Genomic DNA, 71,730 nt, shown 5'->3' with positions numbered 1-71,730 from the left:
ATATTCAATACGCTCAAGCTCCTCCATATCAATACTTTCATTACAAGGCCTTTTCTTTTCTTGCTCATCCTTACTTGCCCATGCAGCAATGTTCATCTTACCTAGTTGGACACCCAGGGCTACAATTTCTCTCCTTGTCTTGAGCTTCAATTCTTCTTCTGACAATTCTTTTTTGGTTCTTTCTCTTGGATTCTGTGATTCCTCGTCAGTGTTGTGCTCCTTAGGTGTTGGAGCAAGTGCACCTCCTCGGGGAGTAGATGGAATCGAGGAAGTTGGGCTGCGAAGTGGAGTTGTTGCCCCAACTGGAGTAGCAGTCCTGGAAGGCTCTAGACTTGTGGCAGGGGTCATTTCTGTTCCCATGTCTCTCATTGAGACTGATCTTATGGCAGGAATTCCTGCATAATTAGGTCAAGACATCATCAAATTTTGCACACTAATATATAATTGCCAGGGATCCATGAAGTCATTTCAATTTTAATGTAAAGACATTTATCGATAGTCTATAACCATAAAATTGAGGAATAGACACCATTATTTAACTCATCCATATATGTCAACTAGGGATAAAAGAATGTGAAGGGTGAGGAGAGGAAGCAAGGGAGGGCACATATATATATTATTACCGCTTCGAAGTCTGATATCTAATTTAAGATCAATAAATAGGGCCTAGTATTGAACCACCATATCAATAAAAGACCAGGTCAACCCTCCATGGTTGGTCCTCATTGCCATAATTGTTTGCATTGTTTGCAACAAAACAGACCTAGATTGCTATGCTTTTCTCCAATCAAAATCATTTAGCTGTATGAATGTTAAAGTATGACAGACCCAATTGTTTTGCACACATGAAAATGATCAGTGGATGATTTTAGTGCAGAGATGTAGCTCTGTCCTGCATATAGCCATATACTAAGAGCAAATCCATTCATAGAGTAGAAATGCTTTTGCATGGAATTTGTCCAAAGCATATCAGCATCTTGATCAGTTTCTAAATTCTGAACCTATCATTTAACATAAGCACAATGAAGGCTTGTACATACCTGTCGTATCTCCTGTTGAACTTTTTGTTAAGGGTAAATCACTATGACCAATTTCCTTCAAATCCTCATTCTGAGGACATGGATCAGTTACTGCATTCCCCCCATATGCTTGACCTGAAATGGAGTGACTCCCTGAGGGAACAAAAGAGAACTTATCGAGCCCCATCTGTGACGCAGGTTGACAGAAATCAACCCTCTTTGTGTCTGCTGTTTTGCTGACTGTTAACTTATGATCATAATTAGCAGACTCTGGAGCAATCCTTACCATATTTGAGACTGGCAACCTATTTGGTTGGTTTTGTAAGCAATTCTTTTTAGAATAATGGGCTTGTACATTTTGCCTATTCATTATCCATTTCTCTGCATCATTCCACTTGGATGGCATTTGCCTTGAAAATGATCTTGTAATGGGATTGTGTACTGATCTCTCCCCTTTATGAAACTCAAAACTAGAAGAACTAGCATTGCTATCATAATCAAGATTTTCATCATCTATTATGTTTCTCACAGGGTGCACTGCGCTTGAATTACCATTTTCACACTTTGAATACTGCTGCACTTTAACACGACCAACGTCACCATTTTCCCTTGGCAATGACTCTTTTGGTTGGCAACAAGTCTGGTCACCTTGTGCGGAGTTCAAGACTGCCTCACTTGATAACTTTACGGAAAGAACTTCTAAGTTGGCAGATGTAACTGGAAAGGCACATATGTATATCTAAGTCAGTACAAAAGTTCGATACACATGTTTCATTCATTGATAACAAAACCTATCCATAATCAACAATTAACCACTACTAAACCAACCCGAGTTAATTTGTTGTCGGTCTTCTAATGCAAAACATAGTATATCTGGCTTATTAACTTGAACCAAATGAACAAAACTGTCAGTTCTATGGGGTCTGGGAGAGGTGATAGGTAAGCAGCCTTAGCCCCAATTGTTTTTGGAGAGGCTGATTCCTAAAATCAAACCTACCACATATCAGTTTAGGTTGAAGGCACTTGCCATTACACAAAGGCCTCTATATATGGTTTATTGACTGGGAAAAAAAGAAGAAAGAAAGAAAGATTATGAAAGTTGCTGACCTTCTTCATCAAAATCTCCATTTTTGGAGGCTAGCAAGCTGTTCACAAAATCATGATCCTCAAGCTTGGAAGGAGAAGTTCTGGAAGAGTTACTATTTGATCCATCCTTCTTTCTAAGATGGTGGGGCCCTATGAGCTTCATCCTCAATTTACTTGGAGAAATTATACCAGTCTGCAATTAAGAAACCAAAACACTATAACCTGTCAATCTACAGCTCATTTAGAAAGTTCCAAAGCCAAAACTTTTAACAAAGCAAACCCAATAATTACTTAAACCATCTTAAGTCATTTCATTTCTGTCCATTTCATATACCAAATTTGTATTCGTGAGGCTTACTTCTGTGGTAAAGCAGAGTAATAGTTTGCCAACCAAATATAAAAGCAAAAATCAGTTAAAAAAAATTTATATATATATCATCTCAGGATTCACAACCATCCAGTCTGCATAAAAAAAATATAAAAGAAAAATCATGACAAGATAAACCATGTCATTCACAAAAAAAACTTGGAAAAATTAAACCAAAAAAAAAGAAGGCCAAATTTATGTAGAATTCAATTGTACATAACCAAATTCCACGAAGCCATCATTGAGAAAATTCTGCTATCCATCCACAAAGACACTCTAAACTAATAAAAAAATATAAACTAACTATCATTCTCATATTGTCCAAAACCTTTTGAGGACAAAATCAAGTGCAATTCTGTCATGTTTAATGCCCGCATTCAATCATTTCCATTCCACACCCCACTACAGAACAATGAAAAAGAAAGAGAAAAGAAAAAGAAAAAGAAAAACCAATACTTTTTCACAACCCACAAGAACAAAAGCACTTTTAACATGAAAAAGAAGTTCAGAATTTCAAAAGGACAGAAAAATAACACATGGGTGTTTGATATTTTCATTCAGAGTAGAGTTGCAACAACAAGCCGAACCTGAACTTTGTGTATCCTCTCGTACTCCATTAGATCTTTCTCTCTCTCTCTCTCTCTCTCTGAAATTTAGCAAAGCAAGAAGATAGAGATTTTCTTGCAGAGAGAGTGGGGTGGTGAAGACAACGTTTGCTTCTTTGTTTTCAGTCTGTGTGTTTGTGTGTTTTTTTTTTTTTTTGACTGTCTTTTGTAGTCTTTCACTGACAAAGGTTTGTGTGTTTGATCCAGTGGGCCTCATCTTCAGCCTAGAACTTTCTGTACCCCTATTCTGATCTCGCCACGTCAGCTTTTGGGTCCACCTTGGTGTGTTCCATGTGACGTGGCAAGATCTTATTGGGGTTGCTAGATTTGGAACTACTCGCCGACCTTTAAAAATTTGTACTAGTGGTCGGCGTGTTATTCTTATTTCATTTCCACCCAAACCCAACCATCCCAGGAATTGCCGAGTTTTTAAACTCCTTGTGTTTTTCGTGTTTTCGGTGATTTTGTGTGGACTTAACAGTCCTAAGCTATGTCTGTCATTGGAACTTTGATAGAATTACCGCAAATATAACACATTCGTACCAGTGTCACCAATAAAAAATACTTAATTTCTGCCAAAGTATCATGTATTTTTATTATTATTAGAGTCATGTTAACTGGTATTTTAAAATAATAGTTAATAATTTATTTTAAGAAAATTTTGATACTATTTTTATAAAAAATAAAAAAATTATTAAGATATTAATTGTTTTTTTTTTAAATTTTATTTTACGTATACGTTAGTATTTGATGGGTATAAATGTGTTTTTGGTTTTGGAAAGAAGACAAAGGAAAACGTGGAAATGATTAAGAACGGTGTGCTCAACAGTGGCAATGATGAAAAGAAGAATTTTACTTTCCTCTGTATGGTAACTGATCACAGTAAATGAGTCATCATAATCAATCAATCACAAAAATTGCATCTCCATTCTCCACCATATAAAATACAAAAATAAAAATAAAAATTAAATTAAATCATTAATGTGTGATAAGACTAGACTAATCAATCAATCATGTTAATCAAATGAGTAGTCTTATATTTCTTTTTTTCCTTCTTTTTGTTGTGGTTGGTCTTATATTTCCTTTAATTATCACACGATACTTTGCTTTCACTATTAATGAGGATGTTATTATTTGACTATTTGCTTTTTACCAGTCCCCACCTAACCTGATTTTCTTTTGGGTAAGTAGTCCCCACCTATAATATGAATGTGTTTCGTTTTCAAAAAAAAAAAAAAATGAATGTGTTAGAAGTTTGAATTATATAAGTTTCTCATTATTTTGGTGGCAAAATATTCTCCATGAAAATCACATTTCTTGTTTTCTATATTTGATTTTTAGTCAAATTTCGTCGCTAGATTTTGTCATCTGGTACTTTGAGTAAGTCTTACTTTCTCGTTGACTGACCTCAACTTAAATAGGCTTAATTTTATGCCGCCCACTGAATTTTTTTTTTTTGCTGAATCACTATGAATAATTTATTACTACCTCTTTTACATTCATATATAGGTTTCACTTTTTTTTTCTAATTTTATGCCGCCCACTATGAATATATATATATATATATATTTTTTTTTTTTTTTTTGCTAAATCACTATGAATAATTTATTACTACCTCTTTTACATTCATATATAGGTTTCACTTTTTTTTTTGAGAAAAAAAAAAAAAAAAAAATATATATATTCCATTTTCTCTCTCTAAAAAAGATTCCATTTTGAATAACTTGATTTTAGTGGATTGCTTTAATTAAAAATTAAAATAGGTAAAATTATAATCATATTAAAAAAAAAGCTTCTAAAAATTGTACATAATTGGCGATGGTGAAAATAAATTATATTTTAGACTTTATTTGTTTTAATGTAAAATTGTTTTTTAAGAACACTCACATTAGTCAATGTATAATAGCATTATAAGGAGAATATTTTGCATGACCAACCTTAAAAATTATTGAGGGCAGTTGAGCTAAATTTGTGTAAATTTACATTATTGTTACAGTAACTATATAAATATATATAATTATTTTTCACATGTTTTTTTTTTTGAAAAAAAAAAACATGTGAACAATATATGTATATATTGTTCACGTGTAAATCTATTTTTAATACTTTTTTTACTCATGTACACAAAGAGAGAAAAAGAGATAATTTGAGAGTAATAAAAAATTTATAAAGAAATAAATTTTAATGAAATGTAGTGTAAAATAAATAATTTAATGTAGATATTTTTTAAAGTGGTTATTTGAAATAGAAAATGTAAGTTTTTATGCTAAAATAGATATGAATTTTTTCATGAGTTTATGTAAATGCTCTCATTTTTCCTCTTTTTTTTTTTTGCAAACCCTACTTTTCTTTTTTTAAATTATTCAATTGCCAAAATCTTTTTTTTTTTCAAATCTTCTAAGAACATTTACATTAGCTCGTACAAATTTTGTTTTATCTATTTTAATATAAGAACATTTTTTCTTATTTTACATATTATCTATTTTATTTTTTTTACATGGTTTTACATAAACTGATATGAGTGATTTTTTGAGTTTTTTTTTTTTTTTTTTAGAGAGTTTCAACCTATGGATTGATTTTACATATTATCTTTTTCTTTTTTTTGAATGTGCAATATTTACCCTTTATGTTATTATACATGGACTGATTTGAGTGCTAGTTCTTAGTACTTGCTCATATACTTGGCTACATTACTCATCCTCCATACTCCTCAGTACTAAGAATACTCCCTGATTGGGCTTTTACCTGCTTTCTTAAATCAATTTGATCCAGTGGCATCAGTGATCTTTTTCTGATTGTGACACAAACTCTCATTACAAGTTTATAAGATAAAGTCTTTACTTCAAAGGTAATTCATCTCGGTTTATAGAGTTTCTTGCTAATCCAGACAGAATTATTAAGCCAGGCAAAAAAGACCCTTAATTTTGTTAGGAAAAAAAAAAACCTAAAAGCTGGTAAGAAAGAAGCACTTTCTTTGGGCCAAGAGCATGTGTGAGTGTGACCTATCGAAGCAAGTTTGCATGAATGGATGAATTTGATTTAAACAGAGTTTGATAGAGAATCATGTAAAGGCACGTTAAAGGTACTAGAATCCTAAATTGTGGCGAAATGTAAAGCCTTCATGAGAGTAGGAAATGAGATTACAAGGCATTAACATATATAGAGGGAGGCCCTACACATGATTAGGCTGAGGTCTTTAATTAACTGATGAATGGACTTGTCATATAAGAAAATTTGGATAATCCTTTAATAAAGACAACGAAGATAATGTGATCACTTTTGTGGCTGTGACGAGTTCATCCAAAATGGAGAGAATCCTTGACTCTAGAGATTCTCAAAAAATAAAAATAAAATCTATATGTGTCGATAATTTCAAATTAATGTCAAAATTGTGTTTTTTTTTATATTTTAAATTAGTTGTTTTTTTAAGGAGCATTTCAAGTCTAATTTAGCTTGAACAAAGCTTGGTTTTATTGATACGTTTATGAACCCTAAACCAAGTTAGACAAAAGTCACAAAACCTAAAATAATAGGAACCTAAAATCATAATAAAAATTGAAATTTCAGTTTTAAATTAACACAAGTTCAACTTGTACTCAACAATGATGTAGATGAATTAAACTTGAATATATCTTAGTGCTCAAGAAAGCTGCAAACTTAATTCATAATTTTTGTACTATTTTTAGCAATAGTGATGAAGATATATAAGATAATTCATATTTTCATCAAAACAACAATTTTGGTGGCTTCCATGAGCTCAACTCTTTTTGATACTTTGGATTTCAAACTCTCCAATTTTTATTTATTATTTATCATTGTTGAGTTCAAGTTGAACTTGAGTTTAAGAGTTAAGACTGAATTATCTCAGCTTGGTTTGTAACTTCCTCAAATCAACGAGAACCAAGAGTTTGGTTCCTATATTATTTTAGGTTTTGTCTAACTTGGTTTAGGGTTCATAAACATACCAAGAAAACTTAGGTTTGTGCAAGATTAATTAATTGTTAAGTAATCATCAAGATCTTAATGAATTGAACTTTTATACACACACACACAAAACAAAATAATAATTAGGCCCCATTTGGTATAGTGGTTTAATAACATGTTTTTAGTTTTTAAATAATATTACAAGTTTTTTTACAAAATTTTTTACCCACATGTATTTTAAGAAAATACACACAATGTTACTAGAACAACGTTACCAAACAATCCTTATAATTATCGATAAAAAACTCGTTTATGTTTATTTGTTTATAAACAAGTTAAGCTTAAACTTTAGTTTTAGACTTATTTAATAAACAAGCTGAGTCCGAGTAAAAAATATTGTTCATGAATAAACTCATGAACATCAAAAATAGATATAAAAGTAACAAAATTAGTTGAGCCTAGGCTTATTTATGAGTTTGGTAATAAAATTGATATGAACTTGATAAGTAAACTCATATTTTTCTAAGACTTTAATTAATTATAAGTTGAGATCATTCATCCAAACCAAATAGGCTAGATAATAAACTTAATATAGACTTGATAATATACTTGTTTTAGATCTCAAGCTCAAAAGTATGATATTGAGCTTGAATTTGAGCTTGATATTATGTTCGAACTTGATTTGACTAATAAAACAAGTCAAGTTGAGCTCAAGTTTTTATACTTTATAACAAACTCAAACTTTAACATTATTTTTAGGCTCTTATCAAGTTTAAGTCAAATTTAAACATTTTACTTTTATTGTCAAACCAAGCTTAAACATTTATTACTCGAAAAAACACAGCTCGATTATATCCCATAATTGTGAGCACACAATTTTCCTTGAAAATAAATGGATTTGAAATGGTGATTTAGCTTGGTTGACTACGTAAAATCAATGAATAAACAAATGGAAGAACGGTCTCACTTCATCTTTAAAAGCTGTACTTGATTCTTTCACAAATAAAATTTGAAAAACAATGTATTTGATTCAATAGATTACGTCATTGTAAAACTGAGAAAAGGCAGGAATCAGTATGGTGATTGCTGACATTAGACCAAGTTTATGATTGAACAGTACGTGGTAGGAAATTTGCGCATTCAATCGTTTGATTTGTCCTCATTATTATTATTATTTATAAGATTTGTACTCATTCTGAACAGTGGAAAAATCAGGACGAATATAATCACGGGCATGAGGTTTGGATGTGGAGAACCCAGTTACAAATTCAACTGACTTTTAGTAAATATGACATTAAATATTGCAAGAATAAATAAAGAGAAAGATTCTCAGCCAAGGAAAAGAGAGAGAGAGAAAGAAAATGATATCAGATTTTCGTATCCGAGCAATGTGATCTTGACTCATGAGGCAGAGGCCAGAGAGCAGTTGGGAATTACTGATATCAGTTTTTAAAGTCAATTGTTTTTCATTTATCAAAAGAAAAACGAACGATTTAAAATGATACTTAATAATAAGTTGATGGATCCCCGTTTTCTAGGTAGGATAGGAATGGGTTATTTCTTTTTTAATTTGATGGCACATTTATTGTCACTTTCTCGTTATTTTGTAAAGATTTTGATGGCACTTTATGTAATATAATTTTTATGAAAATTTATTATCACGATTAATGCGAAATAACAATATGATTTTAAAAATTAGTATGGTCAAAGAATGGAAAAAACTTTCTGTTCTCTATTTACCAATTTTGGAAGGGTTTTATTGGACAAGATTGGTGCCTTGTTGATCAGGTTAGTTTGGTTTGGTTTGGTTTTTACAACTATGGATCATAGTTGTAATTTTTAGTGTGATTGTAATAAGAACTTATTTAATTTATAGGTCCTCATTAGAAAGCTTGCGTTAAGGTTATTTTTGTTGTTTCTAAGCTTTCTCTAGCTGAGATGTCTTAATTGAGTTTGTGGCCAAACTGATTAGGCGACGCTTTAGGAAAATACTTAGGTACTCCTAGAGTATGGCAAAATAGTATTTCCTCTCATCTCACATTAATCATGGTAGACTTCACCATAAATTTAATAGGTAGACCCTATCATGAATGTGAGACTAGAAAACACCGTTCAATGTGCTTTGGGAGTACCTCAAAATTATTTGACACTTCAGAAGGTTTGATAATGTTGAGTAGATGAGGTGTGCGAAGTTTTGGCTACATACCTATATTTATCTATATCACCAATTATAGAACAAGAATTTTATATATATATATATATATGTCTAAATTTAAATGGGAATTTATTTCTTTATGTTTAACTTGTTTGTTTGAGTTGGGAGGCCGGGTTGTTTGGCTCATGGTTGCACTTGGACCCAATATCATACTTAGGTTAAAATATGAATTCAAAAGCGCTTTACAGAATAATTTTCAGATATTTCATTAAAAAAATAATAACAATATGTTTTTCAAGGTCTTAAGGAGGCTATTTTAATATGATTATTATCATAATAAAAATTACTATTTTTTATTTATTTTATTGCAATATTGACGGAAATTCACATTTTACTATCATATTTTCCTTCATTTTCTCCTTTATAAAAAATTATTCATTTTCTTAATGTTATTTACAAAGAATTTATGAAATACTACCAAAAAAAATGTCAGCTTTTTTTCTTTTGCAAATAAATTATATGAACAGGAATAACATGAATTTTTTGTGTGGATGACAATTGGATGGGGCAAGGTTGGATCAAGGATGACTTGCCCTTGTCCCCTTTTTGAGATTAGAAAAACTCACATAGGGTAAGTAATTGTTTAGTTTTCCTTTTTTGGTAGAAAAACACAGTAACATTTTGTAAATACATATTTTGGTGTTTGGTAAGTTTTCATAAGTGCACTTAATGGTCACATTATCATGATTTTACGTGTCTTTTCATTGCACCCTTCGAATTGCAATTGCAAAACGCGCTTAGAAAAGCAAGTTTTTAGATGCCCAAAAATATAAAGTTGATCCCATAATAAATAAATAAATAAACATGAAAATGAACCAAATTGACTCTAAGAATGGGACAAGTAGTTAAGACAAAATAAGGACAAACATTTTGTCATCCCTAATAAGGTATATCGAAATTAACGAGAGAAAAGAAAAAATGGTGAATATAAGAGTATCGAAATTTGAAAGATAACCAAATATGTACAAATATAGTTCTAATATATGTATATTAAAAAAAAATCAAAACCCTTGTAACTTTAAGTTCAACTGGCATTTCCAAACTGAAGCGAAGAACATCAAGGTTCAAAAGTTCAAAATCCTCCTCTCACATATTGATTTATTAAGAAAAATATATAAAATAAGGAAAGGCAAAATTGGCTCCTATACGAGGTAGAAAAGCTCACAAGAGAATGGATGAGACGAGATAAGAGGTTTGCTGTGTCAGCTGTGATCCTTTTCACCTTTCCCTGATTGATTGTTACAATTTTTTTTTATAATTTTTTTTTTTTTGAGATTGAGATTTTTTATAAGTTGTTTTGAAAATTACTTCCGCTAATCGCGTCATCATTTGTGCCCTTTATTATCTGCTACAGATATGAGACATTATATGAGGTATATAATTTGTACATTCTTTAAATTAGTTTGAATTCCTCGCAGGTGAATTGGCGATTATTTAAAGGGATGTGTGTGTGTGTGTTTTTTTTTTTTCTAAAGAAGACTATGAAAAAAAAGAAAAAGGGTCGAGTTTAAATGGATGAGATCATTAGTCAAAGATAGGTTTGCTAAGCACATTCACCAAAGCAGAGACTGTTTATCGTATGTGAATGAAGGAATGAATAATAGGGCGTAGACTGTAGACTGTAGACTGTATAGGTCTATGGTTCAGAATTCTATAAAAATGGACCCAAATGGTCCCATATTCTTTTTTTTTTGCCAGAGTTGTTAATAAGAGACTTGTAATTTTATTTTACAGTTTTATTTATAATTTGTCAAAATGATATATATTTATAAATTACTTATATTTAGAGTTCGTTTAGTTACCGTTTATTTTATTAAGAATTAAAAATAACAAAAAAATAATAATAAATTTACTGTTTACGCATTTGGCACTTACTGTTCATAAGCTTAAATACACGGTTCATGTCTCATAAATAGTGTTAGAGGCGCTTAAAAAAAAATACAAAATGCCAGACGCAGTTTCATCCAAATCCAAACGCCACCTTAGTCTTTAAGCAATAATATAATATTTAATTTATTTACATATTTAATGGTGTATATCTTGGGGCTGAGTTCTCATTAAAAAAAAAAATTATTGAGGATGGTGAAAGAGGACCCTGAACCCTATACATTAATCATTATTTTGTACCTAATCCACAATATAGAGAATGGGCACTAAAAAAAGAATTTCTTTACCTAGCCCATGTATTCTTGGAATACTAAAATACAACTTCTTTTTGCTGGTATTTCTGTATTTGTTTAATCTGCCTAAAGTATCACCTCTACCCCTTTTTTTGTGCCACAAATGTTGCTATTGTAGAGGTTGAGGTGAGATCTAATTAAAAGGGAAGTGATGTCATCGACTTTATTAGGTTTATAGAAAAAATAAATAAAAGTTTTTCATTTGTGCATTTAACTTATTGTTCTCTATTTTGTGCATTTAACTTATACAATAATTAAAAAAAAAATTTATTATGTCCATAATATTTTTACAATAAATTATAAGTGGTTAGTTGTTATTAGTTCAAATTTAAACATAATACTAAGATTACTTTTTTGCCTCAATAATAACAACTAGTAACAACCTACCACTTAGGATTTGTTGTAAAAATATTGTGAACATATCATTTCTAAAAAAAAAAAGAATAATTGTCTCACGTTGATTAAAAAAGTGTGTTGTGTGTAATATAACTTGCTCAATCATTCCTTAAAAGTTACTATAACTTTTGATTGAAGTTGTGGTTTACCTTTGTGTTAGAACTTGTTTTTCTCTCCCTTGTGTGTTTGTTTCTTAAAAAAAAAATAAAAAAAAAACTTATGCAATTTACCCTTTTTTTTTTTTATAGAAAGAGTTTCATAAGTTTTATCTATAAGTTTTTTTTTTTTTTAGAAACAATTTTATCCGTAAGTTTTTTTATGATAAAAATTATGAAATTCTTTCTAAAAAAAGGGTAAATTGCAAAATATACTGTTGAAGTTTGGAGCTTGAATTTTGCACCACGAAGTTTGAAAATTTTGATTTTACAGCCCAAAATTTAGTTCCGTTAGCAAAATCACACTTTCAGTCAGTTTTGACTGTTAAATGACATGTTATCATACTGAAATGTTTTTTTAATTTTAATTTTTTTTATTGTGTGTGGCCAAATCAACCCTTAAACAGAGTCGTTTTGCCCAAAACTCATAGCACAAACTGCAGATTTAATACTACACTGTTTCACAACTATTCCCAAACTTAAAATCCCATGAACAGCTCATTCCCAAATCCTTTTTTACAAATTTTGGCAACGCAGTATTTTTCTTTTCACTGAGCACCCCCTGAATGCTCCAAACTGGGTTGAGTGAGGCAAGGGCGGCGCCACCTTAAGGCCTGAATTTTTTTTTTAAATTTATATGGACCACCCTGGCCTGAATTATAATAATAATAATAATAATTTATAAATTTTTATTTCTCTGCCCTTCAAAAATAATTGGGGAACACCTACAATTTTTTTATACCAATAAAATTAAATTTTGCTCCATAATTTGTTCTACATTCAGTAGATGAATGATTACTTGGCTGTGTACATTGTAAGAAATGTAACTTGTAATATTGCTAATGAGACTATCATGTAACGATTTTAAAATATGAAAACTCGTAGAAGACAATTGTAAACTTTATGTATTTGTGTGTTTTGTTATTGTTGTTGTTGTCAATATAGGAATTTATCTTTTTATTAGATTGTATAATTTATATTTCTTAAGGAATACACTGAGAAAAATTTCTAGAGATGCCACTGGAGTGAGGCACACCAAGTCGCCAACTGTTTGACTAACCTGCCTATCTTTTGTCTTTATAAAAAAATAATTTGTTTAAATCTGTTTTTATCTTGAAAATTTAAAGACCGTCACTTGATTAACAAAATTTGAAAGAAAAAAAAAAAACTTATTTGGGATGAGGTGTTCATGGGGTTTTGAGTTTGGGAATAGTTGTGAACCGGTGTCATATTAAATATGTAGTTTGTGTTGTGAGTTGTGGGCAAAATGGCTCCGTTTAAGGGTTAATTTGTAGCCAAAAAAAATGTTAGCATGATGATATGTTACTTAACAACCAAAACTAACTGAGGGTGTGATTTTGCTAATAGAACCCAACTTTGGAGTGTAAAATCAAATTTCTCAAACTTTAGGGTATAAAATTCAAGTAATCCCAAACTTCAGGGGTGCACTTTGCAATTTCCAAAAAAAAAAAAAAACTTATTGATAAAACTTAAATAAGATACAATACCTTAAACAATAAAAAAATAACTATATATATATAATTTAAGGAATATAAGTCCAATGCTTTGAACATTGATAGCATTATTTATATTTTATTGGTCAATGCAACTATACATTTAAATATAATTAGAAAACTTAATGTGTTACACTTTAAAGATTATGTATAAATTTTTTCCTTTAACCTATTTGGTAATATTGGGAATTTTTACCTATTGAAAAAGATTTTAGTAATAGAGACAAATTTAAGATTAATGCAATTACACACTCTTTCAATTAATGCAATTATACACATTCTTTTACCCAAATTTACACATGTGACATACACTAAAATCGTGATTTCAAATCATGAATTCAATGCACTTTGCGTATGTGTGTACATTTGTGTGAAAGAGTGTGTATAATATACACCATACATGAACTTATTGACACAATTTACTCAAGGAGTTTCTCTCTCAAAGAAATAAATTTGTCACCATTCAGTTTTCAGGCAAGGAAGGAATTTTACAGAAAGAGATGTGATCCAATGAGAAAACACCTGGAGAATTAGAAAAGATTTTTTTTCTCTTCACCAAATGTTTCTAGGGTTACAAAGTTCGATGTAAAATAGGCTGACCCATTATTGGAGAAAACCCTTTCTAGAATTTCCCACAGGCCATAACCAAATGCATCAGCATCACTAAGAAGCTAGTGTAATTATTAATTAGTACTAGTCTAATGAACTTTGGTTCCCATTGTAGGAAGCTATAAAGTCTTAAAGACTTACACATGGCTGTATTGCTCACTAGTACATAAAAACAAATCAGAATAAAACCCAATTAATTAAAGTTTACAAGATAAGATATATGCTTGTCGACCAAGTAATGATCATTAGTAGATAGAGTTCACTATCACCTGTGATAGCTGTGATTATGTGATCACCACAAGACCCAAACCTCTGTTTCTCTATCTCTAATATCTAATGTCTGTGGGGCTCAAAGTCCAAGATAATTTGTCTCCATCCCCAATATCACTATCCTTAGATTAACAAAATATAGGAAGAGTTATCCATAAAAGCAAGTTTAATACTCAAAACCCTAGGTAAAGTAAGGGGTCCCCCCATTTTGAGTCTTAATTTTGATGGGGTCCTATACTAATTGCAGTCCCAGCAATAACCTTCTCAAAAGAATTAGAGTAAAGGTATGTGTCCAAAAACATTCTTTATAACAAAGTGCAATTATTAAACAATAGTGGCTAGTGTGGGGACTGTGGATTGTGGCTTACGGCCTTACTCACATGTTGTGTTCCCCTTGTCTCTGATCTCAGACATCTGATCCATGTCCTTTGCTCATGACATCTCATCCTGTTTGCCTGGCTTGGTTTATATACAAAGAAAGGGGAAAAAAATTCCTAGGTTGGGGTTTGACCAAATGGCTTTTTCATCACCTTACAAATATACAGAAGCATCTATATTGGGAGGAGATATACCATGCATCCGGGTGCATATATCTTCTTTTTTACATACATATTTTAGCACTCCAAAAAACAAAAAACACCCACATTCGAGGTGCTAAGCCTAAAAAAAAATTGTTTTTTATTCGCTATCTCTTGTTCCTAACACTTTTCTCTCTTTCTGATCTCGCCACTGGCACCTTTGAGTTGAAGATGGGCATGGGTTGATCAAATTGGTGTGGGTCGTTTTGCAGATCAACATGGGTCATGGTGTTGAGATCAGTTGGAGGCATTAAGATCGGCATGTGGTGGTGGCGTGGTCAATCTTGGGTATTAAAGCAATATGGGTATAAATTTTTTTCCTTAACATGTAGCCGGAATTTAAAGTGGATTGCAACAATACAATACTTTATGCCATTTTTTTTATAAGAAAAACACAATTAGAACTAAGGTCTCTTCAAGGGTGTATATGGAACATGGCATACTTGACTTCCTCCGCTATGAAGAGCTATTGCTGTGGATTGAAATAATTACCCTTTTTATAGTGGCCAAAGTGTCTTCCATATAGGGGGTCACTCGAACAAAACAATTTACTTATTTTTTGGTTGAAAGGGCTAATATATTAGCTAGACAACAATAAGAACTAGACTATTAAAAGTAGTAACTGCCCTAACAAGTGGTAGCAAGTTCTCTATCATAGGTGGTAGGTTATCAAAATGCACATAAGTACAAGACAAATTAAAGCTCAATTTTACGAGCGCATCAGCGTACTGGATAGCCTCACAGTAAATATGCTCAATCCGAGTCTTGAAGATAGTTGTCAATAGGTTCCTACAATTTGTGAGCAGTGGTTCCAATAGTTGGTTAGCAACAGAGTTCTTCCTCAATTGAACGTTAGATTACATCTAGTTTGATAATAAAGTTTTCAATGTGGAGTTCTGAGGCTAAGGTAAGCCCATCTCTTAAGGCCCAAATTTCCTCTAGACAGCTTGTAGAGGTGCCATTTCCCCTGGAAAAACCACAGAGCCATTCACCACTCGAGCAAAGCATTGCTTTTAGAGGAAAACTGCATTGATTTATTGTCACTAATGGCATAATTTTAAATGGCAGTGAACTGAAAGATGAAATTAAAATTTAAAAGGTGCAAAACGAATTTTCATTTTTAAATACGTTTAGAGCTAAAGTTTTCAACTTTAACGTGTAGATGTAGACTTGTAGTTGTCCCAATAAAGCCTCAAGAAAAAGAAAGTAGGAGGAAAAAGACATAGGGGGGAACCAACTTTATAAACCAATCACGTTTCTCATTTCCATACTTTTCTTTAGTTCCACCGCGTAAGAGCATTCAAACTTTTCTTTGCTTTGCTTTAATTTTTAGACCATAACTAGGGCCTAGAACCCATTAGGTAGAGACCCTTGAGAAAATCTCTCACATGCCTAGCTTATATTGGATTGGAGAGAATACTATGTTTGTTGGGACCTATACAAGTTTGACTGAGACTGGCATAATGGTTACAACCTTTCTAACATGGGTCCCCAAGTTTCCCTCTCTTTTCTTCCATTCTTTAGAAAGTTTGATTATTTTGGTTTATAAAAGTTCCTTTTTTGTTCTCCAATTTCAATTTTCAAATAATGGTCTATATTAGTTTGGCTTCAAAGTCAATGATGCTATACAATTTTTTGCAAGGAGAGCAATTGTAGAAATACTATGAATTTATTCTCAATGTGGGCCATGTACCACTAAAAGGTTCTTTGCCTTCTAAAGTGTAAGTATATTTCTTCAAGAAATCAAGTAGGGTGGATTGAAATGATTGAAAAATCATTTATGTAGCTACATGTGTCTTTGATTGGCATAAGTTATATAAATAGCCTCAATCTTAATTCAATCAAAGTGGTTTATTCCAAAAAGGACATTAGATAGGGACAAATATATCAAACAAAGTTAGAGAGTATGGGTTGATAACAATTTGATAAAAGATTTCAGTATATTTCATACCAAAAAAAAAAGTAGAGCTAAATTATGATTCATCACCTTTTGATTAAACATATTTACAGTTCATCTCTTTGCAGTTTAAAAAAGGGGAAGAAGGACACAATTTGGTGAACCAATCAAGCGATGCCATATCATTATCTATATGAAACCCTTTTTGAAACAACAACTATATGAAATCCTAGTTGCACATAATCCTTTTTCATTCTTCCTTTTTCTATTATGGTTGCATTCTTCCTAATAGGGTGATTATATTTGTGGTTTTAGCTCTTAATTTTAATGAATGCAAGGTCCCAATTGATTGATAATGTCGTGTGTTGAACCATGGACTCTAATAAAGTGTGGCACTTAATTGGTAAAAAAAAGGCTTTCATTAAGGTGAGTCTATGACTAGTTGTGGCCACAAAAGAATCACACAAGGAAGAGATTTGTTGCCATATTAAGCCAGTTAATGTATACCCTAAGTACATTCATTAATCATCTATTTTAGGAATTTTTTTAATGAAAAATTGTCTAAAAAAGTTGGTTATTTTTTTCATTTTACTATTCAAAGTTTTTTAAAATAGTTTATTAATCGATGCCCAAAGGGCATTCATTAGTAAAACTCTATTAACTTTGGAAAGATAAGATTGGTTAATTAATTGGGTCCCTTATCAAGTTTTAATGCGTGAAGATTGAATTGAATTTGAGTATTGTTGATTCAATCCCACTTAAACCTTTTGAGTTAATATGTACCAAGCTCTCTCAATCTCAAATATCAAATGAAACAATAAATATAAAAGGCAATTTTTATCATGGGTTTGGAAGGTTTTGGATCAAATCATTTTTCTATGAAGCTTAATATAAATAAACTCTAAAACCAATCCGTCCTCAAGTTTATTCATTATATATCTCATGTCAACTCAAAATTTCATTGTTTTAGAAGTCGAAGAAAACTGTTTCGTGAAAATTTTGAGAAAAATAAATCTTAAATTGGATGAGTTTAACTTAAATACAGATAACAATACTTTGTCACAATATATTAAACTATCGGACCGTAAATAAATTTTAAATTGATTCATTTAGCTTGTGAGAAGTGAGAAGCCCTTGAAGTTGATTGCGATCCCAATATGAAGGCCTATTTTGTTTTAGGGGTTGCGTGACTCGGGGCCTTTGTTTGAGGAGACTCCAGCCCAGCTTAACTGCATCATGGGCTGTCCTCTGTTGACAATCAACTCATGGGCCTCTTTCATCTAAAAAAACATAATCTCATGTGCCTCTTCTTTATCTTTGTTTATTTAAGAGAAAGTATATATATATATATATATATATATATATTTTGAGTAATTATTAGGTATTTTCGGATTACAGTGATGTGAGGTTTGTTCCTCTCAAATTTATAGTAAATTTTATTAATAATTTTCGTTCTTTTTGGCATCAATCTGCTATTGTCATAGCTTAGGATGCACGGACACTCATTTGGAGTACCGTACCCATATTGTATTTATGTTGTACTTGTGTCGTAACGGTGTTCTATTTGCCGTATCATGTTATAATTTTTCAAAAATTACTTGTGTCACCATATCGTACCGTATCCATGTTCGTGTCTGTGTCTGTGTCTATGCATCCTAGTTCATAACACCACAGTTGTAAAGCTTGGGGAAAACATGAAAAAAAAAGAAAAGAAAATTTAATTACTTAAACATGTCTCTCTCATGGAGAGAATTGAACAACATCACTAATCACAAAACTCTTGGTCCAGACTCCACCAAAGTTAAAAAGCTTATAAATTTTGTACTGTGCATTAAAATGGCCTCTAACGTAATTGGGGGGATTTGACCCAATTGTGTGCCTAGACTTGAGTTTAGATGGATGTGAGGTTTGTTTGGTTTTTTGTTCACATGTTCTTCCATGTGGAAACTCAGGTCGCATTCAAAAACCCATTTTATTTTAATTATTAGTCATGTCAATATTTTTTATCCATTACTTATAATGGCAAAAACTATTTTAACATGACACTAAAATAATATAGTCTAAACCAACACATTTAAAATGTTAGAAACCATTTTGACATACAGTGCAAACAATAGGAACCAAAATAATAATTAACCCTTAGAGAAATATATTCATCACCAATTTCTTGTGATTTTTTAAACAACATTGAGAGAAGAATAAATTTCTTGTTGAAAAACCAAAGTAATATGTTATTAAGGTCGCCATAAATTCCTTCCCTTTATAAAACCAGAATGATTCATTTACACAGCATAAAGCATGCTAAAGTAAAGGAGAGACAATTTAACATGCATATTCCTTGGGAGCATTACTCAATTTTGCATGATCTGCCCTTCTTTGCTTTCTCCTCCATTCCCTAACATTTCAACAGGAGAGAAAGATTGAAAATTTTGTACATTGTCACCATTGACATAGACTACCTTAAAGATGTCATACTTAAATTCGAGAGAATGACGATCAAGATAAGGCAGCATTGACCTTCTTTGATCAGAGTTTAAAATCCATGAGTAACAAAATTGGAGTGACTTCCACACGTAAAGACATGCCACACTTGGGCTGCTTTGGCATTTCAAGCAAACTCCAGCAGCAACACCTTCCATCTTTAGAAAGCGAGATTTGAATAATGCTAAGCATGCATAAGAAAGGTCATTTAGGTCTCCACCATCAGAGGTCATTGCTGCATTCATGGATACTGTGTCACCAGTGGAAAACCTTACGGCTGAGAAGCCATCTCTTGATTCTCCAGCATATGCATCAAAGAAGCTATGCTCAACTAAGATAGCCATGCTTGATATATTGGTTAACATTGAGACCTAGGACAAGAGTGAAGAGGGTATTAGAGGAGAAGTGCCAAAAAAAAATTAAAGAGAATCTGATGGACTAGGGATGCAAATGACAAAATACTTAACAAAAGAAGTCATTATATGATCTTTTCTGAGCTAAAATCATCTGAGAATTCCCACTAGGATTGATTAAACAATTATAAAAAAGAAAAATGATTAGATATTCATTGAATAAGCACCGACGTGATTCTCCCACCAATAAATATAATTCACTTATTACACAGTTACTGATATAAACTCAAAAAGTAGTGTTAGATAGCTTATATTTATTAGTGTGAAGTACCATGCAAGTTGTAATCTAGAAAAACTCCCCTCTTCTGGCTCCAAGTATTAAAAGAATTTAAGAAGAATAAAATTTAGCTACAAAATTAGTTGTAACCTTAGGTTACAAATTTACTTAATATCTTTTTATTAGGGGTGAATTTTGACAAATCTACCATTGAATTACATATTCTTCTTATATCCTCCATACTTGCAAAATTTCAAGAAAATTAAAGATTAATAACTATGTCATCAATAAATTTTTTAAATTACAAGTTTTTGTAATTTAAAATTATGCACAAAATATAAATTTATAGATCATATAGTAAACAATATCCGATTAATACAAAATTTAAAATGTGTATTAAGAGCATAAAGAACATGCAATTCAACGGTTAGATTTTCAAAATATATTGTAATATTTATTTTATTGAGTGAGTTTGTAGCCTTAAGCTATAATCAATTTTGTAACTAAATTTTGTCCATTTAAGAATATAGGAATTAAGAGACTATATTTCAAGATCAATATATTTTTTTTCTTCAAAATTTAACAACGTATATAATGTCATATCATTAAAAAATTTAAATAAATAATATTAGATATATATTTAGATCTTTAATATTTAATATAAAGATTCTAAACTATAAATTAGATCAAGTCAAATAGAGGGGATATTTTTTATTATGTGAGATTGATTTCTAGCTCTGCACTAGTTTAATCTAAGTGTATGTGTGTGAAATTCTTATAGACTTGAATTCCGACCCTTGCCACTCTCACACCTTAAAAGTATTTATACTTATAAAGTGACAATCAGGCCAAAATGCGTTTTAGTAAATAGTAGTAATTTTATTTTAAGAATAAGTTAAAATGTTAAAATTTTCTTGAGCATTAATCACGCAATAAAAGGCAAATAATCATGTGGTAGATGGACCTTATGCGGCCCATTACCCCATCAATCTTGTCATGACCTAAAGTAATGCTCCATGGTTTACGTTGTTGATTATGGTCTATGTGCTTCTCAAAAAAGAAAAAAGAAAAAAGAAGACTTATGGTCTATGTAATTTCTGGAGAACTTTTTTTTGGAAAAAATTAAGAAGAATTATTTTAGTCTATCTAGAAGTGAACCACATAAAAATAAAGCTAAGATATTTAAATAAACATACAAGGAAAAAAATGGGAGCTCTGATAATATTTACTAAACTTACAAGGCTAGTACTTAATGATTCTTTGTTTTCACAAGATCTCTTCAGCCATGCTCCATACCATATAATCTGAACGAAAGATTAATCAATCAAGATCTCCAAAAACATGTTACTGTTTGGTTCTTCCCATTCAAATGAAAATTGACATAAATGAATTATCAAAAAATATCAAATACACTTCTAGGACCAAAAAAAAAAAAACACTAATAGTGTAAGGCAATGTTTAAAACATCTTAAGTTTTATTAGTCTCATTGGACCATCGAAATATGTGCCTGGAAATCAGGCTGATTGGTTTAAACTTCAAAGGACAATCAAAAAATTTGACTTGATAGGAAAGGAGAAACAAAATTAGTACATTTTTTCTATCCCAAAAAAAGGTACATATTAAATACCAATTTACTCAAATTACAGGACAGCCAAGTGTTACTCAAATGTAACCATAGTCTTTTTTTTTTTTTTTTTGGTGCGGAGAGTTTGAACTTATGGCGTCCGCTCATGATGATTGCTCTTTATCATCAGACCAAGACATCAATCAGTTTTTGGTGTAGGCGAGGATTGAACCCCAAATCTCTTATACAATCATTAGAGACTTTACCAGTTGAGCTAACTGAAACCCACCAAATGTAGCCATAGTTGATTAAATAATTAGCAATAATAATGATACTAAATGAACAAATAAAAGACTGATCCATTGATTCAAAACTTAAGTTGGAAACTAAAAAAAGGGCTTACACTTACATAAAATTGCTTTTGCAATTAAATTTATTTAGAATAAGAAAAGGAGGTAAAGAAAGTTATATATATATATATATATATATATATATATATATATATATATATATATATATATATATAGTTTCGTTTAACTATCCATTTTGAAAAAAATTTTATGAAAAATTGAAAAATCTGTCAAAACAGTTAATTATTTTTTTATTTTTCTATAAAAAAAATTTACAAATGTCCTAAGGTTACATGTTAGTAAAATATTATATATACATATGTGTGTGTGTATGTATGTATATATTTGTTGTAATCCAAATTCCAAAGACAAATAATAGTTTAAAAAACTTTAGGGAACACTTTGAGTGAGAATCAAATTCGGAAACAAAAGCAATTGAAACAAATATTGTTCATGTAAAAGTAAAACAGTATAGTGGAAACTGAAATACAGTAAAGTAATTGAATATAAATACAAAGCAAGTATATTTAATCTGAAATGAAGTGAAACATGAAAGTTCTTACCATATTTCCATGAATGCTCTTGAAAATAGAGTTCTGTACACAACCAAGAGTCTCAGTGCATAAAGAGAATTGTTTGAGGGCGTCAATAAATTCATCAACCAATACTACTGTTGGCCTGAAGATGAAAAAGCATATATCCAAATTTCTATTGTTAAAAGGCACAAAGCAGGCCATTCTTTTCTCTCTCAGAGTTTCAGTCTCAGCTTCCTTTGCTTATTTTCTTTGAAGCTTCTGTCTCTCCTAAATGAACCAAGGAGAGCAAGAAAAGCCAATGAATACTCGAACCTTCGATGAGAAAATTGTTTAAAGGTATAGTTGAAAAGACGAAAATTCAATTGGTCATGGTGACTGACTTGCCACCTGCCAAGTCTTCTTTGGCTACTTCAGCTTTTGAGACAGTGAAAAAGGAATTTAAAAAAAAAAAAATGAAGGAAGACTTTGAAGTAGAGATGCTCAAGTCTTATAAATTGACTAGTTCTGGATGTTCACTGGCAAAAGAAAAAGACTGAGTCTAGATGCTAATATATAGAGAAAAAAGAAAAGTAAATAATAAGAAATTGAAGAAGGGGACTTGTATAATCCAAGGATTGGGAGTTCTTTCCCAAATTATTGACACCCTAAATCCAAGTTATCGGTGTTTGTCTTTTTGTTTTTGTTTTATTTATTTTTTTTGGTAATGTCATTAATAATTTACTTGAAAATTCGATGCCTCGTTCTCGGTGTGATGTGATACAATTATATGAAACTATCTCAGCCTTCTCAGCTTCTCACAATTTGATTTATTATATTTATATATAAGCCATAGTTAAACCATAAATTCCTAAAAGTTTTAAATTAAACCTTTTGCTTAAAGAAAGATTAAAAAAAAAAAAAACCAATTCAAAGTTCAGAGCATAGACCCATGCATAGTGATGTCATTAACAAAATAAAACAAAAATCTCTCAACAAAACACCGTCGTGTAATTATTTCAACACGTGCCTTTTTCTTTTCTTTTCTTTTCTTTTTTTCCTTGAGAAGAACACATGTGAATGCATCCTATTCCTATCTGATGTCACTGCAAAGAAAACGTGTGCATCACTGCATCATGGATTTGCAATTTTATGCCAACCCATTTTTTAGCAAATAAAAAATCAAAAAAATTCTTAGTTTATTATATTAGCAATATAAGATTTACATTACTGGTACAATGTAATTATCCTAAAATATCTATCCATTTTTATTAAGAATAACATTGAGGTACAATACTAAGTGTACATTAAATTTTCTAATTAAATTCAAACATTTTGGCAAATTAAATATAATTATTTTTTAAAAGGTTCACGCAGAAATAGATGTATTGGTTTACGTAAGAGTGTGCATAGAATATAAAAAATAGTTAATGTTCAAGCAAGTTTCAATAAAACCATTGTAACAGTTACAACTACACTTGTACTTGTGGTTTCAAGAGTAAATGTAGAGATACGCCCCTTGCAGTCGAAATTGTAGCAGGAAATGCTATTCAAATGATAAAAGCTAAAGTCATGATAAAAGCAAGGTTTTAAAAATCGATACGGTCGAAGAACCTGTAAAAGGACTGATTACTGATTTTATGGTCTGATCGAGATCAAACCAATAGGTAAACCGATAGTGTCATAAGTAATTTAATATAAAATGTTTAAATAAATTTTATGTGAATTTTTATTTTTCATAAATTTTTTAAGAAAATATTAAAAAATAAAATATTTTCTTTATTCTTCATTTTTTTCCTAATTAATAATAGTTGAAAAAGTATAATTTACTATTTAAGTTCCATATATATATATATATTATAAATAATAAATTTTTTTGCTGAATTATATAAATAATAGTTTGATATTTAACTTTCAATTTTTAACTATTTATTAAAAAAAAAAAAACCAAAAACCAAAGTTCAAAAGTTCAGAATGACTAGACAAGTCATTCGTTACCTTTCTTACTTTCATAGCAATTGTCACACTCACTGACTCACACACGTTCACTCTTCTCTTCTTTAATCTCTTTTTGTTTTTTTGTTTTTTTATTTCCCTTAAATCTATAACCACACGTTACCACCTACCCTCAACCTTAAGGCCTTAAAGTCAGATTCAAACTCCTTTTTAAATTTTACTCCTCAGTTTTCTTTCCACACTTTTTCGGAACTGCAGTACACTCCGGCTCAGCCGCTCCCTCTCAAATCTCAAGTATTTCTCTTTCTCAAGATAAGTTTTTGATGGTCTTTCTTTACATTTTATTCCAGTCAAAGCTCAAAGCACATATTTCTTATACATATCATCCAATAGAAGTATTTCTTTTATTTTATTTTCACCACAAATTTTCCCCAATTTTCCTTTAGTGCAAATCTAACAAGTTTGTTCTATTTTATTCAAGTTTTTCTTCTTATTCTTTTTTAGATTCAAGAACCGGTTTAACCGTAGCAATATCCGGTTTTTCCGGTTTAACCGGCGGTTTCCCTTTTTCCGGTTTTTCTTCTATTTTTAGTTTTTAATAATAACCGAACTGAATTGGTGTCCGATTTTCGGTTGAATCGGCCGGTCGGATCCAGTTTTTAAAACATTGGATAAAAGGCCCCAATCTCAGACAAGATGTGCTGTTTTTGTTTTATTGACAACTATGTATTTTAATTTAAGTGGAGAACTAAGTGTATTGCATCTAATGTATTTACTGGATTTGTGTTTTATCCTTTCATTAATACCCCAATTTTTTAATCCATGAATTAATGATACAAATATGAAGTTACAAAACCATATATAAACTCTTAAAGCATATTGTGAAATATTATAACTAGTCTCATGTCTCCTTTGCTATATTTCAAAATTATGTACACGAATTTGATCTTTATATACATAATTCTAATAGACTTCTACCCAAAAAAAAAAAACCAACAAATTTTTTTCCTCTCAATGGTTATATATGCCAGCACAACACTTTTAAGAACACAAACTTTTTCAAAACTTACAGAGATGACAAGTTTCGATTAATACAATATCATCTTCATATGAGTGTATCTTTAACACTATTTCTATTGTATACCAATCACCACATGTTACCTTAACAAAAAATAGTTGTTCGGTTGTTCCAGTAGACTTCACTTTGTAAACATTTATGTGTGGACCTTTGTGAAAACATGAACATAATGTTGTGATTGTACATGGCAAGGAACTTTCCTTGACAGTCCTCCAAATAAATTAAGAAGTGTTATGTCTTTATTATTTTTACAACACTTTTATAACAAATTTTAAGTAAGAAATTGTTGTTAGTTCTAATTTGAACTTATCACTGAAATTACTATTTTGCTCACTAATAACAATTTACCGCTTAGAGTTTATCATGAAAGTATTATAAAAATATTATAAACATAGTATTTGTCATATAAATTACATAGAATTGATTATATTTCCACCAGCCGTTGCAGGCCAATAGTTTATTTACCCCTTCATCAGCTAAAGCCTAAAGCATAGTTTTTGTAGGAAAATAAGCAAGCCCATCCCATATCTTTCCCCGGAATGCAAATCAAATGCATCAAGCTAATTGCCAAAGGCTTGTATTGTACTGATGCAATAGCAAGCTTAGCAACCCTTGGAAATAAAAAGTCTTTTTACAACCCGTCATGAAAATAGATCCCAAAATGAGCTAAATACCAAGGCATCCAACTAGAAGTTCACAAAACATTAGCTATCAAACAAGTACCCGTTCAAGCCATTGACTTGAACCTGACATATTAATCGAAATTAAAAGTCATGTCCAGTGGAATATTCATTGTCCAACATTATTGTCATCCTGTGACATAACATTACTCAGAGTTCTCGGATTACTGCATGTAGATATTCACTTCTCTTTTACATCTTAACACTTTTCCCATTTGATAAATGCATGGCAGATTAATTGCTTGGAAATACATTATAAGGTCCTTCCTAATACCAGTTCTGAAAGCATAACCATCTGCCTCTAGCATGTGAATCAAAAATCAATTTCTGCACTACACCCCGTATAATTGTTTTAATTCTTCAGACCTTGCTGTTGAAAATACAAATAGACGACTCAAACATTATTGCATTAGTTTCCTCCAATCAGTTTGGGCTGGAAACTGTAAGTATATATCTGATCTTTATTCAAGGTTCATGCATTAACCTACATACACAAAAGTAGAAAAGATATTCATTGAATTTTGGCTTTTCTTTTTTCCACCCAGTGCTAGTAGAAATTACAAATGAAACAATTTCAAAGCAAGAGAACTACCATTTTTTTTTTTTTTTGAGAATCAGAACTGCCAACTTGTGCACTAGTTTCAAAGAAATTTGGCGCCGTCCAAATAAATTTTATACTAGTGACTGGAGTCAATATCACACCAGTCATCAAATCAAGTTGTTTGTGTGTGCTCTGTGCAGTGGTTAAATTCAATTATGTACAAAGAACCAAGCTAAACTGTGCACATGAGAGGTCTTTAATGCAATGGGGTACATGGGTGCTATCTATTAGGAGAAGATTAAGATTTGTATGTTAAGGTCTCTATGAAGCATGATTGACCATGTGGTTGTGGGTTTGCAGTGGGGATGGTGGTGAGCTTGGTTGTAGATCTGAAATAATGGAATCGAAGAGGAAGGAGAAAAAGACACTAGTAAAACATGTTGCCCCTCTTAGACATTTTAATCATAATGAAAAAAAAACTCATGTATGCTCTCCTCCATCCAAAGTTGTTAGGATCCCAAGTAGGATTGGTAAGAGGGTCCTGTGGATTAGGTCATAGAATCAGATCAAGGATCTTAGGATTCTACTTAAAAAAAAAAAAAACTAGTAATCATAATTTACAATATATTTTAAAGAATCATTAGGAAAAAAAGGGACATTTTGACATAAATGATATATAAAGGCGTGTGTGTGTGTGTATATATATATATATATATATATATATATTTTGGGATTGACTTACCTCAAGTACTTTTTAAAAATGGATATTCGTTTGTTTTAATAAGAGATTGCCACATCACACATTAACTAAATAAAATGTAAGGTTTAAAATCCATTACCACTTGCCATTGTATATTTAAAACAAAGAATATGTCCAATTAAAAATGTACTAGAGGAAAGACAAACCCATATTTTCTATAATCAATCCATTAACCAGATGTAGACATGTATTATATATTGATAATTTACAATAAGTATTTATATATATTTAAATCTCAACCCAAGGCATAAATTAACCATCACTTAAATCAAGGCATGATCTGGCATCAACTATTATTATTAATCAAGTTTTATATAGCTTATACGGTTAAAAATAAAATAAAAAATCAGCTCCTTTTATCTCATGACATCTATATATTGACATACTCAGCTTCCACTACAAGCTACTCCTAAATAAACCCATCATCACTCATAAAGTCTATCACGCATCTGGCTCCTAATTTCAAGCCACCCTCCAAGACCAAGTGCAAAGAAAGCACATAGCAATTGAGAAAGAAGTGGAGAAAAAGGGATAAAAAGAAAAGAAAAGAAAAGCAGATGAGCGAAGAGCATAAAGCTGAAGCTACAAAAGGCATCCTTCAGTCAGTGGCAAAAGGCTATCGGTGATCAACACTCCCTCCAATAAGTGCATCTTTGTCAAGACCATTGACATGCAAGAGGCCGTCTGTCCATACTACCATCACCATCTAGGCCTCTCTCTCTCGTCTTATGATTTTTCTTTTTCTTCTTGAAAATTGAAGTTGGTATGTGTGAATAGATTTGTTAGCTATGTCGAGAAGCTTAGTGCAGATAAAGGATTTTGTTATTTTGGCTGAAAGAGGTTTGATTTGTGCCTGTGGTAGAATCATCCAGAATCGACACTGGATCGCAATCCTATGTGATCCAACACGTGACTCTACCCTGATTACAATGTATGAACAATTTTATTCCGGTCTGGATTGCAATTTGATAACCATGCCTCCATCTATGTAAAGACATGTGATGAAATGTGGAGAATACAATAGTTCTTAAACTTTGAGGTTTCCATTGCTAAAATCAACAAGACAAGGAAAAAATAGAAACCAAGACCAAAGCAGAGAGCAGTTAGACCAATTTTCTAATGATACAAAACTAGGATGAGGTGTTACATTTTACACGTGTTATATGTGTGAAGTAGGATAGATTTTAAAAATCAATTATTGCGTGCTTTTTTTTTTTGATAAATAACGTAAGAATATTATTAATAATAATAAAGAAATTGCCGAGCCGAGTACATTGGGGATGTACTATGGAGGCAAAAATCAAGAAGCAAAAGAACAACGGTAAAAAAAAAAAGGAAGAACAAGAAAAATGAGAAAAAATCACACTCCATTCCAAGAGAGTGTGTAAGAAAAAAAACTTAATCTCCAACAAAGAGCGTTTGCAACCCTCAAAGCTTCTAGCACTCCTTTTTCGCCAAATGCACCAAATCAAGCAGTGAGACACTAATTTCCAAACATCAATGTGACGATGTCGTGCAAACTTTCCTTACCAAGCCTTAAACAACTCAAGAACAGTACGAAGCATAACTCACTGAATACCAAACAAGCAGAAAACCAAAGACCACAACTTCCAAGCTATGGTGCAATGAAGGAGAAGATGATCCACCGACTCCCCACACCTCTTACACATAAAGCACCAGCCAAGCACTAACACTCGTCTTTTACGAAGGTTGTCTGTTGTTAAGATCTTACCTAAGGATGCAGACCAAGAAAAGAAGGCTACCCTTGGAGGAGCCTTCGATTGCCATATCATTTTCCGTGGAAAGGAAACAAGATTATGAGGGTAGAAGGAACCGTAATAACCTCTAACCTCAAATCCTGTATTCCTTGCAGACTTCCAACAAACCTTATTTGGGCCAAACCCCTGCACTGACGAGGAATAGACTAGCCCCATAAACCGGTCAAAGGCTTCTTCTTCCCAATCTTGTGGTGGACGACGAAATTGCACATTCCAGTGAAACCTCCCAGCAGACCAACCCATAACTTCAGCCACTGAGGAGTCTTTTGACCTACTAAGACAATAAAGCTCCGGAAAGGCCTCTTGGAGAGTACAATCCCCACACCACACATGCTTCCAAAATTTCACTCTAGTACCATCCCTCACATCATAAACAAGGAATTTAGAGAAGTTCAACCAACCACTTCTAATATATCTCCACAAACTGACCCCATAAGGACTTGTCACCTTCTTCGCACACCAACCACCCCAAATGTTTCCATATTTTGCCTCTATAACTCTCCTCCATAAAGCATCAGTCTCGGTGCCATACCTCCATAACCATTTACCTAGTAAGGCAGAATTAAAATTACACAACTGTCTTATACCTAACCCCCCATCCTACAAAGGCCTACAAATCTTGGCCCAATTAACTAAATGAATTTTAGGTTCACCACTAATCCCATTCCACAAAAAATCTCTCTGTAATTTTTCCATATGCTTAGCCACCTTTACCCGATAAAGGAAGCAGGGAAAGAAAGTAGGTAGGTAAGGACGATAGTGAGCTTTTAATGAGTGTCACCTTACCCCCTTTAGATAAATACATTCTCTTCCAACCTGCTAATCTCCTCTCCATTCTCTCAAGAATAGGGTTCCAAACAGATAAGTCCTTAAATTTTGCAACCTAAAGGAAGGCCCAAATATTTCAAAGGCAGAGAAGACTGCTCACACCCCAGTAGACCCACCAAAGCCTCCAAATTGGGTACCCCACCAACAGGTACCAACTCAGATTTCCCTAAATTAATATGAAACCTTGACACCTCCTCAAATCTACCAAGAATCGCCCTTAAATTAGCAATCTGAGAAGGTTCAGCATCACAAAAAATCAAAGTGTCATCTGCAAATAAAAGGTGAGATACCATCACTGATGGACTAGCCATATTGCCCACAGAAAAGCCTGAGAATTGCCCAGTGGAGGCAGCCACATCCAACATACGACTTAATGCCTTGTAGCATAGAAGATCTAGGGTTAGGAGAATTTGTGGATTTAGAGTTTAGAACCTTAGAAAGAAGGGTTAAATTTCAAGAATGTCTAGGTTTTAGTAGGGCATAAAAAAATTTTGATTTGGTGGGTTGCAAAAGAGATGAGAAGAAACTGAAATTGAATATTCCCACAAGCAGTGAGCAGTGCACATGACACATGAATAGTGACAGAATATCAAATACAATAGAGAAGGAAAGGGAAAAGGAGAAATGAGCACTCTAAGACCCAACATACCTCAACATTCAACACTCAACTTTTCTATTAATAGACTCCATATATTCTTTAAGTACATTGAGCACAAATAGAATTAGGACTCCTAGCATTCTAGAGAGGAAACTTTGGTTGTCATCATAATGGTGTTATCTAGAGGGCAGTCCCTCATTGTTTAATGTAGTGCATTTGGCGAGAGAGAAACAACCGGAGCTCTGTGGATTTTGAAAGGACAGTAGCAAACCTAAAACTTTTCTTTTTTAAAATTTTATCTGATTGCATGTCAACCGTATGAAGTCATTCTATTTTTTTATGATTTGAATAAAATTTCCATTAATTACCAAAAGAGAAAAAAAAGAGAAAAAAGAAAAAGAAAAAGAAAAAAAAGAGTATTAGGACTCCTAATTTGACTAGTAAACTGAAACCCAATAAGGCAATGAAAGACTAACTTGGAAATGAATAAACCTAAGACACAGAATTTACTAGGGAATTTTAAACTCAACTAAATTACCAAAATACCCTTAATTTGCAAGAGTTGCAGAAAATTACAATTCTAGACCTGAATACAAAATTGACCAAGACTCATAAATCCCAATTAAAAAATGTTTTAATCCTAGAATACTTATAACTAGACCTTTAAAACCATAAGAAACTTTGATTCTATTAGACTGACTTCACACATTAACCAAATAAAATAAATCAATAATAAAAATTTTGAAGGGGTAACAAATTAATCTTTCATGCCTGCATCAATGGGAAAATTGGTTTTTTTTTGTGGGGGGTGGGGGAAGGAGGGAGATTGTTTGCAAGGACACACTTCTTGCACCAAATTCAGAGGCGCATGCTACTTTGTAGGGGTTGATGTGGTTAAAAGCTTGTTCATGCAGCCAAGAACTCAGAAGCCGCATCATTCAACTCATGTATCATAAAAAAATTTCTAACTAAATAATTATGATCATAGTATAATAAAATAAGAAGATAAATTTTAGTTTTAAGGGCATTTCCTCACCTTATCATAGGTCTATGGGTATTCTCAAACCATCATGCGCAAGCTGCACAGAGATTCCTTCCCTAAACACATTAAATGGAAAAACTGAATATGAGTGTCTTACTTTATAATATTTCCAGCATCTACAGATAGAGTGCATAATAAATCTTAATCCCCCAATTCCATGGGGTCTTTCACCTTTCTAGTTTCTAGGTCCAGCTCCATAGTGAAACAAGAAACTGGTGAACTATATTAAATACACATTAAAGCTTAACAGCCAAGACAGGCTGTTACTTAAATGCATATGGACCAGTTACATTGTGATTCACTTCTAAAAGAGAGAGAGAGAGAGAGAGAGAGAATTTTTGTACCTTTTAGACCATTCCATTAATAATTCATTGTCCTTGTGATGATCAAACTCATGAGTCATTCCAATTAACAGGGTTCGCTTAGGGCATATCCTCTTCAAAGCTTCAAGGGTCTGCAAAATTAGTTAATGTGACGTTAGCAGATTATGTACTTAAAAGGGGGGAAAAAAATAAAAAAAGAATATGTCCTTTAAGGAACTCAGATAAAAATTTTATTTGTGAAAATGTTAACAGACCTGTGGGAGGCAAAAGTGGACATTATGGGATCCTTCCTGCAATGAGAAGAAAGACAAAGCAAAATATAAATAAGAATAATTCTTAAATGAAAAGATTGGAGGAACTTGCTTTTAGTATTATAGATGATTATGGGGCCAGAGTTTCCAAAATCACATTTCTTGTCAACAGATAATGTCATAGTCTATCTTGCAATTTATCAATGCCAACTATGCATCAATGGAAATATCAAGAGACATATTGAGATATTAAGATACATGTTAAAGTATCAACACTTATCATTTTTACTCCCATCTACCCCCCCCCCCCAAAAAAAAAAACTGGTGAAAGGAATTCTTTTTAAACCAACTACAATTTTGTTATGCAAAACGGTGATCATAGTCAAGTTATTCTGTATAAACATACTTATCAAAAACAAAAAACTTACCATATAAACACAAACTAATAGAAAATATGTGCAGGTAGAACTGCAATAAACCTATTTTGTGTATACATAACTTACCTTATCATTATGTTGTCTGTCTCGCAATCTATCTGTGAACATACTCCGTTGGATATGTTCTATACATGCATACTGACATGCTTTGACTACCCACATCACATACTTGATTGTTGTGCAACACATTATTCTGCTGTGACTTAGTCACTATAATTTCTTTACCATTTTCTGATTTTAAAAATAAACTTAATCTTTAGATATTGATGTCAAACATAGATATCAGTATCTTTGATTTTATGAATCTCGACAACATACATTTAAATTTTCTTAGCAAGTCATATTCATAAGGTAACAAATAGAAACAGCAACAGTGTTGAATATGCCTCTCTTAAGTTAGGCATTTATTTTGTAAGAAATGAAGACCACAGCAACGAGGTGGTATTTGTATGATGGGGATATATAACACCCCACTCACATAGGGGTGGGTTACACGCTTGTTGGATTAACTCCTATGTGAGTGGAGTGTGGGGTCCACTCGCAGTAAGTTAGAAATTCTTCATGTAATCTCAATAAAAAGATGTCAAAATAATTAATAGATTGCACAAAGAGCATTGACAAGGTAAATTAATGGTCAAGACCACCAGGCGGAGTACATCAATTGGTTGAAGATGTGCACTGTACCATCAACGATCAAGCATTGAGTGTTGTCACACTGCACTACTTGAAGATAGCATTTATGCTGCATCATAGATGTGTAATAATTCCAGCAGATGCATTTATGTTATAGCCGTGTAATGTGTATAGCAGATAATATAAAGCTGTGCATTACATTGTTTGTATGTAAATGAAAATGCATCAAGAACAGCCATAAATGGTACAAGCAAAAGAGTTATTCATCAACTTCAGTTGACAAAAGGAGGAGATTTTGGAGAGGGACTAGCTTGAACAGAGGTTTGAAAAGGAGGAGATTCTTCGAGTTGTCAAAGAGTTGGAAGGAGATAAAGTTCCAGGTCCTAATGATTTTCTATGGCCTTCTATCATCATAGTTGGGGAATTGTGAAAATGGATGTTTTAGCTGTGTTTGAAGAGTTTTATCAACACATTATGTTTGAAAAATCTCTTAATGCAACTTTTATAACCCTAATCCCCAAGAAGAATGGTGCCTCCAATTTTCGAGATTTCAGACCTATTAGTTTGGTGGGAAGTGTATACAAGATCTTAGATAAGGCTCTGGCAAACCGCTTGAAAGAGGTTTTAGATCAACTGATATCTAAGGCTCAGAACAGTTTTGTGGGTGGTAGACAAATACTTGATTCAGTTCTTATTGCTAATGAGCGTGTTGATAGTAGGGTGAAGAGTAAGATTCCGGGGGTTATTTGTAAGCTGGACATTGAGAAAGCCAATGATCATGTGAATTGAGAGGCTCTTATAGATTTGTTGAAGAGAATGGGATTTGGGGTGGTGGTGTAGGTGGATCTGTACATGTATATCTACAGTCCCATTCTCTGTCTTGGTTAACCGGCTGAATTTTTTGGCAGTTCAAGGGGATTGAGACAAGGGGACCCACTATCTCCTATGTTGTTCCTGGTTATGATGGATGTTTTTAGTATGATGATGAAAAGAGTTGAAGGTGCTGGTTTACTTCGAGGTTTCAAGGCTGATGGTAGACGGGGTGGAGGGGTATGTGTCTCGCATATTTTGTTAGCGGATGATACGATTTTATTTTGTGATGCAGATGAGGAGCAGATTCTACATGTTCGGATGCTCCTTCTTTGTTTCCAAGTTGTGATAGGATTAAAGGTTAATGACTTGAAGAGTGATATGGTTCCCATTGGAGACGTTCCTAATATCCATGTCTTGGCAGAGATTTTGGGTTGCCGGATTGGGTCTTTGCCTATGACCTATCTTGGTATGCCACTAAGGGCGTCTCACAAATCCCCTACTATTTGGAATCCTATTTTGGAGAAAATTGAGTGTAAGTTGGTTGGGTGGAAAAAGATGTATTTGTCAAAAGGTGGAAGACTAACATTGCTTAAAAGCACATTATCTAGTCTTCCGAATTACTTTTTATCTCTTTTTACTATCCCTACGCATGTGGCCAATAAAATTGAGAGGTTGCAAAGGGATTTCTTATTGGGGGATTTCAAGACACATTTAGTGGAATGGGATAAGGTGTGTGCACCTTTGGAAAATGGTGGGTTAGGAGTAAGAAAATTAACTACTTTTAATAAAGCTTTATTAGGAAAATGGCTATGGCGGTTTGGGGTTGAGAAGACAAGGCTTTGGAAAAGGGTTGTAGCTCTAAAGTTTGGGGAAGATTGGGGGGATGGACCTCCAAGCTAGATAGAGGAGTACATGGATGTAGTTTGTGGAGAAGCATCCGAATGGGTTGGGAGGTTTTCAGCAAACATATTCAGTTTGAGGTAGGGGTGGGGGATAGAGTGAAGCTTTGGACAGATCAATGGTGTGGGGATTCTCCTCTTCAATTGACCTTTCGAGTTGTGTATGGGATTGCCTCCAATAGAGGGCATCAGTGGCCTCTTCTCTTGAACGGTTGGGGATAGGAGAATGGAAAAGCTGGGATGTCCGTTTCATTCGGAGACCAAATGATTGGGAAATGGGTGTTATGTATGAATTTCTTCGTACTTTGGGTTCTAATTTACCTCCAACTGAGAATGGAGACCAAATGCGATGGAAGTTGATGAAGAATGAAGATTTTGATATTAGATCGTTTTATAATAAGTTAAGAGATCCATTGCCCATTATCTTTCCTTGGAAAGGTGTTTGGAAGGTTAAGGCCCCTCGGTGTGTTTCTTTTTTTGTGTGGACTACTATATGGGATAAGAAACTTACAAGTGATAATTTGAGGGGTAGAGGGATGGACTTTGTTGACTGGTGCATTATGTGTCGTTGTAATGGGGAGACAGTGGATTATTTGCTACTGCATTGTGATAAGGCTTACCGGTTATGGAGTTTGGTGTTTAGATCATTTGGGATTGTATGGGTCTTCCCAAGATCAGTTGCGGATACTCTCTTTGGTTGGTGGAATTGGCTTGGAAATCATTCGTCTAGCATTTGGAATTTAGCTCTGTTGTGCTTAATGTGGTGTTTTTGGAGGGAACGAAATTGGAGGAGGTTTGAGGACATGGAAAGTTCCGACGACCAGCTATTGGCTTCTTTTAGTGGCTCCCTTTTTGACTAGTCTAGGGCTTGGGGACTCACCTCTAGTGATTCTCAATCTATGTTCCTTAGCTCATTCCTTTGTAATTAGTATCTTTTCTTTCTTTTTTATCTTTTTTCTCTGTATTTTTTTTAACTCTGCCTTATGACTTTCTGCATGAGGTAGTGTTCTTGAATATACATCTTTATTACTTATCAAAAAGAAAAAAAAAAAAAACTAAAAACCTACTTTAAGGGGACAATGCTCTTCTGGTGTGGACACAGAGCAAGGATGCAAGGATTTTTTTTTCCATAGTTTCCATATTGGTAATACCATTTTCTACCCCTTTATTCCAAACTTTATTGCTTCAGATAATTTCTCATTTTACCGGTTGACATTTTCAAAATTTTGACTATTTGCTTTTATTGTGATTGAGTGATTTATGATGTACTGATGTCTAATTGTAATCTTTGGAGCCTATTAGAAGGGGACTCCACAAACCTTTTGAGTAGTGCGATTTGAATGAAAATATTTTATGGTTAGAATTGTTTATTGCTAAGTGGTGATTCCATGCACCCTTAGGTATGAAGCCTAGGACTTTCTTTTTATTTATTTATTTTTTGCTTTTCCTCCCACACGCTCTGCATCAACTTGTAATCAGGGCACATAAAGAATCTATTGATGCTATTTTGGATGGGTAATTTGTTTTCACTATGGATGGAACTATTCAGGGCTTTTTGGTTCGTTGGAAGGGATGACCAAAATTAGACTGCACTTGGATTAGTAGAGATGAACTACAGCAGCTTGATCCAGATTCATTCGAGCACTACCAAAATGGCATGAGTATCACCCATCTATCACGTGAGTTTACGAGAGACGAATGCGACATAGCACTCACCTCGAAACCTTATGGCTGGATGATGGGGGTTCATTTCCTATTGATTGACTTGCTACAAGAACACCTAGGACTTTACTCGACAGGGTTGAGTTTCTCTCACCCCAGCGGAGCTGGTGCAAACACAGAGCATGGATGCAAGGATTTTTTCCATAGTTTCCATATTGGGACGCCATTTACTACCCCTTTATTTCAGACTTTGTTGTTTTTGATTGATTCTCATTTTACCACTTGACATTTTCAAAATTTGAACACTTACTTCTATTGCTATTGAGTGATTTACAATGTATTGATGTCTGATACTAATCTTTGGAGCTTATTAAAAGGGCACTCCACAAATGTTTTGAGTATAGCATTTTGAATAAAAATATTTTCGGGTGGTGATTCCAAGCACCCTTTAGTGGTAAAACTCAGGGTTTTCTTTTGTTTTCTTATTTTCTTGCTTTCCCACCCACACATTCTCCATCATCTTCCCCAAAGGGGAAATTACATCGAATATAACACACACACAAAGACTAGTAAAAGGTGGAAGGCCGTGGCTGGTCCCAAGGAGAGGTGGGGGGGAGTACAAGTGTAAACCCTTTTTTTTTATTGGTAGGTTACATACTCATGGTGGGTCTTGAACCCATAACCTCACCCTCCACCATACTCTTATAAGGGAAGGAGTTCTAGTTGATCTTCAACCATAGATGAAAAGAAAAAAAAATGCCCACAAACATTTTCCTTAAAAATTGTCTATTTAAGTGTCTGGATTTCCATTGTTTATATCTTTTCATTACACATCCTGCATATCCTCCAATTCAACCTTAACGATGTGTTTAGTTGTTCCTCTACCCATTATGAGTATTTGAAAAAGATTTGACCAACCTTATATAGCGTGTCCAATATAAGAAGATCCAACTGTCCAGCCCCACTTTTCGAAATAACTACAAAACCAAAGATCAAGGTTACATAGATTAGAGGACACATTATCACAAATGGTAATTCTTTTTACACTAGTGCCTAATAAATGTCACAAAACTTAAAGAATAATATATTTAGATAAATACAAAACTTACAGTATATAGACACAAGTGGTACAAAACACAAAATATGATCATTACCCTTAAGTTTAAATTAATACGTGCAGATCCTGGAAAAAGGTTAGAAAGATTTCCAAATTCTAGCAGCACTAATGATGTAATGTTTGAATTATAATATATTATTTCCTTTTGCAAGAAAAGTTAAAAGAGACAGATGCAATAACTTGTAATCCTTGAACCAAGGGCACAAAATCAGCCATTGACATGAATCATAAACCATTATATTTTACATTTACTATGTGCAGAAAAAAAGAAGAAGCAATACTTATAGGTCAACAGTCACCATCTTCTGCATGTGAAAAGAAAGTTACCCACACATTTTTTCAAAACTAATTCTTGGGGATCATGGAGGGCTGTTTTGGACATCCTTGGCATTTATTTATTTAATTAGTGATCAAGTAATCGATAACAACTATAACTCATACAAAACAAAAAGACTCAAATAATTTAAAGCTAAAAAGGTACAGAAAGCAAGCATAATATTTGCCTTCAGCCAGAGAAGAAACATAAACCATTGATAACAATAAGCCATGTTTTTTTGCTAAGTGAAGGTCAAGGAGAATCAATCCCCGGACCTAACCCCACAAACGAAGGCAGAATACTGCTAGGCCAATTGGACCATAGATTAAAATGAATCATGTTAAAATAAATGTTTGTCTAGAATGACACAACACATCTAATGTCAATAAGCCTCCAAAATTTGTCCGTGAGAATTCTAGATTAAAACTTTGGTCCCTAAACTTTAAGGTTGGTCCAATTTGGTCCAAGAAACTCAAAAAGTTGCAACCATGTCCCTGAAGAAGTGATTTCAATGTTGGTCTACCATTAATCAAGGTGACACTTCCATGACAAAAATGGTTGATGTGGCTTAAATTTGTCTATAATGATGTATTTAGTTGGATAACCATTCTCAAAAGTGACCCAACTGTCTCCTATATGCACCCCCATTTGTCATCCAAATTTCCTTCACAAGAAAATGTCAATAGTGTGCTTAATCAACATCATTTCACTATTAAAAAGTTTTGGATTGTCATATACAATAGCTACCTACAGATATGCAAGTCATTCTAACAAGTCAAAAGCAGGAGTTGCTACAAACGTGTCCACAGATTATTGTTAGATGAAGTATTCCAAATACATTGACAATGTGTGGCTCAGAAGGGGAAACCTTAGTTGATAAAACTACTTTTTCGATAAGTAAAAGGAATTATATGAAGAAAAAAATAAACAAAGAAAAAAGAGACAGATTCAACAAGAACAAGTGTAAATACCATAGTTGTATTTGTCAAAAGGTGGAAGACTAACGTTGCTTAAAACCACATTATCTAGCCTCCCCCTTTATTATTTGTCTCTTTTTACTATCCCTACGCATGTGGCCAATAAAATTGAAAGGTTGCAAAGGGATTTCTTGTGGGGGGACTCCAAGTTTCATTTGGTGGGATGGGACAAGGTGTGTGCACCTTTGAAAAATTGTGGGTTAGGAGACAAGGCTTTGGAGAAGGGTGGTAGCCCTCAAGTTAGGGGAAGAATGGGGGGGATGGACGTCCAAGCTAGGTAAAGGGGTGCACGGGTGTGGCTTGTGGAGAAGTATTTGCATGGAATGGGAGGATTTTAGCAAGAATATTCGCCTTGAGGTAGGGGTGGGGGATAGAGTGAAGCTTTGGACAGATCAATGGTGTGAGGATTCTCCACTTCAATTGACTTTTCCGAGCGTGTATGGGATTGCATCCAATAAAGAGGCATCAGTGGCCTCTTCTCTAGAGCGGTTGGGGATAAAGAAGCGGAGAAGCTGGGATGTTCATTTTACTCGGAGACCAAATGATTGGGAAATGGGTGGTATGGATGATTTTCTTCGCACCTTGGGCTCTAACTTCCTCCTACTGAGAACAGAGATCTTATGCGATGGAAGTTGACAAAGAATGGGGACTTTGATATTCGTTCGTTCTACAATAAGTTGAGAAGCCCCTTGCCCATAATTTTTCCTTGGAAAGGTGTTTGGAAGGTTAAGGCTCCTTGGTGTGTTTCCTTCTTTATGTGGACTGCTGTATGGGATAGGATCCTTACAAGTGATAATTTGAGAGGTGGAGGGTTGAATTTTGTTGACTGCTGTATCATGAGCCGTAGTTATGGAGAGACGGCAGATCATTTGTTACTACACTGTGGAAAGGCTTATCAGCTATGGAGTTTGGTGTTTAGTTCTTTTGGGTTTTCTTGGGTCTTGCTTAGATCGGTTGCGGATATTCTATTCGATTGGTGGAATTGGCCTGGGAAGCATTTGTCTAGCATTTGGAATTTAGCTCCTTTATGCATGATGTGGTGTCTATGGAGGGAGCGTAATAGGAGGATGTTCGAGGACATGGATAGTTCTGATGACCAGCTATTGGCCTCTTTCAGTGGCACTCTATTTGACTGGTCTAGGGCTTGGGGACTCACTTCTAGTGATTCTCTCTCTATGTTCTTTAGCTCTCTCCTATGTACTTACTCTTTTTACTCTTTCTTTTCCCTTCGTATTTTTCTCTATACCTTATGTTTTTCTGCATAAGGTAGTGTTCTTGAATATGTATTTTTGTTACCTATCAAAAAAAAAAAAAAAAACCATATACCTAAAAGCTCCATGGAAAAAATTACAAAGCATGCAGAAAATCACACAGGTTGGAAGGTCTACACCCAACTAATGACATCCAATAAAATAAAGATCCAATCATCCTATCTCTCTGTACCTCAAGAAACCTCAGATTTCTTTCCTTCCATATAATCCAACACTTACCATACTCTGTGCTTGCAGGAAAGCGCGAAACATCAGATATATAAGCTACTCTAGACTTGTCACCAAAGAGAAAACCCAAACAGATGTAATCTTCTCCGTGCATAACCTATAATTAGAATATAAGCATTAAGATACTAATAAGACACACAAAAAGGGTATAAATATAATGATTAAGAAAGATGTGGAGCTACTAACTGGCAAAGGAACAAATTTTAGGCTTGATGCAACAAATGGTTTCTCACAGTCGTCCTCAATTATCTTCCAGTCAAGCTGTGCTACCCGTCTCACTTCTTGACCTTCTTTTAGTTTCTTTGGAATCAAGTAAGGAAATTTCACTGCAAGACTGTTTCAAAGGTATAACACACATATGTCAAGTAATGGTACAAATTAGATTGCAACTGACAAAAAGGAATTTGATGCATGAAAAGTTAAACAGAAAGTGATATTAGTATATTCTAAACCATTTTACATCAAGTGATTTCCTGATTATAAATTCTCAAGTAATTCAGAAACCAGCCAAGTTCCACCGTGTTTTTCCATCTAAGTTGAGTCAGTAACCCAATAGTCTGGGCCTGTAAGCAACTTAACTATGTAGATCACAGGTGTAAAATCTTCTCCCAAAAAAAAAAAAAACCCAGGTGTAATATGTAAAAATATATAGAAAAATAAATTGTATATAAGCATCCAATTGATTCTAAATTTAACATATATGTTCACAAGAGCAAAATTCTCATTGATGAGGATATTAAAACACCAGTCTACCTTGGCATCTGAAATGAAGGGGGAAAATCTGTTCAAGCCTTACAGACCATAGAACAAACTTGTTTAACCTATCATATTGCTACTATATAGAATTGTATCAGAGATTCAAAAAAATGTTTCCAATGGCGCTAAAATATAAGCATGAAGCACTAGGTCATTGAGATTTGAGAACCCAAGTGGACCAAGTTGATCATGATCATGTTACAATATTCCTGCAATAAATAGTGTCTTGGTGCCTCCTAAGTGCATGAGAATTGTTCATACAAAGGAAGGCAATAAGCCCCCTTATAATTTATTAAAATGGACAAGCAATTTTATGTAAAGACAAAACTCATTCATCAAACTCACACATCTCCATTGCCTTAAGAGGCAATGCATGCTGTTAAAGAAGTCACTTTTCAAATGTAAAATGAAGAGTCCAAATAAAAGAATGATTAATGCTTCAAAATTTTTTCTTAAAGAAGTCACTTTCAGACATAAAGCAGATGCATCAAAGAGAATTATGAAGGCTCCAAAAGTAGGATCCTACCAAGGTACCATGGAAATCATCCACTGGCTGAGAATTAGAAAATAACCAAGTTCTCTCCACTTGCAAAGGGTCTCCTCAATGAAAAGGGGCATGCCCAACACTTCCATTAAGGGATATGGCCTCCAAAGAAAGAGCATAATGAGAATGGATACAAATAAGGGGAATACAATACCAGGACTGCCCAAATATTGAAGGCAGGTATGTATTGTTTTCAAGTCTCATTTTCTAATTTTGTCAAATATTTCAAAGGCTTGTTAAGGAGGCCAGGTCTCTCTTAAAGGTGGTAATATAACGGACATAAAAGCTAATAAATACTAAGAATTATATGGTTACCCTCATATTAATAACCCAAAAAGAGTTGTGACCGCATTCTGAATGGCAGAACCTTGACATGGTAGATAAACCATACACGTGATAAAAGCACTTATTAATCAAAATTATCAAATTACAAACTAAATAAGCCATAGAATTTCATATCTTGACTAAAGTACAAAATATAGGGCACTGCATTTCCAAACCCAGCAAAAAATTGATTGCAATTATCAACTACGAAATTCAGGTTAATAATAACTTCAAACCTGATCTCTTGAACTACTTTCAACCCCAAGTTTATAAAACCAAGACAGAAATACAACATCAACGCATCACATGGTACAAGTACAACTACTGCACGTATCATAATCACATCCTAAATATATAAAGTTCAATTTGAAAGCTATTGATAAAGTTGATGTAAAAATAGTATACACATCTCCCCCTTCTCACAAAAGCAAAAAAGATATAATGAGATAAACTATGAATTAAAACAATTCTTTTCTACAAAAAGATTGACACCTTTTTTTGTTTGTTCCTTTAATATAATTTTCCTTTCAGCTACTACAATCCAACTAAAATTTGAAAAATTTCTAAACTCCAAAATCCATAGATTAATTTGAGAGGTTTAGATCTAAAAGTAATCCCATTGATACAGGCAAAACTGGGTGGAGCCAAATCAACCTTGAATAATCAGCAGCCTATCATAATTTATACAAAAATTAAAGACGGAAAAACAAAGAAGAAAAAAAATAGATATAAGTACCTCTCCATTGCATGCTGAGATAGGTATATGGGAGTGGGATCAATGTCATTTGTAGGACTATATGGTTGCACAATACGAATATCATCCAGACCAAGAACTGCATCAGCATGTTCATGAGTCAAAACAATCTGCAGTTCAACCAAAAGTAAGTTGTAATACTCCCAATAAAGGCAGGGTTTCAGTTATCAATAAAATTCAGAATTTTCAAAAAATTACCAGCAAGCATGCAAAATAGATTCAAATCCGCAATAAGAATAAATGGATTGCTCTTCAATTTAAGAGTAATTAAGATTCATCAACGTCCACAGCTCATTTCATTCAACATTTTATCCACAATAAAATAAACAGCAGCCTAAAATAGCAGATTACAGCATAAAAACTCTAATGCAAAGCATGTTATAACATCTCTAGTGGCCCAACCATGCATTTCAATCAAAGAGTTTTAGGGCTGCAACCTATACTTGTTCTTAAAGTTGATCTGCAACCTATTCTATTGCAACCTATTCTATTGCTCAAGCATTATTGTTCTTAAAGTAATGCTTGACAAATTTGTTTCATCTGTTAATCGGACTAACTTTCACTGTATGTGTAAGTGACACCACAAAGTGTTAGTAAATTAATATTAGAAAGAAGTTCCAAACATATGTTTGTAGGGAAAAAGTGTTTTATAAGTTCGATTAACAATAATGTACTGACATGGATTTAGAAATCACAAATCAACAAATTTCTGTTCTAAATGTCAACATCATAGCCCAGGTACAAACTAAAAAATATCATGCCAAATTGCCAATGATGATCATCCATTTAATTAATCACTCACAAAGAATTGAAAGCAAAACAAAATGGACATAAATGTCAATGAAAGATCAATAAAATGGGCCATAGATGTTTGGGTGTGCAGGGAAACTAAGACCTTCAATAAGCCTATTTATTACTAGAGTGTGAGCAAGAGAGGGAAGTGGTTGTAAATCAACAAGGTCTTCCAGCACTCCCATTAGCACACACACTATCCAAGACTGCCATTATTTACTGATAAGCAATAATGATAAGAGGTGAAATATAAGGAGTACACAACGAAGTCCCCTAAACAATTACAAAGGAATACAGTTGAAAAAATTTGAATAAATCTCCCCCCCCCCCCCCCTCCTTTTCCTTAAGTTACGGGACAATAGAAAATTTCCCACTAAAGTTCAAAATCAAGCAATAGACCTCAACATTTGGCATAATGTCAAATAGCTTCCTGTGTTAGTAAATTCAATTAATATAAAAATTTTAAAGGAAAGTGAAATTTCAAAATTTGTGCACCAGCTCACAATCAAGATGTCCATCAACCCTCCATAAACAGATACACAAATTGAACCCCCCCCCCCCCCCCTTTCCCCTCAAAAGAATCACTGTGATTGAGTCAATTATATTCATGACCTGCTTTACCCTCATGTGCATGCAGGAACTGGGGAGGGGGGTGGCTGGGAATTGGGAAATTACATATAAGTATTGTAAGGAAAAGGTAAAAATATATATGATTATGAAGATTAATTGTACGCAATAGGTGAATGGAGGTGCATGCTTTAATATAGCGTCCTTACGACAGGCCTAAAATGTCTTATTTTAATAGAATACATGTTCTGCAAATCATAGTAATTATCATAAACATGAGAAAAATGTGGATAAAGAATACTAACGGAATCCACTCTAGGAATCTTATGGATAGTAAACCACCGGAGTACTTGCTCCCGAAACGTCTTCCCAACATCAATCAATATATAGCTGTGATTACCATCGCTACGGAAATAATCAATCAAAAGGGATGTATTGCACCTGTAAATCCACATTATTAGAAATAATCCAGCACATTGCTACACAAGTCATGGACAGAAACCATATCAAAAGAATACCTATTATCAAAGTCACACAATCAACTCATGTCCTTTGTAATAAGCCCAAAGCTGCAACCCAGCCTAAGATTCATCTACAGCAGCCCCAACAGCATAACTATACACGTGTGGAAGGACAAAACATAAGGCTAGGATCAAAAAACTAGTGCAAGGCTAGCCAAGAAAGTTAGTTTGTTTGTTACAAGTACTTGCATAAGTTGTTAGTTGGTTGAAGAACCAATCTTTAACTTTTCTTTCTCAATGTTAGTTTGGTAAAATACTAGGCACGCATTTACTTATTCTTCATTATGAAAGTTTATGTCAATTGCCCAATTATCCTTCCAATTTCCAGGTTCTCTTCATTATCCCCAATCTTTTTCTCTTCGAAGTTGACTACCCCGTAAACTCTCCATTACCACAAACCATTTCATCTTGCAACCCCCTGCACCCAAAGCAGATTCATTACATCCTTTTACATGTTTTGGGTCATATCACTTTACAACCCTTTTGCTATTCCTAAGAACAAATAAATTACCCGAACTAACTCAATTTGTATTCTAGATAATTGGAGGTTTTAGTTCTCTATAATTCCATATAATAGAAGCTTTGCTTAGCCCATCAATGTTGAATGCCCCTGGACTGGCCTTTTTAGCCCATTATGCTATTTTTGCAAACAGATTCGTTATGTGGCCAAAAGCGAAACATATTAGTAACATGGTGTCATTTGGAAGAGTCACTCGAGCCTTAGAGACTCAAGTTCCATAGAGAAAAACCTGAGGGTTGCGTTTGGATACTTGAACTTGGATTTGAATTTGAAAGTGATGGATTTGAGATGCCTTAATTCCAAATCCTTAAATATTTAAGTATGTCATATGAATTTCTAAAAAATTCTATGGGTTTTGATGTTATTTCAAATTCTAGGATTTTAAGGTTTAAAATCCTTGGTGGATTTGTCAAAATCCAAATCCTTGACCCTTTGTAAACTATCCAAATAAGGTATTTGAATTTTAACCACCCAAATATAAATTCATGTGCCCAAATCCTACCATCCAAACACGCCAGAGATTTAGTTCCTAGTGGAACTCGATTTCTCCACACAACTAATATGTTTCATTTTTAGCCACATAACGAATATGTTTACAAAAATAGCGTAACGGACAAAAATAGCCCCCTGGATTACTCGACAACTGGTTAAGACGGGTGGGGTCAGTTTCCTGTAGATTTTACTGGCTAAAGGCAAGTCCAAATGCCTCTTTTTTAGAAACGTTCGGTGCGTCATAAATTTTTTTTTAAAAAAAATTCAAAAACTTGAGCTCTTACAAGGAAGATCAACCAACCACTGGATTCAACCACTAAAACACAAACAATAGCATTGAACTCGAGTGAACGCTAACAAGCTACCAAACAAAACAAGCCTGAAATACACAATGCCAGATCTAAGTTACAACAATTAGGAACAAATCAGCGCGTAAGTACAACTTCAAAGTAGAAGTACCTGTAATTAGGGTTACGCTCGGGCGGTACGGACAAGGACTGAAAGCAGACCTCGCAAGGAGGATCGGAGGGCTGGATGAGGCACCGCGCGTTGGGGAGGGCGCTGGAGCACCCGGTTCCCAAAAAGATCAGCGCCGACGAGTCGCTGACACCGTTCTCGGTCAGATTAGGGTTCGCCATTTTCGCCCAGAAGAGAGAGAAAGAGAGAGAGAGAGAGAGAGAGAGAGAATATTTGGTGGAACTTGCTGAGAATGGAAGAGCAAACGCGTAGTGTAGAGGCAAAGCAACGACGAGATAAAAAAAGACTCTCTCATTTATACTTGGAATCTCGCCCGCGTAAGGAAACAGTTTTGGCGGTTGGACTTTTATTACAACAGCTCTTTTTTTTTCTTTTTTATTCATTTCCTTATTTGAAAAGTTTTCTAAATTTTTTTCAATAAACTTGATTTTTTTTCCCTAATCAGTAAACTTTAAAAGAAAATTGAAAAATATATGTTTTTCTTTTTTTTAATAAGTACTTTGAGTAATATACTTGTTCAGAATTTTTTAAAATTAACTACATTTTAGTTAGAGTATTTAAACAATAGTTTTCAGTGTTTAAATAATAATAATAATATTTTCGACATGTATTTTTATACAACTTAAATACATATTTTCAAAACACTAAAATCTGAACTATAATACTCAAATATTGTCACCAAACAGGCCCTTAGATGATTCATTATATGTGACATAAAAAAATTTATGAGTAAAACTAGAGACATACCTGTGGGGGGCAAAAGGATCCTGATGGGAATGTGGGCCTTTTGGGCCGTGTTAAGGAAGGCCGACCTGCTCCTGGGTTTAGAATTTGTTAGTACTATGGGTCGGCCCATACGCCAAGGGTCCGAGGATCCAGCCGAGGGTGAACTTATCCTCGGATGAACACCGAAGAACTCGGGATTTCATAGTAAAGATTAGGGGATGACACGGTTAGGGCCAATGGTTAAAAAGGGTGAACCCTAGAACGCCCCAGAAGCACCGGTGTTGAAGAAATGTCAAAGATAAAGGCTGTTACCTCCACATTAAAGACCCGCACCTACCACCCTGGCCGCATTTATGGGGAAGTGACACACGAACAGTGGAAGAGAAACTTCGGTTACTATTCAAAGGCACCGAGAAAAGAAATATCTAGGCTGGGGAGGTGAGGCAACACATGTACAAAGTATTCAAAAGAGTAGTATTTAAAGAGCAATCTAAGACAAAAGGGACGGACTTTTTGTAACCTAAAAAGAAAAAGAAACAAAGACAAAGATATAATATAAGAACAACTCTCGCTTACATCCGAGGAAGCCGATTTACGATATTATTTGTTGTTTCCAATTACTTGCAATCTTTAGTTTGTCATTTAATCCTCACACGCTTCTAACACCGGGTTTCAAGCCCACACTCTACAAATTCATATTGTTTAAGGCATATTGGGCACGAGCCCATAATCGTTCTTGGAACCAGTGCAATTGTGCACTTACAATTGGCGCCGTCTGTGGGAAATCTAGTCTAGAAGAGGTAGGAATATTATGGCAAGCTTAGGCTCTCACCATGCAGAGTCACAAGGATCACAACCGGAAGATCATTTCGAACGTCTTGAACATCGTAGGGATCGTGATGGAAGCGTCCATACGTAATACCCTGTGGGCTAGCCATACTCATGGTGAGGGTAGCACTACCCACGATGAGGGTTCTAGATCCATGCGTAAGGAAATCAATCGTTTGAAGAGGAAGTTGCACCGTGCTAAACGTAAGGTTTCCCCGTCCTCGCTTCAGTTCTTCTCCGAGAAGGATAGGGGAGTTGGCTACAATTCAAGGTCGTGTTCTCCCACCCGCGCAACATCCTCCGGCAGGAGGACGACCCAGCCAACCCGCACGTAAGAAGCTTCGCTCTAGGGGCTTAGGCAACAATACCATGAGTAGGGCGTTGCACCAACTCTCCAAATCTCCGTTTTCACGGAGGATTGAAAGCGGGAGGCTTCCTGCGGGAGGTTCACCCGGCCCACCTTTACCATCTATAATGGCCGGACCGATCCGGTGGAGCACGTGCGTCACTTCAACCGAGAGGATGGCGATTGCACTCTCACAATGAGACTCGATGTGTAAGGTTTTCTCCTCCAAACTCGGGGCCTCGTGGCTATGAGATGGTTTAACGGCCTCAAATCCGAGTGCTCCGTAGGCTCATTCGGGGGAGCTAGCTAGAGCATTTGCTTCGCGGTTCATCACGTGTAAAGCGCAGTCCCCTCGGCCATTGGACTCGTTGCTATCCATGGCCATGAAGGAAGGGAGACACCGAAAGCATACTCCGACCGATACCGGGAGATGTTTAATGAAATAGATGGCGACTTTGATGAGGTGGCGCTTAATACCTTTAAGGTGGGTCTCCCTACCGATCACGACCTAAGAAAGTCCTTGACGAAAAAGCCCGTCCGCGTGTACGCCGCCTTATGGATCGTATTGATGAGTACAAAGGGTAGAGGAAGACCAAGAAGAAGGGAAAGGAAAGGAGAAGGTTATCCCGCATGAGAGAAGCGGATTTCGGGTCGGAGCCGTATATCACAACAACAAGCCGAGGAGGGATTACTTCGGGCAACTGCCTCGGCGGCACCTCAGTAAATACGTGTTCCGAGAACCATCAATTACTAGAGAAAGTTCGTAAAGAGCCTTTCTTCGGATGGCTGCAAGATGGCAGGGGACCCCGCGAAAAGAAACCAAAATCTCTTTTGTCGGTACCATCAGATGTAGGTCACACTACCGAGAACTCGGACTGTGGAACCATCTGAGCGGCTCGTCGGTGAGGGAAAGTTGAAGATTTCAGGCTCACCCGGGCGAGTCGTGTCACCAAGTTGGTTCAAACAACCGAGGAACAATTCATCTCGGCCGCGTTGGGAACAATTAATGTTATCTTCGCCGTACTCGGTAGGACCGGGCTCAGTCCCACTGGGGTGATGGCGGTTTCCCATCCTCGGGTCGAGGATGTGGGTAGCAGCCGAAGAGGTTGAAGGGCACCTTGCCCGTCCTAGGTTTCTCCGAGGAGGATAAGGTAGGGACTATTCGGCCCCATGACGATGCTCTTGTGGTCACCCTCGTGATAGGGAACTAGCGATGTGAGAAGTGGTGATGATAGACCGGGGCGGCGGTGCGGATATCATGTACCCCGATCTATTCAAGGGTTGAGGTTGAAATTGGAAGATCTTACTCCTTATGATTCGCCGCTCATAAGTTTTGAGGGGAGGGCCGTTGTACCGAAGGACGGATACGTTTGCCCGTTCAATCCGCCGAAAACGGTTGAGGTGGACTTTATTGTGGTTGATGCGTACTCTCCGTATACAACATCCTCGCCAGCCATGGCCGCACGCTCTTGGAGCTGTCTCCTCTACCTTGCATGTTAAGGTTAAATTTCCCTCGTGGGAATGTTTTGAAGAGGTCCTCGGCGGCCTAATCGGTGGCCGGGCGGTCATCAAGGTATTTCTACGCCGTCCCGCATCAGTCGAGGCCGAATCTTCGGCCCGGTCACTAAGGAATTATAGCAATTAACTGCTCTGGTTCATCCGGGATGGTGACATGGGAGGATACATATTGCGAGGGGGTTGGAGAAATTTCCGCAGCCGATGACCCGGAGAGGTTCTTCCAAGCTCGGTGTACTCTTTGCCACATCAAGAGAAGAGGAATTGTTAGAATTTTTGAAGGACAATGTTGATGTTTTTGCGTGGGATCCTTATGAAGCTCCGGGCGTTGATCCGAGCTTCATTTGTCATCACTTAAATGTCAATCCAGCCGTCGTTCCGAGAAGGCGCCCACCTCGGCGGTCCTCCGTGGAACATTCCGAGGCCGCGCGCAGGTTCTTAAGCTTAAAAGGGCTGGTGCTATCAAGGAGGTTTTCTACCCCGGTGGTTGGCTCATACGGTTGTTGTGAAAAAGAAGAATGGAACGTGGAGGGTATGTGTGGACTTCACCGATCCGAATAAGGCTCGTCCTAAAGATTCGTTCCCAATGCCACGTATTGATCAACCGGTGGATGCCACCGTCGGACATCCGCGGATGAGTTTTTTGGACGCCTTCCGTGGTTACCACCGCATTCCCTTAGCATTGGAGGACCAGAGAAAACCGCCTTCATTACACCGACGGGGAATTATCATTACAAAGTCATGCCATTCGGCTTAAAGAATGCCGGAGCTACCTATCAAAGAATGATGACTCGAATGTTCGAACAACAAATGGGGAAAACCGTTGAGGTATATGTTGACGATATGGTGGTGAAGAGCAAGCAATACCTCACACGTGAGAGATCCGGCCGACACTTTTCGGATGCGAGAAAGTACAAATTACGCCTCAATGCCTCAAAGTGCTCTTTCGGCGTGGGGTCTCGGAAAGTTCTTGGGATATATGATTACTCATAGAGGCATGAGGTAAATCCGGCAGGTGAAGGCTATTCGTGGCTTGCGGTCTCCTCGGAACCCGAAAGAAATCCAGGTTAACGGGAATGATCGTCGTCTTGAATAGATTCATATCTCGGGTCCGACCTGTCGCCCTTTCTTCCGATCGTTGAACAAGTGGAAAGTGGTTTCAATGGACCGAGGATCGTGAGTTAGCTTTTCAACGGCTCAAGCAATATCTTTCTCGGCCACCCATTCCCGTCTCGTCCGAGGCACATGAGATTTTGTTTGCTTATCCGGCCGTGGCCGTCCACGCGGTCACTCGGTCCTCGAGCAAGAGATGACGACGGGGTGCAAAGACCGGTATATTATGTTAGCAAGTCTTTAGGTGATGCCGAAGTGCATTATCAACCTTTAGAAAAAGCGCTCTTGGCCGTGGTTCACGCCACGCGAAAGCTTCCCCACTATTTTCAGTCTCACACGGTGGTTGTTCGACTCGGTTGCCCCTCGAGCGGTCCGCGTAGCCGCCGACTACACGTAAGGGTAGCGAAGTGGGGGACTATCCCGGGGGCTTTGATGTTAAATACAAGCATCGCACTCGGTGAAGGGCCGGGTCCTCGCTGACCGGGTAGCGGAATTTGCCGAGCCATTGCTGGAAGAAACTCTGAAAGAGGCCCACATGGGTGAAAAATCAGTGGGGGCAATCGTAGCTGCGGTGTCTCCAATATGGGAAGTGTATGTGGATGGGGCTGCTAATTAGAGAGGATCTGGTATTGGACTCGTTCTAACGTCCCCTGAAGGAATTGTCTTTGAAAAATCTTTAAGATTGGCCTTCTCGGCTATTAACAACGAGGCCGAATATGAAGCAGTCTTGGTAGGCATGCAGATGGTACTTAAAATGGGTGGTAAGGAAATCCATGTATTCTCGGACTCTCAACTCGGTGGTCGGCCGGTGTCACGGGGACCATGGAGGCTAGAGACCCCGTAATGCAAGAATATTTGGCCTGCATCAAACGTCGCAACCGAGTTTGGTTCCTTCGCCTTAACCCATATCTCTCTGGAGCGGAAACACCCATGCGTACCCTTAGCCACGCCGGCAACTACCTCGGCTCAAGGTTTACCTAGGGTTATCCTCGTTCGTGATTTACTAAAGCCCTCTCGTTGTCATTGCCGATGCACCTCGCGTCCATCTAATAAGGCCCGGACCTAGCCGGATGGACTCGACCATATCCTTTCTTAAGAATGACATCCTTCTCGAGGACGAGTGGGCGAGAAAAATACGTCGAAAGGCGCCGCGTTTACGGTTGTCCGAGGACCGTAAGCTATACAAACGATCCTTTTCGTGACCGTATTTGTTGTGTGTGCACCCCGAATCGACAGACTCATTACTAGAGGAACTCGCATGAGGGAATTTGTGGGAGCCACACTCGGGGAAGGTCCTTAGCCCCATGAGCCCCGACTCGGGGTTATTGGTGACGCCCAATATGCAGGGAGGCTCGTGACTATGCCGAGAAAATGTGATCAATGTCGAGGTTTGCCCCTAATATTCACCAACCTCGAGGGTTCTCAACCCTCTCTCCACCCTTGGCCTTTCGCACAACGGGGCTTGGACATTGTAGGGCCATTTTCGAGGGCCGCCGGAAACAAAAGATGGCTTCTCGTGGGAACGTACTATTTCACTAAGTGGGTTGAGGCCGAGCCCTTGGCAAATATTAGAGATGTTGACTCCAAGAAGTTTGTCCGGAAAAACATCGTCACTAGATTCGAATACCACACACACTCATCTCGATAATGGTGTCCGGTTCGACAAGAAGGCTTTTAGGAAGTATTGTGGTGACATGGGTATCATAAATAGATATTCCACCCCTACTTATCCTCAAGGAAATGGACAAGCCGAGGCCGTTAACAAGGTCATAGTCAACGGGCTCGAAGAGGTTGGACGATGCGGGCATGGGTAGAAGAGCTCCCTCATGTCCTGTGGACGCATCGACCACACCGCGCAGTCCACCGGAGAAACGCCATTCTCTATGACTTATGGTGCCGAGGCAGATACCCACCGGAATCTGGTTTTCCTACTTTAAAAACGAGTTCTTTCGGCCTAGAGAATAATAAAAGGCTCCTAGAAAAGGATCTTGACTTACTTGAGGAACGGCGTGAGGTAGCTATGGTCCGAATGGCTTATTATCAACAGAAGCTAAAACGAGGGTATGATGCCCACGTGAAACTAAGACCACTCGCGCCAGGTGATCTTGTACTAAGGAAAGTCGTAGGCACTTCTAAGAACCCGGCTTGGGGTAAGTTGGGACCCAACTGAAGGCCCCTATCGCATTGTTTCGCAGCGGCATAGGGTCGTATAGGTTAGTTGACCTAGACGAAAGAATTGTACCACTTCCATGGAATGTAAATAATCTTAGAAGGTATTATTATTAATAAAATGAGCTTTTGTCAATTAATGGTTCAAAGTTATGAGTAGCTCTGATGCTCGCAGTTATCGTTTTAAAGAATCAAACAGAAACTTGGTTAAGTGTAGTCCTCGGACCACCAACCTTGTGGAAATTGATGTCTTATCATTTGTTAAACAGAACCTTAGTTATGTCGGGTCTTCGGACCTCCTGCTTTGGGAAAATTAACATTTGAAGTTACTGTTCTAAAGAATCAAACAGAAACTTGGTTAAGTGTAGTCCTTGGACCACCAACCTTGTGGAAATTGATGTCTTATCAATTGTTAAACAGAACCTTAGTTATGTCGGGTCTTCGGACCTCTTGCTTTGGGAAAATTAACATTTGAAGTTACTGTTCTAAAGAATCAAACAGAAACTTGGTTAAGTGCGACTCGGACCAACCTTGTGGAAATTGATGTCTTATCATTTGTTAAACGTAACCTTAGTTATGTCGGGTCTTCGGACCTCCGCTTTGGGAAAATTAACATTTGAAGTTACTTGTTCTAAAGAATCAAACGAGAAACTTGGTTAAGTGTAGTCCTCGGACCACCACCAACCTTGTGGAAATTGATGTCTTATCATTTGTTAAATGTAACCTTAGTTATGTCGGGTCTTCGGACCCTCACCTTTGGGAAAATTAACATTTGAAGTTACTGTTCTAAAGAATCAAACAAACTTGGTTAAGTGCATTCCTCGGACCGCCAACCTTGTGGAAATTGATGTCTTATCATTTGTTAAACGAACCTTAGTTATGTCGGGTCTTCGGACCTCCCGCTTTGGGAAAATTAACATTTGAAGTTACCGTTCTAAAGAATCAAACAGAACTTGGTTGACAAGTACGGTCTCGGACCGCCAACCTTGTGGAAATTGATGTCTTATCATTTGTTAAACGGACCTTAGTTATGTCGGGTCTTCGGACCTCCGCTTTGGGAAAATTAACATTTGAAGTTACCGTTCTAAAGAATCAAACGAAACTTGGTTAAGTGCAGTCCTCGGACCACCAACCTTGTGGAAGTTGATGTCTTATCATTTGTTAAACAACCTTAGTTATGTCGGGTCCTCGGACCTCTGGCACTTTGGGAAAATTAACATTTGAAGTTACAACTTTGATCAAAGTTATCTCCTTATTATGTCTGGGTGTTAATGCGTTACATCGTTTATTAAACTCGCATCTTAAGTTTTATATCTTTAAGTGTTAAGCAATCTTGTGTAAGGAATGGTCCTCGGATCTTACATCCTACTAGAAACAAGTGTTATGCATTATAAGGGTTTAATTGCTATATAAGGTCCTCTCTTCTTTTTAATCGAGGCATTGTTCAAATATATTGACCATGTCACCTTTTATTAAATCTTTAGTAATATGCGCGTGATTATGTGAAAGTTATGATTGTGCAATCCTTGGAGTTAGATTTATTTACTTAAAGAAACTTCGCAATAAGTACAAAAAGAATAAAGTAAAAACGTATACAACCCAAGTGAAAAGCAAGTGAAATTGTTCTTCATTAATCACTAAATACGCATTACATATATAATTCAAATATGGAAAAAGAGAAGTCCTAAAGATAGATCCTAAGCTTTGGTAGGGGGTCTTGCCGAGGCGTACCGGTGCCCTCGGTCTTTCTCAACTCCGGCTCAAAGGAGTCAAGACTTGCTTTCCCTTATCGCTGTCTTCGATGGAAGGACGTTGGGTTCCACCGTCTCCGGCTCAAGTCCTTCTCTCGCATCCCTCCTCCTTCCTTCTCCTTGTTGGAACACGAAGGTTCCGTAGGATCAGGAATTTGCCGTGGGACCACCGGAGGTAGAGCAGAAGAGTTGTCTCGGGGGTAGGAGGGCGCCAGGAGCCTCTTCAATCTCCTCGTATTTCTAGGGGAAGCCAAACGTTCTCGGACTTCCTCGGATCCGAAGATAGAGGAACTCCCGCTACGTTTAAAGCTTCCCCCCATACTTTTTGACAAGTATTCACGCATAAAGTCGCGAACTCCTCCGTCGCGTTGCTCCTCTGTGGTTGCTACCCCTTCTTCGAAACTCGCCCGCTTGCGCTTGAAGAGAGAAGTTGGAAGGAGCCGGCTTCTTCCTTCATCAACGCCAGGTTCCTTTTCGCATCCGAGCACTCCCTTGAGCTTGGGAGAGCTCTTCATCTCTTTCGCGAAGGAGCTTGCGCTGTCCTTCTATCCGGGTCTTCATGGTCTTCAAGTGTGACTCGACCCCATTTTTCTCTCTCCTCGGCCCACCACCTCTCGAGGTAAGCTGCTCTCGCCAGTGGCCGTGCCCAAGGACTTCGTCGCCCATCCCGACTTCGAGCTCGCTCGGCTATTTTTCCGAGTGTCTTCTATAAACTTCTCGGCTACAAAGACCTCTTGAATGGCCTGCAACAAAGTGTGATAGAATTAGGAACAGTAAACAAACTTATAAATATTGTTAAAGGTGGAATCTTCCTTAAAAAGGGAAAAGCTTACCAACACTAAGTCTCTTTTTAGCGAGAGGAATAGTTGTGGCTGGCCCATTTTCTCCAAGGTCTCCATGTCCCTGGGCAACAGGAGAGGGCGTTCCAACACTTCGGCCAAGTGGTGGGCATGGCCTTGTTGAACCGCCTTTATACTGGACTGGCAGGAGATGGGTGCGCTGTCTAGTCTTAGGTCGGGGGACCAGGTGGTCGGTGCTCGCGCACTTCGGCCTCGTCCCCGATTTCCCGATTTCAACCGAGCGGGCCCTACCCTTGCCTTTGTCCCGCTTCTTTGCTGAGCCGGTGCGGGAGTTGTTGCCGTGGTTTCTTGGGGTCCTTGTTGGTCGTCCCCGGTATCCCCCCTCTTCTTCTCGGGATCCTCGGCCGGAAACTTTGGTTCGACTCGGAGGAGGGGGAGATGGTAAAGATGGGGGAACTTGGGACGTCCCCGTCTTTTTCTCTACAACCTTAGCAGCTCTATTGGTGAGGAGACCTTGCATTCTTCCCATATCTTCTTCGGATTCGTCCTCGGGTAGGGCGACCACAAACCCTGCAATTCCAGAGGCCTCGGTGGCTTCTTCCTCCTCGTCGGAAAGGACAACAAACTGATTCCCGCGAGGTCCTTCGGTGTCTTCGAGATGGAATTGGTCTATCTCGTCGTCAAGTGTATGCGAAGAAGACACCTGCTTTTCTGGAACGACAGTTGCTTGTAAGTGCACAGCGAGGGGGACTGTTGCTATTGGCCGGTTGTACAAAATGGTGTTGGGAGCGTCCGGGAGGTCGCGGTGGTCCAGAAAGTGGGGCCAAGCTACGTTTATCTTCCTTCGTCTTCGGTCACCTGCAACTATGGCGTTTTCTATCTCCTGGAAGTCCTAGGAAATGGGAGTGTACCCCAGAATGAGATGAGCAGCTCGGAGTTGTAAGTCTTCGCTAACGAACACCTCGGAGCGAAGTACTCGGTTTAGATCCGCGACGTTACAGTGACTCAGACGAGGACGCACGTGTTGTTTATCTGTAAAAAAGACATCCAAAACAAACAAATCTGGTCAGATTCACACAGATATTTAACAAGTTCAAGTAAGTATGATTATGCATTTCTGTGTGTGTTAGAAGAAGTTGTGTTGTGGGGAGATTAATCCTACGGCATCGCACCTGGATCCCCCCACTCAACTGGGCAGTGGAAGCCGTCGTGCCAGTTCCCAGAGATGATCAGGTGGTCGTCCTTCATGCCTTTGTTGGATTTGGGCAGGCAGGAGATTAACCTAACGACACTAGAATGGGACTTAATGTAGTAACCTACTTTGGAAAGTTTATGGGACTCATATAGAAACACGACATCGTGCCATGTGAGGTTTAAACCCATCTGCTCGTTCAGAGCATCTACACTACCCAAAACTCTAAAAACGTTGGGGAGGCACTGATCGGGACACAACCGATGGTTGCGAAGATACTCCCTAGTTACAGGTTTCATTGGAAGGGTCATCCCACCCTCTATAAAAGCTATCATTGGGATGATAACCTCTCCCTCTTTCTTAGAACCGGCCACGGCTTCTGCCGGGCAGTACTTTAACCCTACGTCGCTGGGAATACGGTACTTGGCCCTAAAGCCTTCCATCCTAGCGGCGGTATCAACCAGACACTTGAATTTTCCCATTATAGAGGAACGAAAGGCTAAACTCTAAAGGGGAGAATATTCACGAAGACAAACTCGAGGACCGTATCCGAGGAGAAAAGGTTAAGAATTGAGAGAGCAAGAACTTACAAAGTTGAAGGTACAGTTTCCACGGCTTTCTCAGGGTAAAGTATGATTGTTGATGTTTTGATGGGATTAGCCCCTGAGGAATTAAATGAAGGCGCAGGTTCCCGAAGCGTCACGACGTGCGAAAAGGCGGCCTCGAAATTATATTTGTCCCGCCTAAAATTTCGTGGAGTAACGAGGGCCGTTGGATGCCCATCTCACCGTTGAACTTGAGGGACAAAGTGTAACTGGCAGTAATAAATACGCGCGTTGTTGAAAATAAAACCGCCAAGTGGCATCTTCTGGGACGCGAAACGATTTCCACACGTGCCATCACTCACAAAGTGAGTGGAGTAGGTTCTCGTCGGATCAAAACCCTATTTTTCTCCTCAGACGTTGAAAAATAGAGTTTTGAGGGGCTATTGTGGGGGGCAAAAGGATCCTGATGGGAATGTGGGCCTTTTGGGCCGTGTTAAGGAAGGCCGACCTGCTCCTGGGTTTAGAATTTGTTAGTACTATGGGTCGGCCCATACGCCGAGGGTCCGAGGATCCAGCCGAGGGTGAACTTATCCTCGGATGAACACCGAAGAACTCGGGATTTCATAGTAAAGATTAGGGGATGACACGGTTAGGGCCAATGGTTAAAAAGGGTGAACCCTAGAACGCCCCAGAAGCACCGGTGTTGAAGAAATGTCAAAGATAAAGGCTGCTACCTCCACATTAAAGACCCTGCACCTACCACCCTGGCCGCATTTATGGGGAAGTGACACCTGAACAGTGGAAGAGAAACTTCTGGTTACTATTCAAAGGCACTGAAAAAAGAAATATCTAGGCTAAGGGGGAGGTGAGGCAACACGTGTACAAAGTATTCAAAAGAGTAGTATTTAAAGAGCAATCTAAGACAGAAAAAGGGACGGACTTTTTGTAACCTAAAAAGAAAAAGAAACAAAGACAAAGATATAATATAAGAACAACTCTCGGTTTACATCCGAGGAAGCTGATTTACGATATTCTTTGTTGTTTCCAATTACTTGCAATCTTTAGTTTGTCATTTAATCCTCACACGCTTCTAACCTGGGTTTCAAGCCCACACTCTACAAATTCATATTGTTTAAGGCATATTGGGCCTGAGCCCATAACTGTTCTTGGAACCAGGTGCAATTGTGCACTTACAATACCCCTTCCCACATTCAATCGCATCTTACTTATGTATTAACTTCTTATTAAATTTCAACACTTTTACATGGGTCTACCATATATACTTGAAAAAGTTGAAATTCAATAAAAAATTGTCACGCAAGTAGGGTGTGGACTTTGGTGTGGGAAGGCATGTGTTTCTAGCATTGCTAAAAAAGGATTGAAAGATATTGATGTTTAATATGAAACTTATTAAATATCAGTAGTTTTAATTTTGAGTGTGGGAAGGGGTGTGTCTCTAGTTATGTGGTGAACAGTCCAGTTGTGGGGTTTGGCTTTGTATTTAGTAGTGAGAGATCAAGGACATGAAGTAGGAGAGTAGGAGTTCGAAGATGAGAGTATAATCAATTTCTAATGTCTAGTTTGGATGGAGGAGGAGGGAGAGAGAGTAAAGTAAAGTTTGCTAGAAATCGCAGCTAATTTCCAACCAGCTCTACTTTACTCCTCCTCCCCCTCCCTCCATCCAAATTCCAAACTAGCCATAAGAGAGATTGCGTTAGGGTTAAGGCTAGAGTTTGTGATAGAGTTATGAAAAAAAGCACTGACTAATGAGGTATTTAAAATTTTAAAAAAAATTAATAAAAAAATGTTTTTTTAAAAAAGAAAACATAATATTTTTGTAGAAAAAATTGAGGCCTCCCGCTCTAAAGCTTATATGGCAAACAATATATATATATATATATATACACACATAATGTTGTTAAAAAAATTTTAAAACTACAAGTTTATCACCATGCTCATCGCTTTTGCTTGGAAAAGGTTGACTAAACTAGAAGTCTAGAAGTATCATCTAAAGGGAGGGTCAGGTTGCTACCTATGCTTCTTTAGATCCCAATGATTGTGTCAAGAACCCCCCTACATGTTCTATATCGACTCTCTATAAACTATTTGTTTCAAAAAAATGCATACAAAGTTAAACTATTATGCCGATGGATATAATGGTGAAAAGAAAAAATGTGACTTTTACGTCAGTTATTTTATTGATGCTATTAATTATAAGGTTGGGCACCCAATTTGCCATGACAAAAATACCGCTGCCAATTAGCATATATCTAAGTGGATTGAATTCTGCAAATCTGGCATACAAGTTAAGTTACTATTTAAACTTTGTTTTTTTAGAGAGTTTCAATCTATGACGTTTGTTCTTAGAGACTTTACCAATTGAGCTAACTAGAACCCACAATTACTATTTAAACTTAAATACTAGAATGTACTAATTTTAAATTATACTCCATAACTGGAAACTTATATGGATAATTTTAAATAAATAAAATTAATAACTCATACTTTATTATTTGTAAATTTCTAATGAATTTAAAACATAATTTTTAGCATAATTTATAACATAAACATATATATAACAATAATATTTGAATGAATCATATTCTCATTTGAAAAGAAATTTTATGATGTTGAATTCCTATCAAAGCTTGAAGACAAAATCTGATATATTTATTCTCCTTAGTGTTGCATAAAGGAGAGAGAGAGAGAGAGAGAGAGAGAGAGAGAGAGAGAGAGATTTAAGAGGAGTGTTTGAGGGAAATACATTTTCTTTTTCCTGCTCTTTTTAGCTTGATTTTTTTTTTCTTTCAAGTTTATGATAAAATGAGTCTCTTAGTTGTTAAAATATGATGTGACATGTCAATATTGGATAGGATAAAAATCCCTTTTACACCACATTCTTATTGAATTTATTCTCCTACTTTATTAACTATTCTTTTATTTTACACATCCTTTCTCAAGTATAAATCATTTAAGCAAAAAAAAAAGTAAATCATTTCCTGAATGTACTCGCACATTGTATTTTTTGATTTCCTCACACCAACTAAAGCTAAACTAAGCGACCTGCAGCTAATCCAACAGATGAAAACAAAGACAAAAAAGATGAAAAGTTTTACAGACTTTTGCATAGCAGCTTTAGTGGCTTGTTTTTAGTCTTCACAACATTATTCGTACCTCTGAAATAAATGATAATGTGGAAAGTGTTTTAAACTTCATAGTGCTTTCAATCATCACTAGGTCAATTGTGATTGGATTCTTGAATGAATATATGGGACAAACAGGTACATTACTTCTTACCGATGACATGTTTTTGTTAGGCTTAGTTGCACAACTGAACATGTTGATTGTCTTCAGCATGGAATGTCCTCTCCGTCAGCTCTATACATATATGCAACAATAATAAGTATAAACATAAAAATTTTGTCTTCAATTTTTGATAAGTATCCAATATCATACATTTTTTTTTTGAAATGATAATATGATTCATTTAATATTATGTTTGTGTTAGAAATTATGTTCTAAATTCAATAGAGATTTGCAAATAATGAAGTGTGAGTTGGTACTTTTATTAATATAATTTCTCATTTATGGAGTATAGTTGAAACTTCATACATTTGTGTATTTGAGTTTAAATAGTCACTTGATTTATATGTTAGATTTTCATTCATTGTAATACTTAAGAAGCACAATATACTTGTTATTTATGTTATATATGTTTGTTAAAGTGTCCTATATATATTTTTTTTGTGCATGGGGCAAGTTGGAAACACTAATGCTAGTTATTAAAGCTCCATTGGTACTCTATTTGACACTCTCATGTCAAAAAAGCAGGATTCTAATTTTTATAATATATTTACATATGTTTATCCATAAAATATCAAATCAAATTCCATTTGAAATAGAAGTTTTGATGTTCATTTTATAGTGTATGAAAATTTCATCCATTATATTCATCATTCATTCTTTTGTTTCATTAATTAATCCCAACAAATTTGGAACATTTGGATGTCATATACAAATGATCATATGTTTATGAATACAAATTAGATTGCATCTTTATTTATTATTTTGTTTTATTGTTAAGGATTCATAACCGTTTCGAAGACCAAACAACCAGATCACTTAAACTAGATGGTAATATCAACTTTATCCTAGATAATAGAGCCTTTGTTAAGGCAGTTGTCAAACATGAAATCGGGTAGAGAGACTAGTGTTTAAACACTAGTCTTTCTACCCTATTTAAAGTTTGACAAAGCACAATTCATGTTATGGCATACAATTTTTTTTAATCAAAATTTATTAGTCTCATTTAAATAACTTAAAAAAAGTGTTTTTTTTTTTTTTAGTTATTTGAATGAATCATCTTTTCCCAATCTCATTAGTCTTCTTGGCCAAAGCATGTCAACGCTCTAATTTTTGGATTCAGATCCTCTAGAGTTCTTAGGGTACTCTACCAAGTAGAGTTCATTAAATCCTAACCACTCTTTAATGATTTAATGGTTTAGATTCTGCCATGTCAGCATTTCATTAATAATATTCTTAAAATAATAAAATAATGTTGTAAACAAAACAATTAAGATGATTGTTAATGAAATGCTGACATGGCAGAATCTAGACCATTAAATCATTAAATAGTTGTTAGGATTTAATGAACTCTACTTGGTAGAGTACCCTAGGAACTCTAGAGGATCTGAATCCCTAATTTTTATGATCCTATTGACTGAATTATGACCAATTTTTTTGTTCGACAAAAGATTCATTTATATACATTAATTACATTGTAGGTTGTTTTTTCCCCCAACTTGAAGTTTGACAACATTCTTACAGAACCTCCAGTATTGAAGATATAGAGTCCGTTTGGATAGAACTTATTGCTGAAAACTAAAAACACTGCAGCAAAATATATTTTTAAATGTGTAAAAAGTACTGTTCATGTCAAAAAGTACTGTTCATTGGCCTAAAATCACTGTTTATGGCCAATGAACAGTGACAGACGCGCTGAAAAAAAAAAAAAAAAAAAAGAAGAAAAAAGAAGAAGAAGAAGCCCAGACGTGGATGCTGGACGTGGGGTTTGATTTTTCAAACAAGACTTAATTTTTGGACATCCCCAAATGAAATTGGGGCAAAATAATTTGGGATGAAAGAATTAATATATTATTATTGAAAACTGAAAACACTGTAGCAAAATAATTTTTAAATGTATAAATAGTATTGTGAAACTCATTTTTAATAAAAAAATAGCTGAAAATAAAATTTGTTGGTCCGTGAACAGTACACGAATGCACTGTTCACGGTAGAAAGCAGCTGAAAAGTCATATATATACGGCTACTGTTCATGAACAGTAGCCGTTTGTTCCCGAAAAGCGTGCTGCTGCAGGAAAAAAAAAGAAAGAGGAGAAGCGTAGGACAGTCAACAAGTGCGGCTGGGGAAAAAAAAAAAAAAGAGCAAAAGAGCAAAACGCGTCTGGACTAAACGCAGACGCGGAAACGCTCAATCCAAACACTCACTATAACAAGTTTGCAAAACATTCACATAAAACGAAAACATTTTAAGGTGGAGTTTGGATAGCGCGTCCATGTCCAGCGTCCACGTCTGGGCTTCTTCTTCTTTTTTTTTTTTTTCAGCGCGTCTGTCACTGTTCATTGGCCATGAACAGTGATTTTAGGCCAATGAACAGTAATTTTTGACATGAACAGTACTTTTTACACATTTAAAAATTATTTTGCTACAATTTTTTCAATTTTCAGCAATAAGATGGAGTTTGGATAGCGCGTCCACGTCCAGCATCCACGTCTGGGCTTCTTTTTTTTTTTTTTTTTCCAGCGCGTCTGTCACTGTTCATTGGCCATGAACAGTGATTTTAGGCAAATGAACAGTAATTTTTGACATGAACAGTACTTTTTACACATTTAAAAATTATTTTGCTACAATTTTTTCAGTTTTCAGCAATAAGTTCTATCCAAACGGACTCTATATGTCCTTTTAGAATTTACTAGTAATCATATTAAAATTTAGGCGAAAATACTATTTTGGTCTCTATATTTTGGGGACACGGTCAATTTGGTCTCTACATTTTGGTAGCAGTTAATACGGTTTCTATTATTTTTGATTTGCAATCAATTTGGTCTCTACCGTTAATTCACTAACGGAAAATGCTTATGTGGCAAACAAATTGCATTGTTGGTACATCTAATATTAAAATACTAAATAAAATGTTGATGTATCTAAATTTTATTGGCCACATCAGCACTTAATTATCAAAAAAATCCACATCAGCTTAAAAAAAAATATTTATATATATAAAATTTATTTTTTATTTCTTAAATTTGAAGATAAGTTTGTAACTACTGCCAATAGAATAATCCTTTTGGTGTCCACTTTTTGTAAATACTAACTCAAATAAAAAACTAGCCTCTTTGCTGGCACATTGTACATACTTAGAGCCTTTTTTATTTTATTTTTTTTCTAAGTACAAAACTTTTCATTATTTATAATTTGAGATTAATGCATTTTTCAATTACAAATATACCTAGCGGTGTGATAAGATTTATATATTTTCAGATGTGTTTATATTTTGTGTTACATTTCATTACACCCATAGGAATTTTGGAGATTAAAAAATGCATCAATCTCAAATTATAAAGAATAAAAAATTTTGCACTTAGAAAAAAAAAAGAGACCCTCTAAGCATGCGCAATGCTTGTGCGGAGAGGCTAGTGTGTGTATATATAAATATAAATATATATATATATATATATATGTGAATGAATGAAGTGTTAATTTTTATAAGATATTATTCTATTAATTTTAATTGATAATAAGGAATATTTTTTTCATAATTAAAAAGAAATTATTTCTTATATTATGTGCTAAGAATATGAGAGTAAACTTATACAAATTACATTTTCTATCTTCACATTTTTATTCTCAACAAAAAAAGAGAGTTTTCCATCCCTCATATATTTTTTCACCTCCAAACCAAATAATTAGAGACAAAACTAAAATTTTTTATATCCCCTAAATTTTCCATCCCTTCCATTTGGCATTTTCTATCCCACACTTTTCTATTCTCCAAACCAATCCTAAGAGCATTTGCATCAGCCATCAGCCATCAATCTTTGTAAAATTTGTTGTCTATTTTAGTATAAAAACTCACTTTTTTTTTTTTTACACATATTACTTTTAAAAAACATGCACATCAAATTATCTATTATACACTCTATTTTATCTATACTATTATTTAAGGGGCTTTCACTGTTTGGATTCCTCATTTTTTTAGTTCAAAAATGTCCTTACACGGCTACACCCTATGTTTAAGTAGAGAGAAAACTAAAAGACAATTCGGTAAAAATGTAACTCTAACTCCCACTAAAACATTGTCTAAAAATAAGACCACTCTCCTATTAATTTTTAAATTTATTTATTCACTTATAAATTAGATTTTTAAAACAACAATCATATATATAAATTTTTTTTAAAAAAAATATCATTTTTTTTCTACAGGATCACTTAAAAAAAAAAAAAACTCATCACGTGCGTGGCTAGTTTAAATAATCTATTTTATTTTTAATTATTATTTCACTATTTGTAGGCATGACTCTCACTTCTCCAAAAAAAAAAAAAAAAAAAAAATCTCACTTCTCTCTTATATCCCGGACCAGACCGATCCTCTCACCTCTCTCTCCTCCCAAACCTCCCTCTCAGCCGCCGCTGCTGCTGCTTCTTCTTCTACCCAACACAAACGCTGTCGAGCAAGCTGCATTGTGAGGACGCGCAGGAGAGTGGGTTGTAGGAGACGGAGTCACTCGGGTTGAAGATCGGGTCAAATTGCTGGTAACAGTCGGAGCAAGGCTGACACTGGAGCCAGTTGACGGCACTTCCCGTGTCGAGGGCCATGTAGAAAGGCTTTGATGGGAGGGCGAGCTGGAGCTTGGTGGTGAGCGAGTTGACACGGGCCGTGTCGCGCTCGAGACGAGAGAGGACGAGGGTTTTGTAGTCCTTGTGTGAGGTTTTGTAGAGTTTCTCTCGTGGTCGTGGGTGAAGTTGAACTGAGAAGTAAGAGGCATTTGGGTATGTGAGAGTTTGCATTTCTTCTTCTAGTTGTTGTTGTTGTTGTTGGTCTAAGGGTTGAAGGGTTCTGTTTGTCTTTGTTCGGTTTGAGAAGCAGCAGCAAGCATTTTATTAGAAGGAAGCTCCCAGGCAAACCCCACTTTGCTCCCTTTCTTACTTCTTTACATTTGTTACTTTCAGATTCCAAACTATACTGCCATGTTATATAACTTCAATTCCTACTTTAGAATTCGAAAACCTCACAGGTATTTTGCTTTCTTACATTTTCATACATGTGTTTGTGGCAATAGTGGTCAGTTTAATGGGCAAGAGGTTAGCTATTATTTCCTTAATAACCCATTAGCCTGTATTGGACTTGTTGCATATTATTCTTCATTTTTATCAAGAACCTCTTTTGCTAGTAGTAGAGGTCAACCTGCTGGGAAAGGTGAAATTGATGATACTGATGATGGGTATGGCAGATTTAGGCAAATGGGTTCCTGGGATAATGGGGACCGGCAAGACTCTAGCTTTGATAAATTTGATGAGGCTAAAGAGTTTGAGGATGATGATGACGACGAAGAAGTAGGAGAGGATGGTAATGATGATGATGATGATGATGATGATTTTATGGTTTTGAATACGTTAAATAGAAATGGTGAACAAAGGGAAGGTATTGGAAGAGTTGAGTTGGATGAGGATGATATAAGACACCCTTTGGTGAGAGAGATTTGTAGGTTGATTGAACTTAGGTCAGCTTGGAATCCAAAGCTTGAAGGGGAATTAAGGCACTTACTAAGAAGCCTTAAACCTCGCCAAGTTTGTGCTGTTCTGCGCTCTCAGGCAGATGAACGGGTTGCTTTGAAATTATTCTATTGGGCTGATCGGCAGTGGCGGTACAGACATGACCCAATTGTTTACTATACAATGCTGGAGGTCCTTAGTAAGACTAAATTATGTCAGGGTGCTAGGCGGGTTCTTCGGCTCATGGCCCGCAGGGGTATTGTGCGCCAGCCTGAAGCATTTGGTTATGTGATGGTGTCATATGGTCGGGCACGCAAGTTGAGGAATGCAATGCAAGTTTTGACTTTGATGCAAAGAGCAGGAGTTGATCCTGATTTGTCAATATGTAACACTGCAATCAATGTTTTGGTGAAGGGGAATAAACTGGAAAAGGCATTGAGATTCCTGGCCCGAATGCAACTTGTTGAAATCACACCTAATGTTGTCACTTATAATAGCTTGATCAAGGGGTATTGTGACTTGCATCGTATAGACAATGCTATTGAGCTAATCGCTGAAATGCCTCTGAAAGGATGCTACCCGGATAAGGTTAGCTACTATACAGTGATGGGTTTTCTCTGTAAAGAGAAAAGGGTTAAAGAAGTGAGAGAATTGATGGATAAGATGGTGAAGGATAGTAAATTGATACCAGACCAGGTTACCTACAATACTCTTATACACATGCTCTCCAAGCATGGTCATGGAGATGAGGCTTTGGAGTTTTTGAGGGAAGCAGAGGAGAGGGGTTTTCGTGTTGATAAGGTTGGGTATAGTGCAATAGTTCATTCATTTTGCAAGGCTGGAAGGACTGACATTGCTAAAGAATTAGTAAATGAAATGTTCATAAAGGGTTGCTTTCCTGATGTTGTGACTTACACTGCCGTTCTTAATGGGCTTTGCCTGGTAGGAAAGGTGGACAAAGCTAAAGAGATGCTTAAGCAGATGTACAAGAATGGCTGCAAACCAAACACTGTATCATATACTGCCTTGTTACATGGGCTTTGTCAGAGTGGAAAGTCATCAGAAGCTAGAGAGATGATGAACTTGAGTGAGGAAGAATGGTGGACCCCAAATGCCATCACTTATGGTGTTGTGATGCATGGTCTACGTAGGGAAGGGAAGTTGTCTGAGGCCTGTGATATTGTAAGGGAGATGATCAGAAAAAGCTTTTTTCCAACCCCAGTTGAAATTAACTTACTGATTCAGTCTCTTTGCAGAGAGGGAAAAATGGACGAGGCTAAAAAGTTCATGCAGGAGTGTCTGAACAAGGGATGTGCTGTTAATGTGGTAAACTTCACCACTTTAATTCATGGATACTGTCAGAAGGATGATTTGGAAGCTGCTCTATCATTGCTTGACGACATGTATCTTAACAACAAGCACCCTGATGTAGTCACGTATACTACGGTGATAGATGCATTGGGGAAGAAAGGTAGAATAGAAGAAGCAACTGAATTTACAATGAAGATGCTGAAGAAGGGTTTGGATCCTACTCCTGTTACATACAGGACAGTTATCCACAGGTATTGTCAGATGGGTAGGGTGGAAGATTTGCTGAAACTATTGGAGAAAATGCTCTCAAGACATTCATGCAGAACAGTGTATAATCAAGTTATTGAAAAGCTTTGTAGTTTTGGAAATCTTGAGGAGGCGGATAAACTCTTAGGTAAGGTGTTGAGAACAGCTTCTAGAATTGACGCTAAAACATGTCACATACTTATGGAAAGTTATTTGAGCAAAGGGATTCCTTTGTCAGCATATAAAGTGGCCTGTCGCATGTTCAACCGGAATCTGATTCCTGATTTGAAGTTATGTGAGAAGGTGAGTAAAAGACTGATGTTAGAAGGTAAATGCGAGGAGGCAGATAGGCTTATGATACTTTTTGTTGAGCGTGGACACATTTCACCTCAGTGTCAAGAGCATTTGGGAAGCTAGTGGGTGTTATTCTTGCTACAAGAGTGATGGATATCCATCTGACTATTTCATCATCATTATGTGCTACCATTGTTAAGTGCTTTATCAGGGTAAGTCCTCGTTCTTCCATAATCATTTATTAAAGAGCAAAATGCGAAAAAAACCTCATGTGGTTTGGGCCTATTTCAATGACACTGCTGCACTTACAACCATCAATTTAGTGTAACCTATGAAGTTTGAGAAATGATGAAATTGCTCCCTCTGTTGCACTTCTATCTATTGTGATGGATGGGAAGTGATGTACGCAATTGCTTTATTATAAAAAATTTATTTTGAAATAAAATTAATAAAAGTTTTAATTGTTCTAAGATGGTGAGAAATTTTTCTAATTGGTAAACTTTTATTTTTTGTAATCAATGTTTTGGCAAGGTTCAATTGTAGCAGGATTCAAAATTTATTATTTGTTCTCATTAATTAAACTTGTGTTTACCTTTTTTTCATTTGTAGAAATATATTTTTAAGATGAATTAAATTAAAATTTAAAATAAATTATGTTTTAATTCATTCAAAAATCCATCCATCACAGTTGATGCAAGTGTAATGGACAGAGCAATTATCATCATTCCTCGAACCACATGAGTTAATAGCATTAAGTTGATAGTACATGGGTGTATCTAAAACAGACCCAAACCACATGGGTTTCTTTGCATTTTTCTCTTGATTTAATAAAGTAGAACCATATTTTGTGGTTGTCCTCCTGAGGTCACTGATGTGGTCTTTTTACATATAACAAGTTATTCTTATGTTTTGTCAGTTTTTATTCTAAAGAGGTTCATAGAACTAAATTTATATGTTAGCTCCCCAGTTTGAATTTTAATATTTGATTTTTTTTTTTTTTTGGTGTAACTGTTTAGTGGATGTTTTGACCTGTAATACTAAGATGTATTGATGATTATAGTGGTTTGTGTCATTGTTTGTCGTCCTCTACATGTACTTGCAGTTTTTAATGAAAAGTTTCCCTGCAGTCCTGCACATAATCCTCTAAATATTGTAAAACCAGATGTATCATGTATGCAGTTATTCTTCTTGTTAAACTTTCCATGAGTTTGTGTATTTTTATTTTAAAGTTTTGGCCCTTTGACTGAAGGATGATAACTTATTATGTTGTTCATCGCTTGATAATAGTCCTCTATATAGTGAAAAATATTTTTAGAGCAAAATTATATTTCATAAAACAAATAGAGTACGCAAATTTTATGTCAAACTAAGTACAAAATTACATCCACTCCTTTTGTGGATAATGTCTTTGCTCATTTCATCATCTGAATTAAGGTCAATCACAACAATTTTGTTTTGATAGGTGAAGGTCAGTTGTGGCAATGCCAAGTGTGAAAGTGATTGAGCCTGCCTTGATGTCCCTAGGGTGCATCTATGGCTGGAACTTCTTCCCCAAAGTTTGTAAAGTTAAAAAGGGGAATTAGGAGGAACTTGCCATAAAATAATATGACAAAGGAGCAATGCCTTTCGCTTCCCTTGCCTTGCATAAATAGTGTCAGCATAAAAAAAAATATTAGAAGCATAAATTGTAATATAAAGGTTAGATATGATATGGTCATCATGATCATTACCTTTTCAATATGGTTTTTGTGGACTTAGAGAAAACATATAATAGATATATAGAGAGGTTATGTGGTTGGTTTTGGAGAAAAAGGGGTTCCTTTAAAGTATATTAAGGTGATTTAGGAGATGTAATTAAGGATCAACTAAACACATCTTTTTGCACTATATATTGATGAACTTATTATACCAATCGAGATGAAGTCCATATGCTTCTTTAGAGGATATAGTTCTAGTAGATGCTATAGAATGTAAAGGCTTTATGTTACATAGGTCTAAAACATAGTATATGGAGTGTATGTAAGTAAAAGGTGAAATAAAATTGGAGTTATAAAACTTGATGGTCAAGAGATATGAAAAAGTGAGTATTTTTTATATCACTAATTCATAAGGATTGAGAAATCAAAGAGGGTCTAAATCATGGATAAGAGTATGGTAGATGAAGGGGAGAAGCGCATCAAGAGTAAAGTGTGATTGTAGGAAAAGATTTACAAGATTACTATAAGACTAGTAGTAAAATATGGTACTGAATGCTGGACTATTATAAAACATCTTCATAAAATAAGTTTAATTGAAATAAGAATGTTAAGATGGATGAATGGAAATATAAGGAAAGATTAGATACAAAATGAAGAATTCGTTTAAAGTATAGAGGTGACTTCATATTGATGAAAGATGAAGGAGAGTTCTTGAGATGGTTTGATCATGTGCAAAGAAGAACGATTAATGCACTAGTGAGGAAGAGGTATTTGATCCAAGTTGAGGGAACTAAAAGTGGTAGAGGAATGTCTAAAATAATATTAATAGTAGTAATGATATGTTAATTTAAGAAGGTGATAGGGAGTATGATATTGGATAGAATAGAATGGTTAAGATTGAGAGAAGAATACATGTGGTCGATTAGTTTGTTGTGGATCCATAATCAACTCACTAGCTTTGGGACTAAGACTTTGTTGTTGTTACTGTTGCTAAAATAGAATTCACACAGTTTTTACTTAAATGATACACAAATATATTATCTTCAAAATTAAGAAACATCTACCCGGAACAGAACTACTGTAGTCTTCCAGTGATGTTTTTGAGAAGGGAGGAGGTAGTGGTAGTCCACTTACAATTGGGTAATACTTTTTTCTTTTTTTTGGGTATATACAATTCTTCAGGTCTGAAGAATCTTAAAAAGGTCCGAAGAATTAACTATAATAATTTGAAAAGGAAGCAATCATGCTTTCATAAATGATTTCTTGACTTGGTAAAAGAGGGAGAAAAAAGACAATCCAGCTGCAGAAATCTTTAGAACTATGATTATGTCTGCAGTGTGATGCTTATTAATGAAACCATCTTTTCTCCAAATATCCCTTTTGTTGCTGCTATTTTCTTCAACGTTACACAAAATCTGATTTCAAATTACTTAAAGGTTTTGCAGGTGCAGAATGAGAAACTGTATTTTCAAAGTTTGACCTTCATAATCAAGCATTTAAGAGTACCTTTGTAGCACAAATCTCTTTAGGCCATCTTTGGCTGTGATGGGCTTGTGAGTTCCAGTTTTTCTAGTTTGGGAAAGTTGCAGCTCTGCCAAATGCAATACATTCTTCTGATTTGAATTCCTTGCATTATTTCAGGTATAACACATTCATGAAGCATCGAAAGCTCAGTAATTTCAGGGCAATCTTCAATTTGTAAGTTAGCCAGGAGTACAACTAAGGTTCCTCTAGATGTACCAAGAGGTGTTTTTTTGTTAAACTAAAGTAAATATCAAAATGATTCCTGTCAATGTTTCTTCAAATGTTAATAATGACGAAATCTAACACATTTATTTAACAATGAATGATAAACTTCTAGGGTGGACTGTACCTTAAAAACTAAGGTAACTTTAAATATTTCAATCCACCATAAACTCTTAGAAGGTAAAGAGCTTGTTGCATGTAAATTTGGCCCAAAAATTTTTCAATCTTTCTTGCTAGTCGTTGGTGGAACTCTAAAATTAACTCATGATTTGTCTTCATTTTCTGGATTACTCATTCCTATAGCAGCCTTTACGATTTGACGAACTTATATATATATAAATATATATATATATATATATTTATTTATTT

The 71,730-nt window shown here is 35.6% G+C and overlaps 5 protein-coding genes across 11 annotated transcripts in view; 1 reads left to right on the top strand and 4 right to left on the bottom strand.

The window, feature by feature from the left end:
• LOC142637034 (uncharacterized) overlaps positions 1-3,213 on the bottom strand; it is a 4,114-nt gene extending 901 nt beyond the window's left edge. For both annotated transcript variants that reach the window (XR_012844506.1, XM_075811326.1), the window contains exons 1-4: positions 3,060-3,213; positions 2,127-2,298; positions 1,041-1,736; positions 1-395 (exon numbers count right to left, since the gene is read on the bottom strand). The exon at positions 1-395 is cut by the window's left edge. Coding sequence is in view for 1 of the 2 variants with exons in the window: in XM_075811326.1 (XP_075667441.1) it covers positions 1-395; positions 1,041-1,736; positions 2,127-2,298; positions 3,060-3,089 (1,293 nt within the window). In the remaining variant the exon portion in view is untranslated. The remainder of the gene's footprint in view (positions 396-1,040; positions 1,737-2,126; positions 2,299-3,059) is intronic.
• Positions 3,214-19,044: 15,831 nt separating this feature from the next.
• Positions 19,045-22,690, bottom strand: LOC142636209 (uncharacterized). The gene is made up of 3 exons (XM_075810340.1): positions 22,405-22,690; positions 21,165-21,230; positions 19,045-19,667 (listed from the first exon to the last, which is right to left on the bottom strand). The coding sequence occupies exons 1-3, from the start codon at positions 22,576-22,578 to the stop codon at positions 19,167-19,169; spliced, it is 741 nt and encodes a 246-aa protein (XP_075666455.1). The 5' UTR covers positions 22,579-22,690; the 3' UTR covers positions 19,045-19,166.
• A 3,401-nt stretch (positions 22,691-26,091) lies between these two features.
• On the bottom strand, positions 26,092-30,339 carry LOC142635437 (uncharacterized). Its single transcript, XM_075809590.1, has 4 exons — positions 30,091-30,339; positions 29,963-30,029; positions 29,219-29,694; positions 26,092-26,133 (listed from the first exon to the last, which is right to left on the bottom strand). The coding sequence occupies exons 1-4, from the start codon at positions 30,337-30,339 to the stop codon at positions 26,092-26,094; spliced, it is 834 nt and encodes a 277-aa protein (XP_075665705.1).
• On the bottom strand, positions 26,092-46,597 carry LOC142636286 (putative hydrolase C777.06c). 4 transcript variants are annotated; one of them, XM_075810456.1, is made up of 10 exons: positions 46,271-46,597; positions 44,584-44,719; positions 42,902-43,029; positions 40,728-40,875; positions 40,533-40,638; positions 37,551-37,609; positions 32,192-32,227; positions 31,959-32,068; positions 31,609-31,670; positions 26,092-26,551 (listed from the first exon to the last, which is right to left on the bottom strand). In XM_075810456.1, the coding sequence occupies exons 1-9, from the start codon at positions 46,447-46,449 to the stop codon at positions 31,613-31,615; spliced, it is 960 nt and encodes a 319-aa protein (XP_075666571.1). In that variant the 5' UTR covers positions 46,450-46,597; the 3' UTR covers positions 26,092-26,551; positions 31,609-31,612. The 4 variants fall into 4 exon arrangements, with proteins under 4 accessions (XP_075666571.1, XP_075666568.1, XP_075666570.1 ...); XM_075810453.1 differs by having other exon boundaries at positions 26,092-26,437; positions 46,271-46,596; XM_075810455.1 differs by lacking the exon at positions 26,092-26,551 and adding an exon at positions 27,096-27,149 and having other exon boundaries at positions 46,271-46,596.
• Positions 46,598-64,906: 18,309 nt separating this feature from the next.
• LOC142636441 (uncharacterized) lies at positions 64,907-71,429 on the top strand. Of its 3 annotated transcripts, none has more exons than XM_075810676.1 (3): positions 64,907-68,130; positions 71,061-71,168; positions 71,257-71,429. In XM_075810676.1, the coding sequence occupies exon 1, from the start codon at positions 65,543-65,545 to the stop codon at positions 68,039-68,041; it is 2,499 nt and encodes an 832-aa protein (XP_075666791.1). In that variant the 5' UTR covers positions 64,907-65,542; the 3' UTR covers positions 68,042-68,130; positions 71,061-71,168; positions 71,257-71,429. The 3 variants fall into 3 exon arrangements, with proteins under 3 accessions (XP_075666791.1, XP_075666792.1, XP_075666793.1); XM_075810677.1 differs by having other exon boundaries at positions 71,052-71,168; XM_075810678.1 differs by lacking the exon at positions 71,061-71,168.
• Positions 71,430-71,730: the final 301 nt, after the last annotated feature.

The sequence above is a fragment of the Castanea sativa genome, chromosome 5 (assembly GCF_040712315.1).
Source record: "Castanea sativa cultivar Marrone di Chiusa Pesio chromosome 5, ASM4071231v1".
Lineage (NCBI taxonomy): Eukaryota > Viridiplantae > Streptophyta > Magnoliopsida > Fagales > Fagaceae > Castanea > Castanea sativa.
The sequence above is the reverse complement of the archived record's forward strand: the minus strand, read 5'-3'. Positions and strand labels throughout refer to the sequence as shown.

What these genes read in the sequence shown, in the direction of transcription:
- LOC142635437 (XM_075809590.1), bottom strand. Translation starts at nt 30,339, where the DNA reads ATGTTGGATGTGGCTGCCTCCACTGGGCAATTCTCAGGCTTTTCTGTG. An exon ending in AATGGAGAGGAGATTAGCAG is followed by an intron (nt 29,695 to 29,962) that starts GTTGGAAGAGAA and finishes CTGCCTTACTAG; the next exon opens with GTAAATGGTTATGGAGGTAT. An exon ending in CAAGGAATACAGGATTTGAG is followed by an intron (nt 26,134 to 29,218) that starts GTTAGAGGTTAT and finishes TTAATATGTCAG; the next exon opens with GTTCAAGTCAATGGCTTGAA.
- LOC142636441 (XM_075810678.1), top strand. Translation starts at nt 65,543, where the DNA reads ATGTTATATAACTTCAATTCCTACTTTAGAATTCGAAAACCTCACAGG.
- LOC142636286 (XM_075810456.1), bottom strand. Translation starts at nt 46,449, where the DNA reads ATGGCGAACCCTAATCTGACCGAGAACGGTGTCAGCGACTCGTCGGCG. An exon ending in TCCACTTTTGCCTCCCACAG is followed by an intron (nt 32,069 to 32,191) that starts GTCTGTTAACAT and finishes CTAATTTTGCAG; the next exon opens with ACCCTTGAAGCTTTGAAGAG. An exon ending in TTAATGGAATGGTCTAAAAG is followed by an intron (nt 31,671 to 31,958) that starts GTACAAAAATTC and finishes TAATGTGTTTAG; the next exon opens with GGAAGGAATCTCTGTGCAGC.
- LOC142636209 (XM_075810340.1), bottom strand. Translation starts at nt 22,578, where the DNA reads ATGGCCTGCTTTGTGCCTTTTAACAATAGAAATTTGGATATATGCTTT. An exon ending in AGAGCATTCATGGAAATATG is followed by an intron (nt 21,231 to 22,404) that starts GTAAGAACTTTC and finishes TCTTTCGTTCAG; the next exon opens with ATTATATGGTATGGAGCATG. An exon ending in AATCATTAAGTACTAGCCTT is followed by an intron (nt 19,668 to 21,164) that starts GTAAGTTTAGTA and finishes CTCTTGTCCTAG; the next exon opens with GTCTCAATGTTAACCAATAT.